The following is a 72,089-nucleotide window of genomic DNA, read 5'->3' as shown; positions in this document are numbered from 1 at the left end:
CAAATAAAAAGTGATCGTCTGATTCGACTAAATTCTTACAGTTTGGACATTTGTCATTGCCGTTAATAGACCAACCAGAAGTGAAAGAGCATAATGGGAGGGACCCAATTCTGAATTGATGATACAATTTCCGGTCCAACTTCTTAGTTATTACATCCCAGTATGCCTCAAGAGTGGGTTGATCCTTAATAGACAGATAACATGTTGTCAAAGAGTTGGCAGTCAAGGAGGAGTGACGTTTGTACTGTGACCAAAGCCAGTAGGAATCCCTGAAGACTTTTTTAGGGGGAAAAACGGCCGTCACAGGGTTAGACCACAGATCGCCCATACCCATATCTATCAGAATAGATTTAATTTCTGTTAACCAGCTAATTCTATGGGAGCCCCCCATGTCTTTTACCTCCAGCAGTGCCCTTGCATAATGAGATAACTCCGGGGTGGTCCATAGGCGACGCCAAAACGCCAAAGGCCTATACCGGGTCATATCTTCAATAGGCTGACATCCTAGATCGTATAGCAAGGGAATTCGTGGGGCTGATGTGGGTAGCCCAACTATAGACCTCAAAAAGTTGTTTTGGGCCACCCTCAGAGGGTCCAGTTTACTGAACCCCCATAACTCAGCACCATACATAACTGCTGGGATAATTTTGGACCCATAGATTTTGATCAACGGAGCTACTGGTTTAGTGCAAGATAGTCTATGTTCTTTATACAACGCACCACCTAATTGTGAGTGCTTAAGAATGTTAAATCACTGTATGTTATCTGTGTCTTGTAGCCCTGAAGAAGTCTATAAATAGGATGAAATGCGTTGGCTACTTTGAAGAGAAGAAAATAAAGATATAAAGATATAAAGAACTGTGTGAACTACTTAGCTTGGTGGAACAGATTTCTTGTCTTTAATGAGTGCGGATCAAATTATCAATGTTACTTTCGGTATTTACATCATCTGTTTTAGAATATCACTCCCCAATTGATAATTTCTTTTTTTTTTTAAATATTGAAATGGATAAACTGGTGCATCATCCTGCTACCAAGCTATCAAATGTGCAATGGGGATTTAGTTGACTTATTAGGTTTCGCCTGCACCGTACAGAAGGGGTAGCTAGAAATACACTGTACCCATCACCAGTATCAGTAGTTTCTTGCACAGTACACCCCACTTACAGCTGCCAAAGAGTGCTCCTGTGTGTCTATCCATGCCTGTGCTCACTGAGCTCTGGGCCCCTTAGGCTGGTGCATCTCTGGCCACAGGCCTTCTGTCCCTCCTGAGTTATCCACAACAGAGACCTCTTGCCAATGTTTGCTTTTTTCCCCCTACATGGGTGATCCATCACTCCTCTGCCATTGCTGCCTGATGCAGGGAATTGTTTCTGTGCTTCCCTCCTGCCTGACCCACCATTTCAGCCTTCAGTCGGCACCATCTATGTTCGCCCTGCAGCCTGCATACCATTACCCGGAGTCAGCTGCAATCAGTTGGTTTTTTACCATACCTGGCTCCCAGAGTCCACAACCACAGTTCGCCATCTGTCAGTTGCTGTGCCTTTAACCCCTTCTGTGCCACGCCCTTTCCCCCTCCTGTGCCGGGCGTTGTATTAGTGGGTGGGGTTCATGACGAGATCGTCTCGTCATGGGCACAGAGCGACCGTGCTCCATGACGAGACTATCTCGTCATGGGCACTGAAGAGGTTAAAATGCTTACTTGAGAGCTATCACATGAGAGCAATGGTCCATGATTTTTGGAAGGCTAACTCCTATTGGCCATGCACTGAGGGCCGCCTTTAGTGCTGGTAGCAATTGGTGCGACAATCACTTTTGACGCCCTCATGTCTCATGACCGCCTCCTCGGATTCTCTCCCTACCACCTCCAAAACTGCCCCTCATCTCTCCTATAATAAGATACTGCTTAACACAGCACCCCTCTGAGGTCACAGCGCCCCCTCCACAGGTCAGCTCCAAGTGCAGCCACACCAGTCGCACTGCCCTAAAGCCGGCCCTGCATGCACTACAAATACAAGATTGTGTTATCCTGTCCGTTGCTTGCTTGTTAACTTGGTGACTATTCTGATTAAAGGAGTCGTTGCTCATAGAGTAATTTAACTTAATGACATTTGCAGCATTCTTGGCAAAATGACATAACGGAAGGTAAAAAGCCTGCTCCTCTCTTTTAGCCATTGTGTGTCGTAGGTCCCAAATAACAGATTGACCAGCACACATGCATCAGCCATTACTTGAATGAACATGTCGGTCTTGAGGAAAGGCATTTGAAGTGGCGAAACTTGGTAGTGTCTGTCTGTTATGCTGGCACCCACCATAAATAAACTTCACTTCTAAACTACCAGGGATTCACGCTTGTCTGAAATATGGACACATCCAGCATACAAATGTGTTAGCCTAAGGAGTACTTCCATTGAAACGCATGGCTGGACAAGCATCCTCCGCAGCTCCCAACACAGCCTACGTGCCACGCTCATTTTGTTTTAAACATGTTGCACAGCGGCGCTAGCTGCTGTACAACCGGGCTCACAGTTAAAAAAAATACAAATATGGCGCGGCTAGCCTTGACCACTTTTTAGGGCTTTTTTTTTATCTTCAAGCAATTCTGTACAGTTGCTCGCGCTACTGTGTAACTTGTCTAACAAAATATTGACAAAACCTAATCTCCGCACTTTATATTACCACCAGTTACTGAAGAATATATTGCCTTTCTCAATAAACAACTCATAACACTTTTGCAAAGTTTAAGGAACTTATATTGCACAACTGCTCGCCAATCTAAAATTTACAACAACAAAAAGTATTATTGATCATACAGGCGAAACGTATTGCATTTGCCAATGCTTGTTTCTTTTGCTTTTAGCAGTCCATGGTGCAAGTGATTTCTTTCTTCCTCCATCTCCCGTCTACTAGTTCCCTTTTTTGAAAAAGCCTTGTTATGCATATTCTGTTTTATATTTACTCCTCCAAGAAGACCATCCACCATCTTGGAACAGAAAATTAAACACATAATGGCAATTGTGTGATGACATAAGAGTGTAAATTAATGTGGCACATGGGCATGTAAATATCATCATACTGGGGTCACTGTGGCATCATGATGCATATTTATTCACCCGTGATGAAACATAGACACCTTTTCATCATTGTATTTTTTTGGGGTGATTGTGTTCAGGCCTCAGCAATAATCGTTTCTTTCTTTTTGCTGATACTCAATAACATTGGCAAAAGGTAAATCATGCCCCGGTAATTGGATAAAACTACAACACAAATAACATGCATTGTTTAATGGACTGGTATTCACAATCATACAAATAGTGGGCCGATTTCATAGAGGTAAATCTAGATGCATTTACATGCATTGGGTAACCTGGGTGCAAATATTATGCGTTATTTTAATTTTTTTATATTTGCATATATGATTTTATATTTTTTATTTATTTACAATATGACTTCAATAGGTGCCGGCAATGTCTAAAATTATAAGACTATGGGGCATATCAACAACAACCGGCGATAATTATCGCTCAGCGCTCTTGGCGTGAGGATAATTATCGCCGGCTAGCGTGAATTTTTATCGCTGAGATAGCGTGCTATTAGCAACGCTTATCTCAATAGCGATAAAAATCTACACGCTAACAGGCTAACGTGAGATTATCGCTGGAAACCCAGCGATAATCACACGTTACCTTGTTGATAGGGACAGGCAAACTTAGCCATGATATCCTCCTTCCATAGGATATCATGGCTAAGTCTGAAAATTAGCAGACGTAAAAAAGCAGCGTTAACCGCGGTTAGCGCTGCTTTTTTTATCTCTAACAGGGTTAGCGACATTCTTGATAATAGGAGAAATGTCGCTTAGCGACATTTCTCCTATTATTTTACTCTGGAACGCCCCCTTTGCATCTCATTAGAGATGCAAGGGGAAGCGTAGAGTAAGAGGGTGCTAACATGCAAATTTGCGTGTTAGCACCCTGTTGTTGATAGGGCGCTAGTTTTATCTCTGCTTTTTTGGCTTTTAAAGCCAAAAAAGCAGAGATAAAGCCCTTGTTGATATGCCCCAAAATTTTTAATTATTTTTTTTAGATGTCGGTCTTTGTGCCCGAACTATTTTCTGCATGATTCCTTGAGAGACCATGTACGTTGTGTGACTTGTTACAAGGTTTGACAGATGTACATTTGAGTCTGCTGTGGCTCGAGTACATATGGCGCAGAAGTGGATGTAAGTTGTGTGACCTATCATATTGCAGTTATGTTTTTCTATCTACATGTCCGTCCCTGTGCCTATCTTTAATTTTCCCATTCCTCCACCTACTTTGTAGAAGAGAGTCCCCACTTTCCAGCCTTCCTTCCTTATTACACCTAAGACATATAAACTACATGTGCATAGTTCTATGCACTCACACTGGAGATATCCGCAGATAGAAGGTCGGACGGGTGTCGGCGCAGACCTAAGCCCATACTTTTGAAACTTGTATTCAGAAGTTTGTGAACTACTACTAATACACATACTTGTTAAAGAGTTTGAGACTTTCACCCTGTGAGTTCAATAGTCTGTCATATTGTCGAGATAGCAGTATTCCTCAGCACAAGATAAGGAATACGTCTTTTTTAGATACACAGTTCTAGAATGTGCTTTCCTGGTGCTCAGATGAGCATCAGGATTTGCTACTAGTGGGCATCTGAGCTAGGACTCTTGTAATACGCCTATCTCGAGTCACCCAGTGGTCCAGCTGAGGATGTCCTAGTCCTCATGAATAAATGTGACCAGAGAACACAAAATGAAAAGTAAAAGCTGAGGCAAGTTGGATAAACGTACAAAGAACATGGCGCCAGAACAATAGAAGGCGGACTACTGCTTTGTGAGGGACATAGTAACCGTGAAATTACGCATAAAGGCGGTTCAAGATGACGTGTGCGCGGCGGCAGAGATCATAGGCATTTCAATTAGTTTGCAATCTATTAGTTCAGGAATATGAAAATAATTGCAATACGAAGCAGTTTAAGTAATGTTGGCTTTACACTGATAATCGATTATATTTGTTGTCAATGTGCTTAACTTGTAAAAAGAAATATGCAGGCGCACAGAGGTTTTTTCCCCTAATGAGCCAACCTCGTTTGCCCGGGGCATCCGGGCTCTTCGAGGCAGTATGGGCTTTTGGGCCACGCTGCCGCTCTCGGTGGCAGGGCGGATCGCTCTGCTTAAAATGGTGGCGCTCCCCCGGCTGTTATATTATTTCCGGACACTACCGATCTGGATCCCACCGACCACGTTTCGACGATTACGGTCAATGATAGTCGGATTCCTTTGGGGCTCGGGCCGCCGGCGGGTGGCCCTCAAGACCCTGATGAGGCCGAAGGAGGAGGGTGGGCTTGCGGCGCCGGACTTCGAAAAGTATTACTTAGCGGCGCAGCTCCAGACCTTCACCCAGGAGATCGCTCGGGAGTTCCGGGGCCCCGAGGACAGGAGGGGAACGGGTATGGCCAGGCATGTTCTCTCCTTCATAGTGATGAGGCAACGATTGGCCTTGCAGGACTTGTCCATGGAGGAGCGGACTGTTCGCCTGTGCTGGAACCGGGCTCACGCCCGGGGCCACCAGCGAACACCGTATGCACCCGAAATACCGCTGGGGATGCTAACGGCTTTACCCCATGGGGGTGATTGGTCGCGGCTGGCGACCTGGGAGGACGCCGGTCTGCAGCTCATCGGTGATCTCTACGAGGACGGGACGATCTTGCCATTCCAGGAGCTCATTGATCGCTTCGGGATTCCCCGCAGCGACTTTTTGCTGCACTCGGCCCTTGTTCGAGCGATCCAGGCGCACTGGAGGTCCGGGCAGGCAGAACCCCTTTTATCCCCAGTGTGCCAATACGTGATGATGTCCGCGGGCACGGTAAGGGCGGTCACATGCCTTTACGGTAGACTGCTCAAGGAGGGGCTGGCTCCCCTCACCACCCTGAGAAACCGATGGGAGGAGGACATTGGCAAGGAGATCCCAGAGACGACCTGGGCTCAGCTGGTGCGGCGAGCCTGGAAGGGCACGCGCCACGCCCGCTTTCAATTAGTCCACTATTATGTGCTCCATAGAGCATATTTGACCCCGGTGAAAATCAGGCGATATTTTGCGGCGGCCTCGGCGGAGTGCCCCAGGTGCCCGGCCCAGGAGGCGGACCTTCTCCACATGCTGTGGGCCTGCCCGGGATTGTCGGCCTATTGGGAGGAAGTGGGAAAGACCCTGGAGGAAACGACGGGGAGATCCCTTTCGTTGGATGTGGCGGTGGGTCTCCTGCATTGGTTCCCTCATACCCCCAAGAATAAAATATCTAGTAAATTCATCGATTTGGGGCTGCTCCTTGCTAAACGGGAGGTGACCAGGAATTGGAAGGCACGGACCGGCCCGACAGGGAGCCGGTGGCACAGCGAATTTTTGAAGTGGGCGGCGGGGGAGAGTACGCTTAGATACCAGCTAGCTTGGAGGCAGCGTAACGAGAAGGCCGAGGAGACAGCGCTGGAGTGGGAGATGCTCGTGCAGGCCCTTAGGGAGTATTGCGCCCCCGGCGATGCCGAACGTGAGGAAGCGGCGCGCCCTGAGTCCCATTAGACGGTTGCACTTCTCAGCTTTATTGCTTTCCCCATGGGTCCCCTAGAAGATCCGGTTGCGGTTGAAGCCGCGCGCTGATGGCGGGGGGGGGGAGGGTTTTTCTGGGATAGGGGGGTTTCAAGGGTGGGGGGGTGTTTTTGGAGTTATAGGGTTGTTTAGAAAAGCAGATGAAGGACAACGAATCCTCCGGGCCGACCTCGACAACCTCCTGAGCCCCCATGGACTTTCGCCGCCCGACCCCAGGGTTGTGGGCTGAACGGCTGTGTAAGCAACTTCCGGAGGGGGTCGGAGGGTTGGGTTTCAACGCTCCGGCTTGAGATGTAATGCTGGCCGATTATGTAAAGATTTACTAATTCCTGCAATAAAAATAATTTAAAAAAAAAAAAAAAAAAATGAGCCAACCTCGTCTGTTTTCCCTCACCCCCTAATCTTACATTCTGTTTATCTCACTCTTGTGAAATCTTTATCATTGATCCTTTGTCACTTTGTTATTGTTTTCCCATTGGTATTCTTCTCCTTCTTTCTCTCCTTTCTATGTCCAGCTCTGAGCAGGCCAAAGTCTGATAATGAAAAATTGAATTACTCAAGGTCCTACAAAGGAATGTCAGTGCCCAACACCTGCAGCCACTGGTGGGTTCCCCTGATTTACGCTTTATTAGATTATCTTGTGTTGTTAGATATTTTAAAGATTTGGCCTGCGCCCTGCGTCTATACAAATGCTTCGTTTTGCCTGGTACTCTTGTGCGATAACTGATTCCAAAACCATGCTTCACGTGTCTCACAATTATGGTGACCTGTACTTGAGACGCTAATTAATGTATTAGTGATTCCTTTGGTGCCACAAGCTGCGTACTGACCGCTTGATGCGCTAAATGGCCAGATGTTGACTTTTCTAACATGTGCGATGCTTTCACGCATGTACAAAACATTACAGATCAATAGGACATTATCTATGTGTAAGCAACCGACCAATCGGGTTTAATGTCTCCTCCCCGTGGTCCGTTTATCATCTCCAGAGTCCAGGTGAATAAAATAGCAAAGGACGTGTTCCGAGTTCAAACCACGCCGCATTTAGGATGAACTGTTCCCTGCCTGCCCGGGCAATTTTGAAAAGGACAGCCGCCACAGCTGTGACCTCCGGCTCTAATACCAGCCGCGCCTGTCTGGATGCGGAGGTGTCACGCGCTCCCCGCGAGGCAGTCAGCACGAGGACGTCAGCAGCTTCCTACCGCTGACCTAGAAGCTTCCGGTAGGGAAAGAGTTACGCTGCCAGCGCCTCACTTCGGCCTTGACCCTTTGCATTCTCGGGCATCCCTTGTGCAGAATTCTTATTCAACTTCAAACTGACAAAGTGTTTTTAATCTTTTCCTTCCATCCAGCCTGCAGATTGGGAAGCAAAAATCAATACGTCCTGGCAGGTGATCAAGCTGCTTGTGACTGGTGGCGGGGGGTGAGGAGTCGAGGGGAGGGGGAGCTTGACTGAGTATCATGAATTACAGGCCTGTGCTTCGGAGGCCTCTCATTTCTGTTGCCTTGAGCAGAGAAGCATGGGAACGCCATTAGAACAATGAGGTCACGAGTTCAGAGCTGTCCAGGTGCCCTGAGAGACAGAGAGGGAGAGAGGGGGGACAGAACAGATGGCTGCAGACACAGGCAGACCTATTTACCGGCAATTTATTACCTCAAAAGAAGCATTTGGAAAATGAGCAGACATCTCAATAACGCTACGAGAATTTGGAAAAATAATCACGGATGACAAGAAGATCCACTGGTATTTCTAATGGAAGTGGAAAAGCAGGCGTCCCCAATCCATTCGTAAAATATTGTCATCAAAATCCCCGGCTTCAAGTTCCATAAACCGTTACTCCCTGAAGCAGTTTGATGCACTGAGCATAGTTTGACGTATTCTGCAATTAAATTACGACTGTAAAAGAACTTTGGATGAGAAGTAACTCCTTTCACATGTTGCTACGCTCTGTTCTCTCACCAACAGACCCACCTGTATTAGAAGCTTAGCATTTGCATATATTGTACCTTATGCATCTTCTGTCTTGAGCTTCGAAACACACATACGTTCTCCATGAAAGAACAGATGTAGTTCCTTGAACTCAAGAAAACCACATCTTTGAACTTGGCGGGGATCACACAGCAGAGGAGTTGGTAGTCAAGACTTAAACTTATCACCATTTTCTTTGATGTTGTAAAATCCAGTAAACTCCCCATACTCTATCCGACGTTGCCACAGTCTGCCGGTTCTTCTGCTTTATCGCAACCTCTATTCCCCGTTAGCTTCTCTTCTTGCCCACATCTACTCTCCATCTTTTCTTCACAGTTTGATGTCTTTGAGAGACCTCCAGCGTGACATATTTACACAGACCCTGCCTATTTAACATCCCAGAACCATGTTTGGAACTTGTAACTTCTTCAAGCCTTTGACTACCCAGGTATGGATTCACCTGTATGTGTTTTACACTTGTTTTTTTCTGCTGTGATTTGTCGTAGACGTAGTTATTATTGTTTCAAATATTACCTTTTTGATACTTGTTAGGTTTTTCTTTATCACAATTGATTTGTTTTACATATTGCATAATAACTGTATTTTTACTTATTAGATGGTCACTTTGTCTATTACAGCACTCCACTATTCAGCACATTGATACCTCCATGGGCCTTGTGAAGGATGGACAAAATGCTCAGTTCAAAGTTTCTATTAGTTTTCATGTTTTTAACTAATTCTTCATGTCTATGAGTCTATTTAGGGATACCCACCTGTCTGGCAGTCATCTTTGTACTATGAAAGGAGTGACTGCAGTTCACATTGGAGAACTTCAGGATTGCTGAGTAGGTGCCAGGTTTAAAATGACTACTCTGCAAACTTTTTATTTAGAGAAAAAAACGTCCAGAACAGGAGGTTTTTTTTCTCTAAACAAAAACAAATGCCCCCAAAGTGCAGGGAGTTTGTCCATGTGCATGAGGGGTGTTCTGCATTTTCAGTACTACCCACGGAAAATCAGTGACTGCAGTCCTTCCCACTGTTGCTGGAACAATTTTCAGAGCGGAGGGGCTATGATCAACGTTACATCACTGAAGTCATAGGGATTCTGAAAGATCCAAGCATCACATAAAGAACAAGGTGCTGATTCCGATCCTGGAAAAACCGGGTACGAACCGTCGGTCGGAGGGTTTTCTCCGTCCGACTCGTACCCGGTAAAAAAACATTACAAATATGGAAGTACGATTCGCACGGAAACACCATTTCCGTACGAATCGTAAAAAACACAGACCGACGAAAATATACATACAAATGTGATCCGGGAAAGCGCCGACGTGACGTCGGGACGCAGTCAGGCTCCGTTTCACGAACAAGGAAGTACGATTCGAACCGACACCAGTCCGGACGGCAATATTTTTACGGCACCCAAAAAGTGCCGGTAAAGCGAAGTACGGCGCGATGCGAGCGGAATTGGGGGCCCGGTACGCGCCGAACCCCCCCCAGACCCCGCGGATGTACGTGCCATACCCCCACCCGTGTATGTACACCCGTGTATGTACGAGTTGAACCCCCACCCGTGTATGTACGAGTCGAACCCCCACCCGTGTATGTACACCCGTGTATGTACGAGTCGTACCCCCACCCGTGTATGTACACCCGTGTATGTACGAGTCGAACCCCCACCCATGTATGTATGAGTCCAACCCCCACCCGTGTATGTACACCCATGTATGTACGAGTCGTACCCCCACCCGTGTATGTACACCCGTGTATGTACGAGTCGAACCCCCACTGGTGCATGTACACCCGTGTATGTACGAGTCGTACCCCCACCCGTGTATGTACGGTGCGTACCCCCAGCGCGTACGCCTGGGGGTACGCACCATACATACACGGGTGGGGGTACGACTCGTACATACACGGGTGTACATAAACGGGTGGGGGTTCGACTCGTACATACACGGGTGTACATACACGGGTGGGGGTTTGACTCGTACATACACGGGTGTACATAAACGGGTGGGGGTTCGACTCGTACATACACGGGTGTACATACACGGGTGGGGGTACGGCACGTACATCCGCGGGGTCTGCGGGGGGTTCGGCGCGTATGCAGGCACATGTCTCCATGGTTGCTATTGCAGTTCGGTCCGTACTTTGTATTTTCCATACGGTTGTAAAATTGGAAGGACGGGACGGATCGTACTTGCGCGGTCGGACTTCATTTTTCCAATTCGTAGGGTATATCGTCCGAGGATGTGTCGGACACATTTTCCGACCCGAGGACGTGTGGGGATATTTTCCCAATGTGATTCGTATGGACTTTTTCCCATACGAATCGTACTTGGCAGTTTGTACGCTACTTGTACGATTCGTACGGTAAAAATCCCGGATACGATTCGTATGGGGAAATTTTTTCCCAGGATCCGAATCGGCACCATAGTGTCACAAATGAGCCACACATATTAACTAAGAGAGTAGTAATGATGTGGTATGTAGCTGGTGTTGCATTTTGGAGCACACTCACAAATATATTACTAATGCATTGTCTGGTCATTTATTTTCCAATGAAATGACCACTAAATTTGAATAAACGTAGTTATTATTTCACTGCGAGGGGGAGGGGAACAGAGGCTATCTAATCGGTTTGACACTGACTTCAAAACATTTTTAACAGGACAACAATCCTCCTGTATGCAATTTTGATAAACACAGACTGTGTTTTGAGGTTTTGCAGCTTAAAAAAGTTTTATACTCAGTAGTCGAAATGATGAATGTGTCATGAATTTTAGAATTTATTGTTGATTCACAAATTTTCTCATAGGCCAACACATGTTTTATGACATGTCACTTACTTAGGGCCAAACGTATATCCTTCAGAATAGCATTTGGACAATCTGTAATAATTATCACAATGAAAAAACAGATAATAACAATGATCTTGACCTTGATCCTAAAAATGTTGGATAGATACATTTCATAATTGTACAGTAGGATGAAGATTAACTCCACATGTTTCGGTTCAATGACAGATTCCTCAATGTCACCGGGGGTCTGTAAACCTTGATAAATCTATATAGAGCCCAAATGATAATGTGTGGAAAAAGAATTAAGCAAGTAAAGTGTCTTGATTTATTTGGTTTGATCCTCCTAAAATCTTTTTTCCATCACTCTTCAGAATTAGAGAAAAGCACTGGTGACTAGCCACAAATTGAGTTTGAAGTTGGTTCCCGATGTCAATGGTGCTCTTTTTGGCATTATGACACAGCACTCAGAGATTTTTATTCAGGTAAAAGTTGCTTTTGCTCATGGTAAAATTAGTGTACAGAGACAGCCAATCCAGAAAAGTCACCTGATAATCACATTACATTCTGGGGAGCACTAGCCCTCCTTCTTCCTGATCGAATTGGAGTACCTGGAGCTAAATACGAGGTGTCTTACCCAGCCAAATAAAGTTCTGAATCAATTCCATTAAAGAATGATTGCTGCTCCATAATCATGACATTAAAAAAAGAAATAAGAGAAGAATGTTCATTTTTACCAATGCAACTCGGCCAATAATAGTTCATTTTTACCAATGCAACTCGGCCAATAATAGTCATTGGTAAATTCTGTCACTGATCAAGTAGCTTATGCAACTTCATTAGAGTGGTAGCACAGTTCAATGTAAGCAGATCACCAAATTCGGATGTCACAAAATCCGGATGTTACACCTGTCATCTGTGGCATGGATTCCCCTGACTTTTTGCCTCCTGACCTCCTGTTTTGCTGACCTTATTTTTTCTGGCTTTAGGATTCAGGGAACTTTACCACTGCTAACCAGTGCTAAAGTGCAAATCCTCTGTACTCTAAACATGGTAACATTGGCTTATCCCCAACAGGCATGTTTAATTTACTTGTAAGTTCCTAGTAAAGTGCTCTATATGTGCCCAAGGCCTGTACATTAAATGCTACAAGTGGGCCTTCAGCACTGATTGTGCCACCTGCTCAGTAGCCCTTTAAACATTGCTCAGATCTGCCATTGCAGAGCCTGTGGGTACCGTTTTAAACTGCCATTTTGACCTGGCAAGTTTTAACTACTTGTCAGGCCCAAACCTTCCTAGTTATTACATGTAAGTCACCATAAGGTAGGCCCTAGGTAGCCCCATGGGCAGGGTGCAGTGTATTTAGAAAGAAGGACAAGTACTGTTAATTTTTACATGTCCTGGTAGTGAAATACTCTTTAATTAATTCTTCACTATTTCAAGGCCAATCTCTCCCATTGATTAACACCAGGTTAGCCTTAAAACATCTTTTAAGTGTAATTTCCAACTGGGAGTAAATAGGAGTTTGGTGTCTCTGGACTCACAATTTAAAATCACAACTTGTGGTGAAGTCAGATTTTAAATTGTAAATCTAAAAATAAAATTTTTAGAAAGTTGACATTTTCTTACATTAACCCTTCTGTGCCTCTGCCTGTCTCTGAATACATGTCTAGGTTGGGTGACAGTTGGGCTTTGAGCATTCCCTCTAGACAGTCACAAAAAGGGAGCTGCGGTGTGACATTTGCATCCTGATGGCCCATCACCAAGCTGATGGGCCTTCCTGAGGTATAATGGGAGGAAGGAGCTGACACTTGCACCTGAATAGGGCTGGGCCTGTCCCCACACAAAGAGCTGCATACCTCCTTGAAGTGTGTCGGGAGGCAGGGCAGGAAAGGCAGGGATCTTGTGATCTTCAAACACCTCTTTGATGTCTCCCCCATTTCAAAAGTAAAAGGAAACTAGCCTGTAGGATAGTTTACACTGTGCACAGTACTGTGGGTTACTAAGGAGCCCTAATGGTGCAATACTTATTTATAACACAACGATGAACAAATTGAACCAATCTGGTATATATATTGACATTTGTATTTTGTGTAAAATTTCCCGAAAAATATATTCAGTGTGTTAGAACCAACTGAGAAAATTATATATTCACGCCACTATACAATTTTTGGCTTGTGAACAAATAAATACATCAAAATCATAACATATGAGCGATGTACATGAACATATTAAAGAAAGCCCGATGTATTTCCGGACTGACGCGTCCCTTCTTCAGGGGAAACCTGTGAATAAAAACATATACATTACATGCCTGCTTGTACTGAAGTTTGTTAAACACACCCTGATGGAGACCAAAACATATCAGCATAATGTGTTGGGCAAGTTAACCAGAAACAAGCTCTAAAGCGAGGGGTGAGAACTGCAATTTATATTGACGTGGTCTGTCAAGTAATAAGTCATGCTGGTAATTGCTGGTGCTGTTAGTATAAACCGAAAAGTACTAAAAGAGGTCCACAAGATAAAATGGATAGCTAGTTTAGTAGCAGTGTATGGGTTAATCTTTAAGATATCAGCCCGAATGTGTTAGAAAAAAAGAAAGAAAGAAAAACTGGAAATCAGTTCCTACATATACGTGAATAGAGGTGAGCTCACCTCAAATGAGAGTAATGAATTCATGACAGTTGACAACTTTGAAAGCTTGGCGAGCTGAGAAAACGGGTGAAAAAGAAAGTGAACGCGTAAGTTTCATTTGGCAAACAGACAATATACAAATGAGTAAGGTCACACTGCGTGAAACATATAGACTTACCCCGCGGGCCGTGCATTACACGAAACTCGGGGAGAGTTAGCAAAGTGGACTAGTGGTCGTGATGGCGGTCTGTGAAAGATACAACAATAAGGCAAAAGTAAACGCGCTATAAATCTATGGCGGAGGATGAATAGAGAACCGCCTGAGGAACCAGGACGCTTACCGTTTAGAAAAATGCTCGAGGTTGAACACGAAAAGCGGATCAGTGACTATAGTGATAACGCTAAACCGGAGAGCTCATCTCTGAAATACGCGCGTAGATGATGAACATAGAAACAGGACTATGGTAGAAACAGCGGTGGCCATCTTAGAAAGGGAAAAGGATTGGGGTGAAGTGTGAGACTAAGAGAAATAGTCAATATGTAAAGAATAAGGAATATGCAACGGGAGGAATGACAAATAACAGGCTAGTCCAGAATAAAAATGTTGAGCGCTTAAAAAGGAAAAGTACCTAATAGAAAAAATACTAGATGAGTTTCGGTATATAGAAAGAAAAGAGGAAAAAAGGAAAAAATAAGATATGTTTTGGTCTCCATCAGGGTGTGTTTAACAAACTTCAGTACAAGCAGGCATGTAATGTATATATTTTTATTCACAGGTATCCCCTGAAGAAGGGACGTGTCAGTCCAGAAATGCAGCGGGCTTTCTTTAATATGTTCATGTACATCGCTCATATGTTATGATTTTGATGTATTTATGTGTTGACAAGCCAAAAATTGTATAGTGGTGTGAATATATAATTTTCTCAGTTGGTTCTTACACACTGAATATATTTTTTGTGAAATTTGACACAAAATACAAATGTCAATATATATACCAGATTGGTTCAATTTCTTCATCGTTGTGTTATAAATAAGTATTGTACCATTAGGGTTCCTTAGTAACCCACAGTACTGTGCACAGTGTAAACTATCCTACAGGCTAGTTTCCTTTTACTTTTCATTTTCATATGCTTGACTCGACAGCAAGCATAACACTGTAGCACCTTGGTTTAAAAAAAAATTCTTTAATTTGTATACAGGATCAATAGGTGTGCTCTTCCCCCCTATTTCTCCCCCATTTCAAAGGCACATTTGGGTAAAAGTACTGGACATGCTCTCTACATCCTTGAACCCAAGATTCTCCAAGGGCTTGCTGGCTCGCCTCCTGTTTTCAGAAGTCTCAGGGACACAAAAGATTTCTTGCAACTGTGCTGCTGGACTCTGCAGTCCTACCCTTTCCTATGGTGACCCCTCCAGTCCTAGGCCTTGGAAGTGGGTACTACAGCTGTTTTTCTCCAAATACTGCACATTGACTGGCACATGGACCTGGTTGCAGGAGAATGACAACCTAATAGAAGTCCAAAATGGCTGTCTCAAAACCATCTGAAACTCAGCCAAGACAAAACAGAAATCCTCCTCATAGCCAACAAAGAACACACACCCTGAAACACGGAATGGATAAAGTAGATCGATGCTCTCGACTCCACTCTCATCCCGGCAGACTCTGTGAAGTCACTGGAAATCACTCTAGACCCCAACCTTGACATGGTCAAACACATCAAGAACACCGCAAGATGTGCCTTCTTCAACTTAAAACTACTAAATAAAATCAAACCCTTCATCCCCCCAAATGACCTTAAGCAAGTCACGCAATCCCGTGCTATCCAGATTAGAATACGGGAACGCCACCCTCACAGGCATGGCTAAACTACACCTTGCTCCTCTTAGATCAACACTAAATGCAGCAGCCAGAATGGTGACGGGAGTAAAGAAATATGAACACATCTCTCCCACTCTCAAAGAGCTTAAGTGGTTCCCAATAGAAATGCGGGCTAACTTCAGAACTGCCTGTACCACCCACAAATCTCTGCACACTGGTAAATCCACCTATCTAGCCGCCAAACTCAACAAAGCGGCACAGATAAGAAATCTCAGAAGCACCAACACTCTGCTACTCATACCCCCGAAAACCCGCAAACAAAAGACCTTATCTCGGTCTTTCTCCGGAAATGCACCCAGAATTTGGAATGCCATCCCTATACATATCAGGACTAACCCATCTTTCAAAGATTTCAAAAGCCAGCTCAAAGTGCTCTTCCTCAATCGAGCCCTCACGAAGTGACAACGGACCTACAATTATGATCCGCCACCAACCGAGGATCCAGTCACTACGAAAAGAACAACTCCTTACAGCATCTTCCTCTTGACCCGCACAGTACTCCCCCCTACTTTATCACCAACACTACTGCTCTGCATTCGAATGCTACATGACTTATACCGTTCAATGACCCACCTTTGAACACTGTGTTTACTGTGCCACTCTTTGTATACTCGACTGCCATTGACCCCATGACCCCTATCTCCACTACACTGTGGCCTTGAACCAGTGGTCTCAATCCCACTGGTTCCTGGCTGAACTGGAGGTAATCGTGGTGTTTGATGAACTGCAGCCAGGACTGGGGATCCCACGATTGGGGTGATGTTGGTTTGGACACAGGAAGTGGAGGTATCTATAGACAGGTGGGTAACAGCTGGGATAGGAGGTATAGGTGTGGGCTGAGTGTGACTCACTGGAGCTGTCTGCCCAGACAGACCAGATGGACCAGGCTGTTCCTCGTCATCCAGACTTTCATGAGTGGAGTCATTCCTGAAGGCTTGTTCCTGGTCTAATGAGGAGGTATCCTCAGTGGCAGATTGTTGTCCACGTACTCTGGGTGTTGGACCTATAATGAATGTAAAAAAAATAGGAAAGTTGTAACAGTCTGGATATACATTAAATGAGTTTGAAGCTAAAAATTAAGTAGAATATAGGGAAACAGTTGATTAATATTTCGAATGTACCTTTCAGTGGTGTTATGAAAAATTAAACAAACAGTTTAAATTACACTCAAAACAACTTCAAAATAGCAAGTACAAAGATGTCCTGGAATGAAAATAAATTAGTAAGTATACATAAGATACACCAAAAATTCAACACAACACAGTAGGGAGGAGAATTGTGACAGAAACCATTCCAAGGCCTAGCAGGCAAAAAGAGACAACTGTTCTTCAGTATACAAAATGCAATGCCTTCATATTTGTAAGTCAGAAAACTTTGATTTGTTAAACGAATACCATCAAGGACAGGACAACATACAACATTAAACACAAACACATTAAAAAACTTAGCAAGGAATTGAGATTGATAAACTGCATAACACAACAAAACTTATCAGAAAAGAGAGAAAGAGCAAAATTACATTGCAATATTATTTTCACATTTGCTCAAATATGAATTTACCGTGAAAAACAAAGACAAGAGACGTTTGGCAAAACAGGAACAGTTGGTTTAATCAAACACTACTCTGGGAGTGCAGCATACAGAAATGGGACTGAGGACTGACTCAAAGTGCAATCATTTTGAATGTCTTTTTATACATTTCTTGAAGCATCATAAAACAATTCACAGATCCTGATTCGGGTGTAAAATGTAGGGCTGGGTGGAATTTGTGGAGTTCCACTACGCAGAACACAGCAAAGTTACCAAAAAACTCCACTGCGCTACGTGGAGTTCCGCAAGTGACAGAATGCATAAGTTGTGCCGTTTGCATTGATTTGTAGTACTGGGCGCTAGAGGGCGCTGCTTCTTCCTACCGCTCATGTAGATTTTCTACTTGAGCGGCAGCTTCCTCAAAACGAACGGATTGTTTCTCAATGCGAGCGGTCGCGACCACCTGCGACCGCCTGCGCTGAGAAATCTAGCTGGGAGCTGGTCTAGCGTTCGATTTTCCTCACTCGCGCTCATCAACATAACGTTGGCGAGTGAGAGTGAGCACAAAACTCCACTCCGCTTTGTGGAGAAGATTTTTTTGGAACTCCGCTTGCTCTGCAGAGTGCCAAAAACTCTGCAAACAGAGTGAAGTTTACTACCCAGGCCTAGTGACGTGTGAGTCTTGTCATGAAGCCATAAATTACTCCCACCTGATAACAAATGCAGGTGGGTCTCAACCTTGCGTGGACACAATGAGGACCAGTGGGCAACGTGATGTGATGTTCAGCACGGAGAGAGTGTGATGACTGCGTGTGTTGTGTGTGCTGTGTCCTGATTAGCTTAGTATTCCTAACTTCATGTGGCATCAAACTTTATGCTGTTTTGGGAACGTGTGCCCCTCAGGCCATGTTTGTTTTATTGGGCCCAATCTCCCAGAACCATTGAGGTGTTGCTGCCTATCTGTGGGACTAATCTGGGTTTTTCCTGTATAAGCATTTGTCCTGCTGGTCACTTGCCACCCCACCTGTGATCTGTCAATCAGTAGCCTCAGGTCTAGGTTGCTGGGCCTGCCTGACCATGTATTTCTGACTCAGGGTTGTTGAAGAGGTCACATTGGGGGTTTCAACAACAGTGATTCGATTTCGTTTTTGTACATGCACTTATCATTGTGTACAGCGACATCAGTATTAACACACATACCAAAAACAAGGCATCATGGTAGTAGTAGTCATTTCAATTAAACATGCACAACAGTTGCAAAATGGTAAATTAAGCCTAGTAAAAATATGCAGTAAGAATAAAAAAAAACTGAAATTTAGAATATAAAACACATATTTGAAATATGTTATATGGTGTACAAGCACCATTACATCATGTAAACTGTAATGGAGATTGAAACCTGTAATCTTATTTACAACAAAATACATTCAAACAAACAAGACATAAAATATTACACTAATATATCTAGCTTTATATGTTTAAGAAAGGAGCAAAACAGCTAAATTAAAATGCACAACGAGATTTAGGTTTAGTGACACATTCCATGGTCTAACTTACCAGTCTCCTCTCCACCAGGGACTCCTGTCAAGCCGTCAGGATGTAGATCTGCAAGACCTTCTCCTCCCAGGGAAAACATTGTAAGGGGGGCACTGGGAGAACCACCGATGGTCCTCTGGGCCTCTGAATGATGCTTGAAGGCCAGGGAAATACTCTTCCCTGCAGGTCATTTCACCTCTTCCTAATTTCTTCCTGTGTGCTCAGGTTATTTGCTACAGCATTCACTCTGTCAACTATTCTGACCCCCAATTGCCTTTTCTGAGATATGATTGGATTTTGGAATTGGCATCCAAAAATTGTGGCATTGGTCTAACAATTTCATCCACCATGACTGACAATTCTCCCTCAGCAAAACTGGGATTTCTACTCCTTGCGATTATAATGTAATTAAATTGAATGAATTTGTGAAAACCCAAGTAAAAGAAAATAACTAGTAAAATGCACAAGAAAAAGAGGGAGTGAAAATATAAACCCAGAATACTCAGACAAAACTTCTCCAGTAATATGTTGTGCTGTACTGGAATGGCAAAGGGTCATGGTCTGAAATGGAGTGTGTTTTACAGTGTGGTATGCAGGTGCAAACATTTAGGCAAAACACATCAGGTGTGTGATGCTGGCATCCATCCTACAACCACAGGAATAGTCCAATGTTGACCGCACCCCACGATGGAATCACCCTGTTGGCAACCTGCCACTAAAACATCAGCAGCACAACTGTGTAATCTAAATTTGCTTGTCCAAATCCCAATACCCTGACGACAACAAAGTAATGTTTTCCAGCAGTGAAGTCTGCTGTGTCGACAGCGGCAAACCGTTTACGCAACGGGAAACACTCTGTAGATGCCGACGGTGGTTCAGCCAGCACAGTTCTAAATAGGGTGGGTGGGATCCCATCAGCTTGATGAAGTACTTGTCAACTCCGCGAAGGAGTGACAACAGTAGTCCCGCCAAGACCTAAATCAGGCTCTTATTCTTTGAAAATTCATATCTCGACTTCTTATTGGATTTTTGTCATTTTGTGCTTGTTTTAATCAGATGTATATTCTCTTTTTCTTAACTGGTGTGGAGTCTTTTGTGGTGTTTTCACCGTGTTACTGTATTTTAAGTGTTGCACAAATACTTTACACATCGCCTCTTAAGTTAAGCCTGACTGCTCTGTGCCATGCTACCAGGTGGTGAGCAAAAATTAATTGAGGTCATGTATCTGACTTACCCTGACTAGCACTGTGTTCCCTACTTGGACAGGGAGCATACCTCTGCCAACTTGAGACCCAATTTCTAACACCCAAAATATCTGATGGGGGTAGTAGGAGAATAGTGTATCTTCATAGATGCCAGTAAGACTTCTGAAATGCAGTTGACAGTATTGCCTCTGACTTCAAATGATTCATTTTATATCCCTGTATATATCTGTGAATTCTTTACATTTTGGAAAGTGCATTCACAATAATACTTCCCCTCGCTGACAGATATAATACCATGTCATCTGCAAATAATATAATTGTGGCTGCTCAAGGATACTAAGGTCTTGAAGAATGACACAAGCTATAAGATTGATTAAGAAAAGAGAATAGTTACATGGGATATCCATGTCAAGTACCCCTGCTTCTGGTCATTTGTCCGACCGGTTTAGCATTGATTATTATTAGGCTTTCCTGTTTTCAGTTTCTATTTTTGGTAAATTCTGGTGTTTTTTTCAGTTTTTTCAATACATTAAAAAACAGTGGTAATCAGTGGTTACACATTTTTACGCCAATAAAAACAACAGAAACAGTGTTTTTCCGGTGTTTATGGAATTTTTATTTTAATTGCTTGCTTTCTGTGCATGTGTATAGGTAGTGTGTGCACAGGGTATATGAGGACCAAATACATTTTACTGCACCAGAATAGACTACTAAGTCAATAGCATTCTTCATTAACTCTGAAGATTGTAAAGATGCTTTCAGCATACCATCTAGCAAGTGACAATGATCTCTTACAGGGAAGCACTTCAGCTCAGGTATGGATTTTGACAGGCCATCATACAACTTGTTCATATACGTAGCTGAATTACTGCAAATACAAACAATATCACTCCAATCTTAATTGAACTTGGTAGGAACTTTTTTCAGCAGCATTCCAAGTGACACTGTGTTCCATGTTTACCAAACGCCTGGTATCATGTTTTCACCACTATCTCAGATGCTTGGTGACAACATTCTTTTCACACAGACCTGTCACTACATCTTGCATTGAATGTTTGAAAACTGGGGTATTTGGCAATTCACCTACAATCAATATTGACTCACTAGAAAGGGGGGGGGGGCAGATGTATCAAAGGATTTCACCCATTCTCTGTCTGTGGGTAAATGTGATGCTACATATTAGGAAATATTCTAATTAAACCAGCCATTTTACCTATCAGTGAAGCCAAATGTAGCCAAAATTTCAAATATGATTTTGATATTTCCCGATTCTCTACAGTTTATAAAATAACTCAATAAGATCTAAAAACTGCATCTTTAGACCAAAGACCACAAACCTAAAAAAAGCAGAAGGAAGAAGAGACAATGTTTCAGTGATATCCCTAAACAACAAAACTCAAGCAGAATAATGTTAGCCCAGTCTCTCTTTGATACTACCTTGTATAACAAAGTTACATTGTATTGGCCCCTTAAGGACGAAATAAAAATTACTCTTTCACTCATCTTTTCCTTTCTTTAAATGGCACTTAGTTTGTGGTTGCAAAGGTGTTTTTTCAGTGTTTATATGATTACACCAGTGATGGCTATTTTCCTTTAGGTGGGGTTTTATCAGTTATTATAGGTTTAAACATAAAACCAAATAGCCTAATTATTATATGTGCAGCCGCATTTTTATACAGGTGGCTTAGTAGATGCACAAAGCTAGCTGGTAAAGCAAATTTAGTCAGAATTGTGAAGAGGGCTTCCAATCGGACCAGAACGAAGGCTTCTTCTGCATCTAGCATAATGACTGCCGCCTTGATTTTGTTGGCTAAATAAAATCTATAGCTTGTACTTAATAATTGGTATTGATAGAAATTAACTAGCCTGGCAAAAATCCATTTTGATCTCTGTGAATCACAGTTTGGGCTAATGGGGCATTTCAGCCGTCTTCAGCCAGGCTTGCTTGAATCCAGTGGCAAAGTGAGCAAGGGACTCACGTCTGAGCATACCCTGCCAACTTATGGCGAACAAAGCAAAAACCAAAGGAAATGATGGACGGAGTGTTGAACATTGCAAGCACTCACCCCCAGTCAACTGATCTGGGTTTAATCCATCAACATTCTTTAGCCCACTGGGCCAACCCAGTTCAGACATGGCCATATGCAAATCAGTCTGACCCTGTGCCTCATGGGAACAGTCCAGCCCGAACTGCCAAGCCATGTCTTCCCTGGACCGCAAACAAGCTTCCTAGGACCGGTTTCTGGCATTTCAGCCGTCTTCAGCCAGGCTTGCTTGAATCCAGTGGCAAAGTGAGCAAGGGACTCACGTCTGAGCATACCCTGCCAACTTATGGCGGACAAAGCAAAAACCAAAGGAAATGATGGACGGAGTGTTGAACATTGCAAGACTCACCCCCAGTCAACTGATCTGGGTTTAATCCATCACCATTCTTTAGCCTTGTCTGTCACCCCAGTTCAGACATGGCCATATGCAAATCAGTCTGACCCTGTGCCTCATGGGAACAGTCCAGCCCGAACTGCCAAGCCATGTCTTCCCAGGACCGCAAACAAGCTTCCTAGGACCGGTTTCTGGCATTTCAGCCATCTTCAGCCAGGCTTGCTTGAATCCAGTGGCAAAGTGAGCAAGGGACTCACGTCTGAGCATACCCTGCCAACTTATGGCGAACAAAGCAAAAACCAAAGGAAATGATGGACGGAGTGTTGAACATTGCAAGCACTCACCCCCAGTCAACTGATCTGGGTTTAATCCATCACCATTCTTTAGCCCACTCTGCCACCCCAGTTCAGACATGGCCATATGCAAATCAGTCTGACCCTGTGCCTCATGGGAACAGTCCAGCCCGAACTGCCAAGCCATGTCTTCCGTGGACCGCAAACAAGCTTCCTAGGACCGGTTTCTGGCATTTCAGCCGTCTTCAGCCAGGCTTGCTTGAATCCAGTGGCAAAGTGAACATACTTAATCAGTGCAAAAAGATTTAATAAACTTCTGCTGGAATCCCATCCTTACTGCAAGCCTTCGCGTTCGGAGAGGAGTTGATCACATTTTCTAATTCAACTAAAGAGATTGGTGCAACGATGGAAACTTGCTGATCTTTAGCCAAGACTGGCAACAAAATGCCTTCAAGCCACCCATTTATTGCTTCTGCCATGGAGTATGATTTTGCATATTGTTGCCGAATAGCCCCAGCTATGAGATCGGGTTGAGTAACTACTTCCACCTACTAGAATCGAAAAGGAAGTTTATAGAGTTATTGTTGGCTTTTCGTTTTACTGTCCAAACTAAATATTTACCCATATGCCCTCTTTCTTCATACCTTTTTAGTAAGTATGTGTTTTCATTTAATATTTCAACTGACATTAAATGCTCTTTCAGATACTGTCTCACTCAAGCTAACTCTGAATTAGTAGCCAGGGTGTTTCATATAATGAATGCCAAGGCTGCCTAATTTAGTGCCGATTGTAGTTGTTTAAGCATTGGTTTTGGTTGTTGGGTTTGCTTTGCATGAAAAGCAATCACCTTGCCTCTAAAAAAGCCTTCAATGCACCCCACACTGAGAACACAGAGGCCGTACCTATGTTGCACCCAAGGAATGATTCCGTAGCTCACCACATGCTATCGACCCAGCTTTCGTTCTCAAACAAAGATTCATTGAATGCCCATATAGATCTTCTGGGTTTCCATTCTGAAAAAAAAGTTCAATCAAATTGCTGAATGATCCGAAAATTCATTCACCAGAATTTCTGCCTGCCCACGATGAAGAGTGTGAAATTAGAAAAAAATCTATGAAGCTAAATTAAATTGTTTTGAAAAACATGGGTGCTGTCTATCTTGTGGATGAGCACTGTGCCAAGGGTCTATCAATGCCAAATCTTGTTCAAACTGCCTTACAAGCTTGATGGTTTGGGGTTTATTCTGCTACATATTAGGATGAGACAGATCAATTGAGACATATTGATGAGGATTGAAGTCTTCTCCTATTGTGAATAACCCTGATGACCCTTTTACAATATTATCGATTTATCTTAGAGCTGAGTGTGAGTCTTCAGTAGGGCCTTAGTAAGGTATTAAATTAATTAACTGACTTTACACTGGGATTTTAACCCAAATCCATCTTGCCTCTGGATCTCTAAGCACCCCTTGCCTTTCACTACCCAACTCTTTTGCAATTAAAATCACCACTCCTCTAACTGCTGAACCCGATGGTGCATAAAAGGCATGTTAAATATACCCCGGAACCCTTGACTGAGGTGGGGCTGTATTGAGCTGGGTTCCTTGAAAGAAAAGAACACTTTTGTAAGATGCACTAAACCCAGCTAAGATTGCTCTGAACTTAGTCCTATTATTCAAGCCATTGGCATTGCATGAAATCACTTTCAGGAATCTAGGGGCCATAGTTCATTTTGAGAAAAGAAAGTCACATCCAATTTGAAGCTGCACTCCTTTCCAAAAGTCTTACAAAGCATGCTACTTCTTTTTTAGCTAAACAACTGTACTCCCATTCCCCGTTCTTTTGAACTAATCCCCCCAGGGCCTCATCCATCCTGGGTCTTCGTGGAGGCATTGCACAGTCCACCCTGAAAACACTATCCCTGTGCTGCCCTTCCCTTTATCCCCTTACCCCTCCCCTAGCTGAGTGCCTTGGAGATGTACTCAGAACTGCATCAACAGGTGCCAGGGACATACCTGGGTGACTCGTGCCCTCTAAGCCTAAAGGAAAAAAAAGCTAGAGAGCAAAAAGACAAAGAATGTGTATCCACATATTGAGACAGCACGTGATGGGCTAGATAAATAGAACATTATTTCAGGGTGAAAGGTCGCCAGATTCCTCTAACTCAGCTTGTTCTGAGATACTTTCTCTACCACCACCCCATACGATGTTTCTTAATGAGTTGCAAGAAGTCGTTGTCCTGTTCAGTTAAGGCAAAGATACAAGACTGCCCCTCAAAAATAACTTTCAGCTGTGATTGTTGTACAAGCCCCAATTGGGCACCTTATCTCTTAAAGGAATCCATCATTGTCTTGAACCCTCTACGATGGCGTGCTGCAATCAAGGATATATCAGAGAAGATCTTGAATGAGAAATATCTGGGGTTTTTAACGCTTTGTCTCTCACAGCTTGGGCCAAAATCTGCTCCTTTATATAGAAGTCTCCAAAATTGACAAAAATGGTACGAGGATACTTTGTGTTGGGGGGCTGAGAATTGGGAACTCAGTGGGCTCACATAATTGTCAGATCCATGGCTTTTTCATGTTGATCTGGAATCACATGCTTTTTGATCAGATCTGTATATACCTTGATAACATCCTGGCCATTTACACACCCCTCAGCGATCCCAACGAACCATAGGTTAGATCAGTGAGCTCTGTTTTCTATCTCTTCCAGTTTTAATTGTTACTCCGATAAGTCTGATTCAAATTTTGTTATCATTGTATTGTTCTTATTTTCATAGTCCTCCAGGTTGGAGAATATTTGCACCACTTGTTCCACTCAGAGACTAAGCTACTGAAGACTTGCCCTTATTTTGATAAGCTGCAGGTTTAGCTTCTTATGTGCCATGTCTGATGAGGTGTTAATCTCCCTGACTTCTCCCAGAATGTGTTGCAAGACCTCATCCACTTGAGAAGACTGCTGTGAGGATGGATCGATTGATAAACTGGATAGTGGTGGAATAGATTGTGCAGTACTTGCTGAAAGCTCTGTTGATAATGTAAAGACCCTGTTGTCTCTAAACAGAGTTGTCACCTCTTCTGGAATGATAACTCTCTCCGAGGGTCCCTGTGTGCAGTTCAAATTAAAAGATGGATTATGATATAAACTCAGCTTCTCTGGACTGACAGAGGTAAAGGGCCGACCTTCAATCCCTTTCACATTGAACTGTAGATCCCCTTCTCCCACCAACATAGCTTTGGTGACAGAGAGGAAAATATTGGATACATTAGATTTGTTCAGGCAGTTGGCAGTTCGAGAGCGGCTTTTGCTAAGCCATGAGTCGAGGTCAAAGTCTGGAGAGTGGAATGGTTATCTTGAGGTGCCACCATTGCTGACATTTTAAGAGAACTTTTCCTGCCATGGTGGTCCATAGTGATGCCTAAAGCATCAACTTCCCTCACAGCACCCTCACTGATTCATTTGAACCTAGTATAGGACTTGATTTAAGGTTATTTGAAGGGCTAAATTCTCATCCCTGTTCTCCTCTCTTGGATTCATTCTGCTCAAGAGGTCTCCTGGTATCTGCATACTTTCTGACAGGGGTTTGAGACCTACCATAATGGCCTGTTGTTCGAGATCAAGATATTTTGAACTTTACACAGCTGAGGACACAGTAAGAGCTGTTTTGTTCTTTTTGTCGATTTAACTGGCAATTGAACCTTCCCCGAGGCTTCACGTATCGAGTGTTGCTTCAATAAGCTGAGCTACACGGAGACCAAACGTATGACATAGAAAGTGTGCAGCAATACCTCAAATGGTCACACGCTGCATCCACTGCTGCATAGACCGCCTCCGCTTCCCCCGGGAGATCATTGCCGTTGAGGGATACTGTTAGAAATTGGGTTGCTGGTTGGCATAGGCATGCATCCTGTCCAAACATAAACCACAATCCTAGACAGGGTAAATCATATACACATGTTTTTTTCGAAAGTTTTTTCAAAGATTTGAATACCAATTCTGTTTTTTATAGAATTGTATAGGACTTTCATTTTGCAATTTCGACAGCTCAATAATTAAAAGAGCATTATTCATGTGAAATTGGAACATTTGATGTTGAATGTTTATGTTTATTTCCAAGTATACAGCTTGTTCTGTTTAAATTAACATAATTAGCTAAGTGTGTTCTTCATTCATCTCAGCTGTGCATCCGGTATTCAGGTGTTGTTGCACCTGCTTCTTTATATTGTGTTCAAGGTTGGCTGCCTTTTCCGGTTTTCACGCACTTAATGTTTAACATTGGTAGAGAATTGTGTCATTATCACGGATATAAGGAGTTCTTCTGTTTATTCTATTTGCTGTGCGCTGACTTACTTTGATTGTGTTAAATCATATACACACCATAAATTAACCTGTGCTTCCCAGTCTCGTAACTTGTCATAGAGAAGACAGAATTAACTTAAGAGGCAAAATGTAAAGTATTTGTGCAACACTTCAAACAGTAACAGTGAAAACACCAGAAAAAGACCTCACACCAGTTTGGAAAAATAGATTATGATTATATAGATTAAACAAGGCCTAAACAACAAAAATCTAATAAGTAGAATTCAAGAAATAAATTGTTAAAGATTTAATATAAAAATAGAGCTTAGAAGGAATGAGCGCCTATGGGGGTTATCTGGTTGCACTGGACTAGGGCAAAGTCAAGGGTACATGTTGACTGCGATGGAGCGTGGGCCGGATAGAAGCGCAAGGCCCACTGAACAAAGTACCTTGATCCTGGTGGCAACAGCGAGATGCAGGGTGCATCCTATCGATGCATCGGTGTGGATCCCACAGTTGAGGTGATGCATCCATTTTCTTCACGCTGTGGTGACGATGCGCTAATTCAGAAGATGATGAACTAAGCCGAGAGGCGTTTGTTTAGTAGACAATGCACCAGGTTTCTCCATGCAGTCAAGGGGATGCGTTGATCTTTCCACCCTGCAGCGGCGGCGTGGAGCTTTGTCCAGGATCTGAGGAGTGGCTGCCTCAGTGTTACAGTTTGGTCTGACTCCCAGTTGTTATGAGCAAATTTGAATAGGTATGGCTATGTGAAATTGTATTTGGGTAATGCGACAGTTTCGATGATTTTGAAACAATCCTCAATTTTGTGTTTTAAAAAAAAAAAAAAAAAGATTTTATTTGTCAAGTTACATGTTAGAACTGGGGGTCTCTAGTTGGCAATGGTATACACCTTTGTCCAAATAGGGACCCTTGCTTCTAAGTCAGTATAAGGGGATTACACTCCTAGATAACCCCTGCTCACCCCCTTGGTAGCTTGGCACGAGCAGACAGGCTTATCTCAGAGGCAGTGTGTTAAGCATTTGTGAACACATACAGTAATACAGTGAAAACACTAGAGATGGACACCACACAGGTTTAATAAAAATAAGTATGCTTTATATAGACTTAACACAAGACCAAAAACAACAAAAATCCACAATACTGTACTTAAGATTGACTTAAAGATGGTAAAAGTTACTTAGTTCAAGTTGATGATAAATGCGACACAGTTCTCACAAAAGTACCTGGATGCGTAACGCAAAATAAACAAAAGGCTCGCAGAGGGAGATGCGTCGGTTCCGTGCTCTGGGGGAGATGATGCGTCACGCCTCAATGCTTGCGCAGAGTAGGGGATGCGTCGTGATCCTTACCGGTGCGGGGGTGATGCGTAGGTTCTCGGCCTGCGGCCCGGTTGCAATGCGCAAAATGGCACCTCGATGCGATGCACAATCTTGGTGCGATGCGAGAAGCTGGCACCCTAGATGCGACGATGCAACGGCGATGCGTTCACACCCTAGCAGCCGTGCGATGACTCTGTACTTTGGTGCCGCGACAGGCTCTGCGGCACGCTTCTCCGGCGATGCGATAGCGACCCTCTCGATGGCATCACGCTTCTCTGGTGATGCGACAGCAGACAGCTTCGACGAAGACACGCTTCCTGGGAGATGCGGCGGCAGCCCGCTTCTCCGGCAATGCGACGACTACAGCTGCGGCGGCGACACGCTTCTTCTTGTTGTGTCGCTCTTCCAGCTATTAATACCCCAAAATCATTTGTTCTCTGAAGGCAGAGAGGCCTCTGCCTAGTCCAAACCAGTTCTTGAGCACTTTGTTTACAGGACACCTTTTTTCCTTTCACAGTGCAGGGCAGAAACATCAGACGCCCCACAGGAGGTGGAGCCAGCATTGTCGAGGGAAAGCACAGCTCTGGAGCACTTTCTTGACATGATTCCTTCTCTTCTTTCACAGTGCAGGGCAGAGACATCAGCCGCACCCCAGGAGGTGGAGCCAGCATTGGGGAGGGAAGGCCCAGCCCTATTCAGGTCCCAGGTGCAACTCCTCCCTCCCATCTTGATGCAGATCTCCCTATTCACCACTGGGCTGACTCATTATGTCTCCTGGAATCCCCCAGCCCTGTCACTCAAACTCTAGACAAGGAATACACAACCTAGCAGAGGCAGGCTTTGGATAGTTAGACAAGAAAATACCTACTTTCTAAAAGTGGTATTTTCAAACACAGAATGTTAAAACCAACTTTACTAAAAGATGTATTTTATCATTCTGAGTTCAGGCATACTAAATTCGAATTTCTACCATGTTCCCTGAGTCAGTTAGGATTATAAAATGTAATAATCTAACTGCCCATTCTGTCCTATGGAGAACAGGTAGCCTTGCAATACTGAAAAATGAAAATGGCTGTAATTCACTATTAGGACATGCTACACACACCAGGGCATGTCCTACCTTATACTTACAATGCACCCTGTCCTTGGGCCTACCATAGGGGTGTCTGATATGAAGAAAAGGGAACGTTTAGGAACTGGCAAGTGGGTGCACTGGCCAAGTCGACATGGCAGTACTAGACTGCACCAAGGCTCTGCAATGGCAGACCTGAGACACACTTTACAAGCTGCTTCTGTGGGTGGCACAACCAGTGCTGCAAGCCCACCAGCAGCATTTGATTTACAAGCCCTGGGCACACATGGTGCACTGTACTAGGTTCTAACAAGTAAATCAAATAACCCAATCATGGAGTCACTAATCAATACATCAATTTAACATAGGGAGCACTTGCACTGTGACACTGAATAGCAGTGGCACAGTGCCCAAAGCATATAACCAGCAAAAACATATCAAAAACAGAGGAGGCAATCCAACAAAATGGAAGGGAGACTCACGCCAATGATGCCAGTTCTAACATTACACATATATTGCAAGGCTCTGTACCCCAGAGACAACTGCACAATCAGATCATACAATATTGACTTTGACATTTTCAATTTAAAACACAGGAGATAGAATAGCAATACAAATAAAATCCAAACCCCCTCTGCCCCCAACCCCTCCCCAACGATCGCACTATGCACCCACAACCTGACCGAATCATTTGGATAGAGCAAAGGGTCTGCCTATCAGGACATCCCAAGCTTTGTGTTCCTTGAGCTATGTTTCAGCTAATGTATCTGTATCCATTGGACCAATTGGGCTAATATGTTGTCAATGACTTAAAGAGATTCTCTGGTCTTACTTAAAAACACTAGCAATCAACAGAGGGAGTAAACCCGCTAGTTTTTGCACTTAGAACTCCCTAAATCCACCTAGGAGAAAACATATTTCTTTGTATAAAATAACTCTCAACACTGATCATTACAGTGGTATGCTTAATCAAAGAGCTCTCCCCCATACTAACTGTATTGAGCTGCGCTTAAAACCTCATCCCTCAAGGGAACACCGGTGTGATGGTTGGGATCTTGGAAATTAAAATAGTTTTACCCAGTAATCTAGTCCGAGATTGTAATATGGGTCCGTGTGGCAAGAATACAAGCAGGAGGTGATGCCTTTAAGGGTCTATTACTCAAGCATCTACTTTGATTTACATGTTTCAGCACCTTTTTTGCCAACTAATGGTCACGTGGCTTCAGGACCAGTTCAGATCCCTAGATTCTGCGTAATACTTGTGTAGTTGCTTAGCCTACATAGGACATTCTGCCCAGTCACTTTAATTTAAAACATTCATACAAATTGATCCGGAAGGACTTCTCCATGTTTTGTAGGTAGAGAAAAGGACAAAAGAATCTTTGAGTGGCATATACATTCTTGTTCTCATGTTGGTCTTTCATGTTTTTTTTGTTCTTATTGTGCACTATGTCACATTCCCAAATTGTGCAACTATTTCAGTGTCAGGCAATCATGCACGTCTCGAGGACGAAGTGTACACCCAACCCACACGCCTCATTGTTTTCCAATCATTCACACTATTCATGAACCTCTATAGTGTCAGTGGGTTTATCGGAGCACCCTCACAGAGATTGCTAATGATATTTAATATGAGTCTTAGATCGGGCACACCTGTATCAACTCCACACACCCCACAAAAATAAATAAACCTGGTATTACTGCATGATTGGTATCACTCTCTCGCCCCTCAGGGTGCTGGAGAGGGGGCGGGCCTTGTAGTTACACTGTGTAGAATAATCAGAGAAAAACATTTGACAAAATCCAATGAGTGTGTTTCTGGAAAAGGGCAAATTCTTTATTGCAGATCAAAGCAAGTGCACCTTTTACTCACTCCACCTAGTTTTCTTCTCCATCCCCTGAAAGGTTAACGTGGTGGGGTGAGTAGTATCTTTTCAAAGGGTCGGGTTCTTCCGTGTCATGTGACCATGTCAGTGTGATGACATACCACGTCACGGCATGCCAGCAGTTTCTCTTCATATGAATGTATGGAGGTACTGTTCCTATAGTGAGAAGGAGACAGAAAAAGGAAGATGAGGTGGGTGAATACTGGGGAATCTTGGTGCCCTCAAACATCTAAGAGGACTCCATGTTTCATCATTGGACATGCTCATAATTCCGGCACTGCAGTGCCCTACAGGTCCCACGAAAGGTCATTTTAGCGGAGATATTTTTATTTTTAGCCATGATGAGCAATATCTGTGTGGGGTAGAGTGAGTGTATGGCAGGATTAAAATGATTTAAAAAAAGGCTATTGCAAGGACCCAATGTACCCAAATAGCCTAAAACAGTGGGTGTGGTCAGTTCAACATGTTTGACGCCCAATGGCCTGGCCAGATCCACAATGCTTCCTCAGGGTCTAAAAAAGATTCCTACCCCACACCTAGAGAGTGATATATAGTGTTGGGTACTTCCCTGAAAAAAAACCTGGATTTTAAAGATAAAATGGTCATCCAACCTAAATAAAAGGAGAAACATAAAAAGAAAACATAAGATAAACCAGTTCTGAGCATATATGGTCAAGTGCGTCTCAAGGTCTGCCATCTCGGCATACTGTTTTATCATGTCTCCAAAGGAAGACATGCGCATGATTTTGTTGGGGCTGATCAGACGCCATGAAGTGAAAAAGTGTAAACACAACGACACACACAACAGGTGAAGCAAGTGGACACACATAAGATTAACAATATAAATCAAGTATGTATTAGAAATAATCAAAGTATCATCAGTGGTAAGTTGTCCTCAGGTGTGAGCTAATGATCTCACCCTTTGGATCAATCAGTAAAGCCACTTAGGTCAAACGCACAGGGCAGCGCAGAGCTGCTAACTGTGGAAAGAGTAATGATGACAGAGATGTGATAAATCAAAAGAGGCCGGGGTGGGAGGCAAGAAAAGTTAATGACAACAAAATGCTAGAAGTCATATCAGTGCTCATGTGGTTTCTGGAGCACTAGAGACCTATCCTCCCCTGTTTGCCTGGATTGAGACTGAGCAGAGGAGAGCAACCAGTATTTAAGGTACCGATAATTGATACGATTGCCATCAGGTGATGTTTACGTGGCCGCAGGTGTGGAGGAGCGGATGCTTGGCAGCCAATAGAGGGGACCGACAGGGCCATGGGACCAATCAGGGTGAACCTCACGTGCACACATACATTCATGCATTAAATTCAGAGCTGCAGCCATCTTAAAGTGTATGATGGAGTGTATCGTGGCCCTCAAAACAGGCTTAAAGTAAGCAGTGTTGATCTATGCGTTATCCTAAATCTTGGATGTCCTGTTCGTTTTTCCTAAAAGTGGGTGAAACCAAAGTAAACAGTGCATTAGTCAAGGTTTCTAGAAAAGGGAGGGCATGGTGCTCGTAATCACTTGTCAGAGCACTGGCCAAATGTATTGATCTGCTAGTGCCTCCGCATACAAAGACATGTTGGGTATGACAGCGGACATATTGGAGTGTTTCAAGTGGGCGGCCTCTCACAAAAAGGAATGCATAAATCACGGATTCTCAAAAGTGGGCACGGCACAATGGGTTGCTGGTGGGATTCCAGCCGAATGTATTGGTCTTTTAATACTCCCCTTACATGGATGTACTGGTTAAGATGGCTGCCATTTTGGAATGTTTCAAAAGGGCAGTTGGTGGTGATTTAGAGTGAACAAATTTGGTACAGATTAATGATAGGATGTGGCTAAATGGGGCGCAAGGGTCAAAATGTCGAATCCACATTTGCATCATCATTGACATTCAATGTTTTGGGCGTAGGACCCTGTGTAAGACTCATAATCTATTGCAAGACGACAGTGGTAATGTGCTCCCAGTCAGAAAAATGATACCCTGACCTCAGACTAATAAGTACCAGGTATAAGGGTATAAGTCTGTAGAGGCCATTTAACTGACAGCAAATCAATTCACCATGGATCAGGTTATGGTTAACATCACCGAGGTATAACACCTCGAACCATAGAATTTCATTGTTTAGACCTCTTGTGTTTGTGGAGAGGCGGAAGATCCAATGTTGTTCCTTTCTGAACAGTGTCAGGTGACTCCACATGTTGTTGTCTTCCAGAATGGTCCACCGTAGATCATCTGGAAAGTGATTTAAATCACAGAAATGTTTGCACATTTTTGTGGTACTGCGGCTGCAGCTAATGTTGCTCAGATGATCCATTTTTCTTGTTTAAACAGATCTCAAGGTCATCCCTACATAATGGAGGCCAAAAGGGCAGGTAATGAGGTAGGCACAGTTCTTTGTATTGACATTTGTGTGGATATTTTGTGTCCAAATGAATTATGGATCCAATGAAATCTCTTCGGAGTGTTTAGTTAGCGGGCAGACTCCACAGGACCCGCAGAGTTAATGTCTGTGGCAGGTGGTAGAGTCCGTAGGGTGTTCTGTGTTTGTGTCTGCTGGATTCGGGGTCTGGTGTGTACCAGGAGATCTTTCAGGTTCGTGGAACACTTGAAAGTGAAGCATGGTCATGGGATCTCCTGGGACCTTGATCACAAGATACCCCAAAGTGTCATGATAATGCGTTAGACACAGGTAAGGACATCTTCAGTGGGTCTGACGCTGTTCTCGAGGAGAGCTTCCCGATGGTTGTTCTGTGCTCTCTTCTTGGCCCATTTGATGATTCTGAAGGGATAGTTGTAACAAGAGCAATTCCTGCTGACTGTTCCAGCTTGGACATCATAGTCTTTTAATGAGTGGCATTTTCTCATAAGGCAGATAAATTGCCCCTATGGTAAATTCTCTTGTAGGGCTTTGGGATGAAAGCTCTAAAATAGGACAGACTGTTGCAATCAGTGGTCTTTTTTGTAGGTGTGAATTCCAGTGAATTCCAGATGCCCCCTAAACCACCACAGCCCTACTTCCAACCACCATTTCCCCAACTTTTTTTAGGAAAAGGAAGAAGAAGAGGAGGAGCAAAGAAGGGCACTAGCAACAACAAGAAACTCAGATGCAAACCAGGAGCCAGATGGGCAAAAGGAACATAGTAATCAACCTCTCAGATACGATTCTCACTGAAGATGAAGATGAGGTACTCCATAAGGCCTGGGGTTCGTACCTACCCCTTGGGAAGACACATTCTGGCTCATAAGTGAACTTCACCAATTTTTCAAAAGATTCGTCTTCAAGCATTTTTTCAGGACAAGACCATCCATGACTGCGATGATTCAGGATTAGATAATCCATCACAGTTTACACCTACAACAGCTAAGACAGAGTGTGACCGCTCAGCCCTCCACAGGGCTTGGTCGCCCCACTCACTGCTGCCGCTCCTGCCTGCCTTTGCCGCCTCCTGCCTGCAGATTCCTTCGCTCGCTGCCCGCTGCTCCTGGGAATTTCCCGCTGCTCCTGGGAATTTCCCGCTGCCCGCTGCTTCTTGGAATTTCCCGCTGCTGCCTCCCTGCGGCCCCGCCCCCCTGTGATTCCAAGCGCCGCCCCGCTCCCGCCACCCAGCTGCTCCTCCCTCCCGGCTCCTTACTTATGACGCCCCCAGAGCGACCGCGCAGCGGGAGCGCCGATTGAGCGCCGAAGGTGCGCCAAAGGTAAGCCCGTCTGCGCCCGTCCGTGCCTGGACCGCGCCCAGCGCCAGACCCTCTGGTCCTCGCCCTCGCCAGCACACCCTGCACATCTACGACGCCAAAACCCTCCACGCACTCAACGCCGGCCGAAACACCGCCTGCTACCGATCCACCCCGAGACGCACCCACGGACCCTTCACCTGCCTGACCTGCCGCTTCACCGGCCTCCGACCCAACACCGCACCTGCTAAACCCAGCCCCAGCAACAAACACCTGATGTGCATCCTGCTCAACACCCGCTCCGTTCACAGGCATGCCGTCAAAATCTGGAACCTCCTCGACTCGACAGCACCAGACATCGCCTTCCTGAAGGAAACCTGGATGAACGCCTCCTCAGCGCCCGACGTCGCCATCGCCGTCCCAGAAGGCTACAAAATCACCAGGAAGGACCGCGTCAACCAGACAGGAGGAGGCATCGCCATCATCCACAAGAACACCATCCGCATCACGACCAACTCCGATGACACCTTCACCTCCGCCGAACACCTCCACTTCCAGATACACACCGACCCCAAGACCACGCTCAGAGGCACCCTCGTCTACAGACCACCGGGACCACGCACACAGTTCAGCAAAGACATCACAGACTTCATCAGCCCACACGCCATCAATTCCACCGACTACATCCTCCTGGGGGACCTCAACTTCCACCTGGAGGACAACAAGGACCGCAACACCACTGCTCTGCTGGACAACCTGGCCAACCTCGGACTCAAGCAACTGGTAACCACCCCCACCCACTACGCCGGCCACACGCTTGACCCAGTCTTCTCATCCAGCAAATACGTCACCTTCAGCCAATCCACCAATCTCCAGTGGACTGACCACAGCTGCGTCCACTTCAGCTTCAGTAAAACGATGACCCACCACCACCCTCAACAAGCCCCCCGTAGGAGCTGGAACAAGATCACCGGCGACCAGCTCACCACCTTCCTCAGCCAGAACCCCCCCACCAGCTCAACAGACCCCAACAAAGCCGCCAACAACCTCACACAGTGGATCACCAACTGCGCAGACGCCCTCGCACCACTGAAGAAGAACCCCCCCAGCAAACGCGGCAGCAAGAAAGCCTCCTGGTTCATCGACGAGCTCATCACCTCCAAGAAGAACTGCCGCTCCCTGGAGAACACCTGGCGCACCAACCAGACCACAGACAACATGACGGCCCTCAAACACGCCACCCGCAAACACCACCAACTGATCCGCGCCACAAAGAAGACAGCCTTCAAGGAACGACTGGACAACAACACCCACAACAGCAAGGAACTCTTCAGCATCTTCAAAGAGCTCTCCAACCCCGACGCCGGAAACAATGACATCACTCCCTCGCAAGACCTCTGCGACTCCCTCGCAGCCTTCTTCCACGACAAGATCGCCAACATTCACAACAGCTTCGGCCCACCAACCACGAACGCCACCACCGAACCGATGCCCCCCACCGCCACCCTCCGCACCTGGACCCCAGTCAGCACCGAAGACACAACACGCACAATGAACACCATCCACTCCGGATCCCCTACGGACCCCTGCTCACACCACATCTTCAACACGGCCGACCACATCATCGCACCCCACCTCCGCGACATCATCAACGCCTCCTTCAACACCGCCACCTTCCCGGAGTGCTGGAAACACGCCGAGATCAGTGCCCTGCTGAAGAAACAAACTGCAGACCCCTCCGACCTCAAGAACTACCGCCCCATCTCGCTCCTCCCGTTTCCTGCCAAAGTCATCGAGAAGACCGTCAACAGACAGCTAGCCGCCTTCCTCGAGACCAACGGATCCCTCGACCACTCGCAATCCGGCTTCCGAGCCAACCACAGCACGGAGACCGCCCTCATCGCAGCCACAGAGGACATCAGATCCCTAATGGACAACGGTGAAACTGCGGCTCTCATCCTCCTGGACCTCTCCGCAGCGTTCGACACTGTCTGCCACCGCACCCTGGTACAGCGCCTGAACAACACCGGCATCCAGGAGAAGGCCCTGGAGTGGATCACCTCATTCCTCGCCAGAAGAACCCAGAGAGTCCGCCTCCCCCCGTTCCGGTCAGCGGCCACCGAAGTCATCTGCGGCATTCCACAAGGGTCATCGCTCAGCCCCACCCTCTTCAACGTCTACATGAGCCCCCTCGCAACCATCGCACGTCAACACAACCTCAAGATCATCACCTATGCCGACGACACCCAGCTGATCCTCTCCCTCACCAGCGACCCGGACGCCGCCAGAGCCAGCCTACACGAAGGCATGAAAGACGTCGCCGAATGGATGAAGAACAGCCGCCTGAAACTGAACTCAGACAAGACGGAGGTCCTCATCCTGGGATCATCACCCTTCGCCTGGGACAACTCCTGGTGGCCCCCCGCCCTGGGAGCCACCCCCAAGCCAACTGACCATGCACGCAACCTAGGCTTCATCCTGGACTCCTCCCTTTCGATGACCAGACAAGTCAACGCCGTCTCGTCTTCATGCTTCAACACCCTGCGCATGCTTCGAAAGATCTTCCGGTGGATCCCCACCGAGACCAGGAAGACGGTCACCCAGGCCCTCGTCACCAGTCGGCTGGACTACCGGAACGCCCTCTACGCCGGCACCGCCGCCAAACTCCAGAAGAAACTCCAACGGATCCAGAACGCCTCAGCACGACTCATCCTGGACATCCCCCGACACAGCCACATCTCCGGACACCTGAGAGACCTGCACTGGCTCCCCGTCAACAAAAGAATCACGTTCCGACTCCTCACCCACGCACACAAGGCCCTCCACGACCTGGGCCCCAAGTTCCTCAACAGCCGCCTGACCTTCCACAAGCCCACCCGCCAGCTCCGCTCCGCCAGCCTCGCTCTTGCCACCGTCCCCCGCATCCGCAGAGCCACCGCCGGAGGAAGATCCTTCTCCTACCTGGCAGCCAAGACATGGAACTCCCTCCCCATCCACCTCCGGACAACGCAAGACCATCTCACCTTCAGGAAGCAACTCAAGACCTGCCTGTTCGAGCAGTAGAGTTCCCCCCCCCCCAGCGCCTTGAGACCCTCCGGGTGAGCAGTGCGCTATACAAATGCCTATGATTGATTGATTGATTGAAGACACCTAGAGAAATCCTTAACTTTGGAAAAGATCTACTGAAGGAAACAGCTCAGATGCAAGGCCCCAAGCTTTTCGACAACATGTCGTCAAGACACCGTAAAGCAGTGAGGGTCCTCACTAAGGATCCTACCATTGTGATCAAACCAGCAGATATGGGCGACGCCACAGTTATGGTGAACACTGCTGACTATGATCAAGATTGCCTAAGCCAATTTGCGGATGGGAGGTACTACCTCCCCCTTAGCTCGGACCCCACTGAATTTCCGATGAAATGGATCCAGTCATTGGTCACGACTGCAGAGACCCAGGAATGGATCACCAAATACAAAGCAGAATTTCTGACAAATACCAAACCCAGGATCCCTTACTTCTATATTTTACCCAAAATACACAAAGGTAACATTCCTCCACCAGGAAGACCGATTGTCTCTGGATTGGATCTCTATTGGAACCTCTGAGTAAGTTCTGTGATCACTATCTTCAATCATTGGTCTTGAGAACCCTCTCCTTAAAAGACACAAGGGACATACTGAATCTGATTGCAGAAACCAACAGGAAATCGATCTACTCGTGACTCTGTAAGTAGAGTCTCTGTGTACCAACATCCCCCTGTAGCCACCACAGAGGTCATCAAGACCAGTCTCCGAGGACAAACTTGGACAACAGCAACTCCCATTGACTACATCATTGAATGCAACACCTTTGCAATGAAAAATAACTTTTTCAAGTTCAAAACCCAAATCTATCATTGGGTACAAGGGACATCAATGGGCAGCACATCCACCCCTATTCTGGCCTGCCTATATATGGCCCACTTTGAAGATCAAAATATGTTCACTGAAATCAATCCCTTTAAAGATAACATTGTCATGTGGTGACAATACATAGATGACATCTTCGGAGTTTGGATGCTGGTTTAACACACTCAACCCGTTCCTGAGATTGACTCTGTCCATCTCAGAAAGGGAGATACCATTTCTGGATTTAGTGATTTCCATTGATAACGGGACCTTATTCACTTAGACCAACAAGAAGATCACTGATTGCTATTTGACAGCCATCATCCCAAAGTCTTCCAGGAGAATTTTGTCAATTGCTTTCCCATCGGAGAAACTTCAGCTTGTTAAAAGACTATGATGCCCAAGCTGGAACAATCAGTAGGAATCTCACTTCCTGCAACTATCCCTTCAGAATCATCAAAGGGGCTAAGAAGAGAGCACAGAACAACCATCTGGAAGCTCTCCTCAAGACCAATGCCCGACCCACTGAAGATGTCCTAACCTGTGTGACTAACTTCACCCCAACATCCAATCGGGTCCAGCGCATTATCATGAGACTTTGAGGTATTCTATGCTCAGGGTCCCTAGAGATGCCACAACCACGCTTCACTTTTAAGTGTACCCATAACCTGAAAGATCTCCTGGAGCACACTAGACCTCACATCCAGCAGTCACCAACACAGAACACCCTATAGACCCTACCACCTGTCACAGGAAATAACCCCTGTGGGTCCTGTGGAGTCTGCCCGCTAACTAATCACTCCAAAGAGGTTTCATTGGATCCACAATTCGTTTGGACACAAAAGATCCATTCAAATTGCAATACAAAGAACTGTGTATACCTCAAGTCATTACCGGCCATTGTGGCCTCCATTATGTAGGGATGGAACACCAGAGCAACATTCGATGCAGCAGCAGTAGCGCAAAAATGTGCAACCATTTCTGTGAATCAAATCCACAATTCATTTGGACACAAAAGATCCTTACATTTGTCAAATGTGTGTTTAAGGACAAAGCCTAGGCCCTTATTTAGGATTTTCATTTCTAGGTCCATGAATGATCTGGTTGTGAGGTTGACCACTAGGGTTATGCTGTGATGATTCCTGGGGTTGTCTCCCTGGCAATACTCTGTGTATGTTCTAGCTGTTGTATGCTGCTGTCCTCCCACTGGGCATGCATATCTTTCTTTTTTTCCCCTTCAGGGTGCCTGACCATGTCCAAAAAAATGAGGTCTGAAGTTCATAGAGTCTCGAGGTTTCTTATTAGTTAAAATTGTGTGGCCAGCCAAAATATGATTGCATTTGTTATTTGGGCACTGGTGGTGGAGCTGGATGTGGGAAAGGGTAAGTCAGAGGTAGTGGAATAAAACGACTCTATGGATGCCCTCTGCGCTTGCCCCTGAATTTAGTTTGCTTATTGTTTGTTGATTCTTCCCCACTACAGTTACTCTGAAGATCAATCATCAAGAAATTGCTTATCTGTCCCTCAAGGCTCAAGGTTGTAAGCATGCCCCAATACAGTTAGTATCGTGCATAACTCTATGATGAAGCATGCCACTGTAATGACCAGTGGGTGAGAGTTCTTTTATACAAATAAATATTTTTCTCTAAGGTGGATTTAGGGAGTTCGTAATGTGAAAACTAGTGGGTGGACTACCTCTCTTGATTGTTTGTGTAAAATTGGGAAGCTACATCAATCCATGTAAATAAAATCTAAATCCGGTATTTTTAAAGAACAAACTACTCACCCCTAAGGGTCTCGAGGTGCTGGGGGCCATCGGTGAGATTAAGTGAGCTATTGCCCAGAGTCACATGGTGCTGAGCTGCACTGCCAACGGGGATTGAACCATGAGCCCTGTGCTCTGAAATTCGCCGCCCTGGCCACTGCGCCACACCTCTCACTCACCTATCACTGTATGATACTGCTTCTTGACTCACTCATTTGATTTAGCCCTTCCTTGAAAACAGACATGATCTGTGCATCATCAGTCAATTGTTCAGAGCACTTGGTTGACACTGCTGTCTTGACTGGGTTACTGTTTGCTGCACTTTATTGATCACCGAAAAATAAGCCCTGCTGTGACCATCTCACTCATTCTACTTTTATTCAGTGGAAGGTTGACAGCAAGAGTGCAACCAACTCTTTAATGGCATCCTTATTGGCTGGTGAGATGATTAAACCAACACCTTTACTGCTGCAGCTGTGTCATAGTGGAACACCAAAACTTCAGAAAGTGCCCTTGCCATTGTGGCGGAGGGCAGAGTTCAGAACACACTGCTAACAGGTAGAATGATAGATTATTGGCTCCCTATTGTAATCATTTTATTCTATGTCATAAGTTCTTACTGTTATCAATACCTGTTCCAGTACCAAACAGTTAACGTGGGGGTGTAGTTAACAGTCAGGGTAGTTAGGCTGGTAATCAGCAACAATTGAATCAGTCTGGTTCAATTACCAGGTCTTAAATTGTTGAAATCATTGATGATGATTTTCTAAATTCTTCAGAGGTGGGTTCCATGTTTGAAAAAATATAGAGAACGTATGTTGGCTAGAGAATATGAGTGTATCTCAAGTCTTGCTAGAAAGTATATGATTTTGGTTGAAATCCATGCCCCAAGAAGAATGAAGAGGGAATAATGATAGATCTCCTCTAGTTGCAGATTTGTTGTCTATTCCTGTTATACTCACCTCTTTTGGCCTGGATATGGCTTTTGAAACCTGAAAACAAACCCTAGGATGGATCTCAGCTTTGTACGTTTTTCTTTTTAAAAATAGTTTTATTTTTTTTCGAAAGTATATCATAACATTGGTGCAGTACACTTACATCGTCGTTATGCAGGTTACATTTCCTGTAAGACATTGCACAATAAGTTTTAAGATCCAAGACATATAGCAAGTGTAGGATGACTTGAGGAAATAGACATCCATACAGTCACATACCTGCCAGATTAGTGATTTAGGTGATGTAACCCACATTAACTATACCGTGTGCCACATCCTATCCTGTGTACGGACTACTTATCTGCTACTACTAGAATAAACAATAAACCAAATCTACTCACAAATACCCCCCACCCCCTCCCTCCAGTCCTATGCATGCTGGAACAACCAATATCTATTCCGTATTGACATTTTGAGGCTCTTGATAAAGCTACTTACAATAAAAATTCATCTTGTTTCGTGGCGCTCGGGACATGATCCTCTTATTGCATGTTCTATTGTGTGCACCTAAGGGTGCTGTACTGGTCTATGTTCACTGCTTTAAGTGCCTCCAACATAACATCCCATTCTAATGCTATTGAGATTTTGTGTAGGCTTCTGAGCGCCTCTCGACATATGGCAGCACTCTCTGCACTGCCCCAACGGAGCAGTTGAATATACCAGGCGTGTTCCGTAAGTGGCTTCTTTGACTCCCACCGCATAGTAATGGCACGTATCGCTAAAATAAGTGCCAAATCAACAAAACAATATTGTGCTTTATGCTTGGACACGTGTTTGTGCAGGAATAGAATACATTCCTCCATGGTATTTTGTATCTCAAGGTGTGTGGCCGTTCTAATAATGTGTCTGACAGCGTCCCAAAACCCTTGTAATGTTGGACATGACCATAGCATGTGTATGAGGCCAGCCCCCTCCAATAGGCACCTCGGGCAGTAGTGTTGTGTCTGTGAGAACATTTTGTCTAATTTATGGGGGGTGAGATAAGCCCTGTGAAGAATCATGGTTTGAATAAATTTAAATTTTGAATTCCTTGATACCTTTTTGGGTTGTTCTACCTTAGCCTCCCATTCCTTATCTTCCAAGGCTCTCCCTATGTCCTCTGCCCATGTTGTGCGCAATGGAGTTAGACCAGCCTCTGTGTGGGAGCGTATCCCTATGTATAGCCACTTAATAAGGTGTCTGCCTCTTCCCATATAATAAAGCGTCTTGACCAGTTCGTGCGTGGGGGGTTCCTGTCTCTGTGGGGCCCAGCGGGTTTTTACATATTGTATCAATGCGGCATGCAATAAATATAAGTGTGCCGGTGCTCCCATTTCATTAAGAAAAGTATCATGGTCCAACAGCAGCCCATCTCCATATAGGTCAGCCACCGTACTGATTCCTACTTCCAGCCACTGTGTTATTCTACTCTTAGTTATTTGGCCATCTGTCAACGGAATTCCCATTAATGGGATGTAGCCTGCATAAGCGGGTGGCATGCGTGTATATTGCAGCGCTGCTTTCCAGCACTGGAGCGCAGTGTGCAGCAGAGGTGGGAGACATATCGGGATCCTTCTGTTGGGTAACAACAGGACGTGTACGGTTCCGCGGCCTATATCTCTTTCCGTAAATCCTATCTCTTGTAAGTTACGCCCCGCAGTCCAAAAGGACACCTATTGCAATTGACATGCATAATAGTACGCTCTTAGGTCAGGAACACATAGTCCTCCCCTATGTGTGCCAAGCTGCAGTTTTTTAAGACTGATACTCCGTCTTCTAGATCCCCATATGAGGTCAGTTAGTAAGGTATTCATCAGTTTGAATGTAGTATGTGGTATCATAATAGGTAAGTTGGTGAAATAATAAATCAGTCGCAGAAGGACCACCATTTTCGCTAAAGCCGCTCTACCCATGACTGACAACGGTAACCTAGTCCAAAAAGCATCACTGGAGCGCAAGGCTCTGAGCGCTCTATGTAAGTTACCATCTAACATATCTATATGTGTCCGGTAGACCTGGATACCCAAGTATTTAAATGTATGCTGTGCAACCTGAAGCCTTGTATCACCAAACTCAATGTCAGTGGAGCTTGCATGTTCTTTGAAGAAAAATACATGTGACTTTGCTGTATTAATGGCAAGGCCTGAGATTAATTCAAAGTGATGGAACACCTCGTAAAGCGGATCCAGGGGCAAGCGGAGATCACTAAGATACAGAATGATATCATCTGCGCATGCAGAAAAGAGGTGCGTCGTGTTCCCTAGCTTGATGCCCATATCAGTTAGGTCCATACGCACTTTAAATGCTAGTGGTTCCAGGGCCAGTATGAATATGAGTGGCGATAAGGTGCATCCCTGCCTCGTTCCTCTATATATCGGGTATTCATGCTGAAATATTACCTCCGGTGCGTGCGCGTGCCGTAGGAGGATCATATAGTAGGCGTAACCAGTCAATGTAGCCTGCTGGTATCCCAAATTTCTCCAGCGCACGGAACATATAGTCCCAGTGAATAGAGTCAAGCGCTTGATGCAGATCCAAGGATATGCAGCCTGCGTGTTCATACCGACGTGGACTTCCGTTAGGAGATAGTGGAGCTTCCTGGTGTTCAAGGATGTGCTGCTGGCAGGTAGAAAGCCAGTCTGGTCTATATGGATCAGTTTAGTCAGGGAGGGCAATAATCTGTTAGCTAACACCTTACTGAGTATTTTGTACTCTGTGGTCAATAATGATAACGGGCGATAGCTGGCCATATCTGTGGGGTCTCTTCCTGTTTTCGGGAGTGATACCACTAACGCTTGTGCTGTAGTGAGGGGTAAAGAACCCTTTTCTAGCACTGTGTTATATAATATCTCTAATTGGGGTATCAGGGAATTGGCATATGTAACATAAAATTCGACTGGTAGGCCATCCAGTCCGGGGGTTTTATTACGCGGGAGTCCCCGCTTGGCGATCTTAATTTCAGACTGAGTAATGGGCCCTAATAATTCCTTCTGGGCCTCTGCCGTGAGCTGTGGGTATGGGTGGGTGGAGAAGAAAGCCTCCATATGGGCTTCTGTGCTGTTATTAGGCTTACTGTACAGTGAGGCTTAGTATTGACGGAAGGCGACATTAATATCCCCTTGGGTAATGGCTATATCTCCTCCCAGGGTAGTGACCTCATTTATTATAACCGCGGGGGGAGCATCTCGAATCAATCTGGCAAGCAATGTCCCTGATTTATCTGCTTCAGTATGGTGCAGCTGTGAGTACTTTTGATAATCTATGACCCGGAGAGTTTCGAGCAGTTCCGCATGGCTGATTCTAGCCTCCTGTAGCGGGGCACGCTTGTCAGCATCAGTTATGGCTTCCTGTTTCAGTCTATCCATTTTGTGTTCGACATCTGAAAGGGACTTATGGACTTCTTGATGGGCGCCTACTGTCACACAGATTGCCTTTCCCCTGATTACCGCCTTAAAGGCATCCCATTCAATCAACCTATTTGATGCAGTGTTACTATTTTCTGCAAAATAATGTTCAATAGTGTCCGACATAGTAGCCCGGAACACTGAGTCCTCCAATAATTACGGCCACAGATGCCAGGTGAGTACCGGGGTGGGTATTCTGCCCCAGTTAATTACAATTTTCCAGTGGGTTGTGGTCGGAAAAGGTCTTTGCCAAGTATGTAGCCTGGGACACTTGCATTGCAATCCTATTGGAACAATATATTCTGTCTATTCTCGTGTGAAGCACGTGAACAGGGGAATAGAAGGAATATTCTCTATGTGTAGGATGTCGTATCCTCCATGCATCACATATTTCCCAGCCCTCAGCCCATCTACACACCGATCGCGAACTATGGAGAACCGGCGCTAAGGTTTTCCGAACACGGACTACGGCGCTTTAGAAGTACTTTTTCCTTAAATAAGGACTCATTTATATGAGGCAATCTACCCTCTTTGTTCTCCTTCATCTTGGATACACATAAGACATATCTAAGAGAGGTTTTTCTACCTCGCAATTTTCAAGCCACAGTGCAGATCAGACATACCGTCTGTCATCACAGACGTTCCAACTCACACTTACTTTGCCCTGAAGAAGCCCATGCTTGGGCAAACGCATTGGCTGTATTGAACCTCACCAACATCATGAATAAAATACAACTCTAGAAATACAAGCAACGGCGTGGACTCACTTTTTACTTTATTCTTGTTGTACATACTCTATTTTACGCTTCAAAGTATATTGCCTCTTATACCCCTGTGCCAAATTCTTTAATCTATGGTCATATAGCAGTTGGCCATCTGAGGCGGGCAATATCTAAATACTTCACTGTGACTTGTCTTGGCGGTGCGGTCGTCTGCAACCCAGCTGCTAGTTTCTTATATTAGACTCAGCCCATCTACCTAGTGCCTCTGCTTGTTTAAACACTCCTGCTCCATATATAGGTGGGTGAGACCTGTCAAGTGTAACATCCATGGCTGTGTTGCAATCGCCCCCCACAATCCATGGATGCAGCTCCCATCCCACCAGTGCAAGGTTTAATACACGCCAGTACTTATCTTGCTCAAAATTAGGTGCATATATGTTACCCAGAACATCTAGTGTCCCCTGCACAAATATGTATCGCCCCTGCATATCTATCCGCTGCTTCAGTGCTAAAAATGGCACTCCATGTCTAACCCAAATTGTGACCCCTCGCGAAAAGCCAGAGTACGCAGTGGAGAAAATCTGACCTCTCCATTTCTTACGGAGCTTTACTACTTCACTGTTTACCATATGGGACTCCTGTAGGTACACTATCTGTGCTTTACGTTGCTGCAGCTGTGCGTGTATTCTGTGTCGCTTCTGCACAGAGCCCATTCCCCGAACATTCCACGTCAGTATAGTGTACTTGCTAAGTGTATGCATTGCAGTACAACATTTACCCGCATAACAGTTGGTATAACTTCTGTGCAGCCGAGACTATCCAAGCCAGCATCGGCAATAGGACTGTTTTACCCCCTAAAAACCCCAATACTCGGTCCGGTCGAAGAATTATACTGGACCATACAACTAAACTGAACATATAAAACTATGTCAGATAGATGAAGCGCTTTCGCCATGTGGTGGGCATTGCCAGCACTTCGCATGTAGTGTAATCACCTTCTCCTAGGTACATTTAAGCTCCTTCGGTTCCATGGGCCATAAAAGCGCGCTACTAAGCATCACTATCTCATGTATAGTTAAAGAGTATCATACTTAAGCATGGTACATTTTCAGGTACAATACAAGATGGTATCTAGTTAACCAAATAACTCATCAACTAACTGCAGAGTCACAGTGGGGAACAGGGCCACACTTCCCTCTGAGTCTGTGTCGTGCATATCTTCTTCAGAGGAGGTCTTGTCATCCGTTTGTGCAGTGTACCTAATTGTGGCTGCTGTGAGAATCGCCTGCAACTTGTTCTGTTGCATCTGCTGTGACGTGAGGAACTTCCTTATGGTTTTCCTGTGTGATCGCCTTCCATTGCGGGGACCAAGTACTCCTGTACTGTTGTGGCTTGTGGTGGTGCTTTGAGAAACAGACGCTACAGCTGTGGTTGGCTCCATCACCTCCAGCCATTCCTCCACATCACCGGGGCTCTCAAAAAAGTGTGTTTTTTGGTCATGTAGAATTTTTAGTCGAGCCGGTAAAAGAAGTGCCTATTTTAAACTCAGATCTCTCAGTTTCTTTTTGACTGCCATGAAAGAAGATCGTTGTCTTTGCACCCTATGATCATGTAATCGGGATATAACGATATCCTGGTTTTCTCGAAGTTGATCTGGGGCAGTTCTCAAGCCTTTTGCAATATTGTGTCCCTATCTCGAAAGTTCAATAACTTAACTATGAGCAGACACGGAGGGGCCCGTGGTTTTGGACACCCTGTGGGTATCCTGTGCACTTGTTCAATACAGTATTGAGTAGAGAGACCTACAGATGTGACATGGTCCCTGAACCACCGTTCCATATAGCGTGTTGCATCACTTCCTTCACGTCACTCTAGCAGGCCTATAACGCGAATGTTGTTCCTCCTGGCTCTCCCCTCCGCGTCTTCCACTTGATCCAGCAGGGTGGCAACTTTGTCCTGCAATTGTTTAATGTGAGCTATGTTTTGGGCTTGTTGCGGGGTCAGCTCCTCCAGCGCCATGGTATTATCTTTGACCTTATCTGTGAGCTTCGCGTGGTCTGCCCGGAGCAATGTAAGGCCGGTCATGAGGGTCCCAATCTGGTGCTCGATAGCCTTCCGGGAGTCCCGCACCTCCTGCAGGATTAGGTCCAATTTGTCTACAGGTTCGGTCATATTAGTAGGCGGTATACAGCTGGGTGTCAGTGTGGCACCAGTATGTCCCACGGTGTCCGGTCCATGGTCGGGGCCGCCGCCCGCCTCCTGTTGCATCCCCCTAGGGCGCCCCATCACGAGGGTGAGCCGTTAATCCGCTCAACGACAGGCAGCGTTCTCAGTCGCCCCAGTACTGTGCCAACGTCTGCCCAACACAGTAAGTTAGCGATCACAGCCGCTCTTCCTTACGTCTGATCAGTGCCTTATGCCCTCTAAAGCAGCTGTGTGCCATGGCCTAGCTGGTTTCAGTGTCACTCTGCATTGCATCTCCTCATCGCGACTCCAAGTCTGGGCATCCCCTACAATAGTCCAATGTGCCAGTGAGGTCGTAGGCTCCAGACGACACAGTCCCACAATGCAGCGCCCACACTCCCAGCACACAGATTCCGACCGGCTCCGGTTGCCGCTCTCAGCTGCTTGCTCGAAATCACAGCACAGGAAAACCAACTAGACTTCAATTAGGGTACGCAAGTCAAGCCGCCCCGTCTGGACTGCGTTCTGCGTGCTGAGAGGCCCTGCCATTATACTGAGTCCATACCTGGCATCGCCCTCCATTCCACGTGGCAAAGATCGCCGCACTCCCCTGTCGTCTATCTCCAGTGCTCGCGCCGTGCGCGGGTATTCATTTGTGGCTGCTGCTGTCCCCGTTGGCGGGCCGCCAATCAGTGCAAGTGGTGTAGGCCGCACTGCATCCCCGGGCCTCGCATAGGTGCGTCTCCCAAGCCTGGTATCTGTGTCCGCTCTCGAACACCTACTGCGCGCGAGCGGACCACAGGACACAACCCTGGCAACTCAGCAAATCTCGCCAACTAGGAAACCCGCTGTAGCACTTCTTTACTCCATTCCCAAGGGTAGGGACGAAATTTGGGGTATTGTGGACCTCGATTCCATGGTCCGTCCCTCTCAGGGCCTGATACGCAGCTCCGCCGCACTTCTCACAGCCGGGTCACCAAGTAGATAACTTCACGCACGTTGGCGTTTCTCAGCTGAAAGGCGGCTCCAAGTCTCGGTGCTGCTACAGGTTAACTGTCTACACACCGGTAGACCCCGATCTGTCACGTGCAGTAGGTTATTTACAGGATGTTGTAGCCCAGGTCCAGAGCTCGTCTAGAAGACGACTGCCATGTTCGGCTATTAGCCATGACCCCCAGGTTTATACGTTTTTGATGATTCTCATTTGGGATTTAGGCAACATTATAGTACAGAAACTGCATTATTAGCTGTTTCCGAACATTTGCGCTCTATCCTGGATAAAGGTGGCCAGATCGCATTGATCCTATTGGATCTCTCTGTGGCATTTGACACTATTTCTCATTTTATCTTGTAAGAACACTTAGCTCTTATGAGAATCCACAGATCTGCACTAAAATGGTTGCATTCTTTTCTATCTGATCAGTCCCAGACTATTATGCTGGGTCAATTTAAATGGGCTATCTACTGTCTCAAACAAAAGAAGCCTCAGTGGTTGCCTTTCAACCTTATGCTTTTTAGTGTATATATAGCTTCTTTGGCACAAATAGTGACGTTTTTCAGACTCTCTATAGTATCTTACCTGAATGACACACAGCTGATTGCGTTGATCAAATCTGTACAAGAATTATTTAACAATGTCCATGCTTTGGACGTAACAGTTACATCCAAGGCTGTGGTGCTCCAGTACCAAGGATGTAACCGTTACATCCAAGGCCCACAATTTAGAAATCTCTCTGCTGCAAACAGCAGAGGAATTCCTTTTTTTCCAGCCTAGGGAGCTGGAGAAGATTTTCTCCAGCAGCCTGAGGCATTTTGTTTTTCTCAGTGAAGTGACTACACTACATTGAAAGTGAAATGAACTAATCGGCTCATTTTACTTTCACTGTCTACATGCTATCCCCCCTGTCGCGGGTACTTGACCCACCCACACAAGTGAGGTAACATTTTTATCGGGAGACCTGGGGGAATGCTGGTTGGTTGGAAGTTTGTGTCGACCTGGTGATCCCACAACTTTAACACAGAAATGTGAGGAAACTGTGATTTTTTTTCAGCTAAATTTGAGGTTTGCAGGGCATACTGGGAAAGAAATCATTGGGGGATCTATGCAAGTCACACCTCCCTTGGCTCCCCCGGGTGTCTAGTTTTCAGAAATGTCTGTGTTTGGTAGGTGTCCCTAGATGGCCGTCGAGCCCGGGTCCAAAAACGTGGATGACTTCTTTGCAAAACCAGGTTGTTTCGTGATAAATAATTTTGATGTCTCCAACACTAAGTTTTGGGCCATTTCCTGTTGCAGGCACTAGGCCTATCCACAAAAGTGAGATATCATTTTTATTGTTAGACTTGGGGGAATGCTGAGTAGTTGGAAGTTTGTGGCTCCCCGCAGATTCCAGAACTTCCCATCACAGAAATGTGAGGAAAATGTGTTTTTTGTTGACAAATTTTGAGGTTTGCAAAGGATTCTGGGTAACAGAACATGGTGAGAGCCACACAAGTCACCTCATCCTGGATTCCTGTGGGTGTCTAGTTATAAAACATGTACAGATTTGCTAGGTTTCCTTAGGTACTGGCTGAGCTAGGGCCCAAAATCCACAGTTAGTCACATTGCAAAAAAGGGTCCGCTTTCACTAGAAAATTGTGATGTGTCCACGTTGAGTTTTAAGCCATTTCTTGTCACGGACACTAGGCCGACCCACACAAGTGAGGTACCATTTTTATTGGCGGACTTGGGGAAATGCTGGGTGGGTGGAAGTTTGTGGCTCCCCACAGATTCCAGAACTTTCCATCACAGAAATGTTAGAAAAATGTTTTTTTAACAAAGTTTGAGGTTTGCAAGGGATTCTGGGTAACAGAACCTGGTGATTCACACACAAGTGACCCCATCCTGTATTCCCCTGGGTGTCTAGTTTTGAAATATTTACAGGTTTGCTATGTTTCCCTAAGTGCCGACTGTGCTAGGTCCAAAAATCCACAGTGAGGCACATTGCGATTAAAGGTGCAGTTTTCAATGGAAAAATGTGATGTGTCCACGTAGCGTTTTGGGCCGTTTCCTGTCACGGGCACTAAGCCTACCCACACAAGTGAGATACCATTTTTATTGGGAGACTTGGAGGAATGCTGGATATGTGGAAGTTTGTGACTTCCCACAGATTCCAGAACTTTCCATCACAAAAATATGAGAATTATTTTTTCTTTTTGTGGACAAAGTTTGAGGTTTCAAGGGATTCTGGGTTACTGAACCTGGTGAGATCCACACAAGTCACCCCATCCCAGATTTCCCTGGGTGTCTAGCTTAGCTTTCAAACATGTACAAGTTTGCTAGTTTCCCCTAGGTGCCAGGTGAGCTAGGGCCCAAAAACCACAGCTAGGTACATTGCAAAAAAAGGGTCAGTTTTACTGGAAAAATGTGATGTGTCCATGCTGCATTTTGGGCTGTTTTCTGTTGTGGGCACTAAGCCTACCCACACAAGTGAGGTACCATTTTTATCGGGAGACTTGGGGGAGCGCAGGGTGGGTAGAAGTTTGTGGCTTTCCGCAGATTCAAGAACTTTCCATCACAGAAATGTGAGGAAAATGTGTTTTTTTATTTTTTTACAAAGTTTGAGGTTTGCAAGGGATTCTGGGTAACAGAACCTGTTGAGAGTCACACATGTCATCCCATCCTGGATTTCCATGGGTGTTTAGTTTTAAAAAATGTACAGGTTTGCCAGGTTTCTGTAGGTGCCGGCTGAGCTAGGGCCCAAAATCCATAGCTATGCACCATTGCAAAAAATGGTCAGTTTTCACTGGAAAAATGTGATGTGTCCCCGTTGCATTTTGGGCTGTTTCCTGTCACCGGCACTAAGCCTACCCACACACATGAGGTACCATTTTTATCGGCAGACTTGGGGAAATGATGGGTGGGTGGAATTTTGTGGATACTTACAGATTCCAGAAGTTTCCATCACAGAAATGTGAGGAAAATGTGGGTTTTTTGTTTTACAAATTTTGAGGTTTGCAAGGGATTCTGGGTAAAAGAACCTGCTGAAAGCCCCACTCGTCACCCCATCGTGGATTACCCTGGGTGTCTAGGTTTAAAAAATGTACAGGTTTGTTAGGTTTCCCTAGGTGCCAGGTGATCTAGGGCCGAAAATCCGCAGTTAGGCACAGTGCGAAAAAAGGGTCCTTTTTTATTGGAAAAATATGATGTGTTCACTTTGTGTTTTGGGCAGTTTCCTGTCACAGACACTAGGCCTACCCACACAAGTAAAGTACCATTTTTATCGGGAGACTTAGGGAAACACAGAATAGTAGAACAAGTGTTATTACTATTTGCATTTCTATGCATTTCTGCCTTCCAAATGAAAGACAGCGTGTAAAAAAAGAAGTCATTTTAAACAATACCCTCTAATACACATGCTAATATGGGTACCCACAAATTCAGAGATGCACAAATAAACACTGCTTATAAACTCCATATCTTGTTACAATTTCAGAAATACATAGGTTTCCTTGATACCAATTTTTCACTCTTTGTATTTTACCAAATGAATTACTGTATACCCTGTGCACAATAAAAAAACATTGCAAGGTGCAACTCAGTTATTGGCTCTGGGTACCTCGGAATGTTTGGTGAACCTACAAGCCTCATGTAAGCCTGCAATCATAAGAGTCCTGCGGACATAATGATATATAGCTTTCAAAAATCTACCATAGTTAAAAGAAGTTACAGGTGAAAATGTAGGAACAAATGGCTGTTTTTTCAAATGAATGTCAATATTCATTAATTTTAAGTGTTACATTCCATAGGAGAACCTTGACAAAAGTCTGCCTGTTCCGGAAAGCTGGGGAGATGGTGATTTTAGCACTACAAACCCTTTGTTGATACCATTTGCAGGGAAGAAACCAAACACTTTCTGTTGCAGCACTTTTTTTCCCATTTTTCCCACAAAACCCCAAATTTAGCTGTATTTTGCCTTATTTCTCAGTCCGCACGAGGGGAATCAAAAAACCCTGGCACCGTGAGAGCCTCAGGATGTTGGAAGAAAAGGATGCAAATTTGGCATGGATACCTTATGTGGGCAAAATGTTATGGGGGCCTAAGTGCGAACTACCCCAAATAGTCAAAAAAGTGCATGGGACGGGGGAAAGGCCTGGCAGCGAAGGGGGTTAAAGACTGCCTCACAACAGTGGCCCAATAGATGCATAAAACCTGCCTTCAGCTCAGTTTGTAGACAACATATCTTGGTCTTTACCTCCTTTAATGCTACCTGGTCTACCAGTTAGTGCCCCCCCTCCCGGATTGGGTCACAATCCCGCTCCCTCCATGAATGCTAGAAATTGAAGGATCCAATTTGACCACCCTCTGTCTTTTAGATCACAGTTTCAGCCTCTTGTTTTTCTTTGCTGAATTCGCTTAGAAAGATCCTCTACTTCTTGCTCTCTTCAAGTCAGAAACCTCTGTTCCTGTCGTGGTTAAGTCAAGACTTGACTATGGCAATTCACTGGACCTGCTCAAATATTCCATCCAGTGACTGCAGACTGTCCAGAATGCGTCTGCGTGCCTCATACTTAATGTAACCTGGCAGAATTCTATCTTCTTTATGAAACTTGCATTGGCTTACCATATAAAAAGCTGCTGTCAAGGTGATGGCCTTAACTTACAGAGCATTATTGAAGGAAGGCAGAAACTATATGCAAAGTTAATACAATAGTAGTCCCCAGAGAGAGCCTTCCGGTCCATCGGGCTATGCTGCTAACTGTTACCAGAGTTTTTCAGGCCAGAATTGTTGGGCACTTCTTGACCTTCCAGGCTGCCAAACATTACAATTTGTTTCCCACTGATCTGCGTCTAACTCCTTCAATGTCTAATTTCCATAAGATATTGAAACCTTAACTTTGTAATCGCGAGCAGCTTCCAGCCTACTTGATTAAGCATTGTATCCAGTGCCTGGGCACCATAATTAGAGTAGCTGTTGCGGTTTATAAGTCTCAAATGTATTCTTTCATTCATTCAATCATGGTCTACTTTTCTTAAGTCCACCTACTGTTACATGCCTCACTATTCAACGTATTTTGAAGATGACAAGCACAGTGTGCATGGCCTTTAGTGTGACAGTAAACGCTTTGGACTTTCAATCTGTGTGGGTTACTACTCTACAGGGTCTGGCCTCTCATTAAGCCTCCTTTGAAAATAAAGTATTCATTCTGTTCCAGGCATTAGCCAAATAGGAACAAAAAAGGGAATTTGTCAACGGATGTATGTGTTCTTCCATAACACTGGAGTGAATTTCTAGATATTTTACTTTCTATATTAAGGGACTGGAAGGAAGCCAATCAACTATTGAGGGTTAATATTGTAAAGATATAGACTTTTTCACGGGGGAATCATTATGATGTCATAAGGTTTTCCGATACAGCTTGGTAAGCTGTCTTAGCTCCAGGCACACAAATGAACAATGATAGCAAGACCTGAAACTCAGTGAAAAAAATTGTAATATAAATCAGGAATCCAAGGGCATAGATTAAGAATCATCAAAATGCAACACAACTATCCCAAATAAGTCTTGCAGGGTTTAAACAAAGGGGAAATCAAAATAAATTTAGAAAACTACATAAACATCGAAAAGCTGCTGTCTTCTCCCATAGATTGGGGGTGAGATAGCCTTACTCGTTTTTTAATGCCTTTCCAACTGTGTGTTCTATGCTAGGTAAAAACCTGGATCGTTTGGAAGTAGCGAGCATAATTGGCATATCTCTCTCAGTCTAGGCAGAGGAATCCCAAACTGCAGAATTGTATTTTCACCAAGGCGGTGTCAAACCTACTACTTTGACTACTCTCAGCCTAAGAGGTCACTTAAATCTATATGCAATAATGTGATCGCACTTTTTTATGAGGATGGGAACAGTATGGTAAGGAAGCTTTTTCAAGATGCAGGCAAGCAAATTATTAATAGGTCTATTTCAGAGTCACGGGGTGTTGGATTTGGGGGTCTCTAGTTGGTAGAGGTAGGTACCTTTGACCAAATAGGAATCCTTGCGTCTAGTCAGGGTAAGGGGCTACCCTCCTAAGATAACCCCTGCTCACCCCCTTGGTAGCTTGGCACGAGCAGGCAGGCTTATCTCAGAGGCAGTGTGTAAAGCATTTGTGAACACATACAGTAATACAGTGACAACACTACAGATGGACACCACACAGGTTGTATTATAAAAATAAGTATTTTTTATATAGACATCACAAGACCAAACGATAAAAATCCACAATACTCTCCTCTAAAATAGACTTTAAAATGGTAGGAAATAACTCAGTTCTCTTAAGAATGTAAATGCAACACTTTACTCTCAAAGTACCTTGGATGCATAACGCAGAGCAAACAAAAGGGTCGCAGGGAAGGTGATGCGTTGGTTCCTTACACTCAGGGTAGTGGATGCGTCAGTTCCTTACTGCTGTGCAGGGGAGGTGATGCTCACCTCCTTACTGTTTGGGGAGGTGATGCGTCGGTTTCTTACTGCTCTCCCGTGCGATGTGACAGGATGGTGCCTCGATGTGATACTCTTCTCCGGTGCGATGCGACAAAAATGGCGTCTTGCTCACGATGCCACAATGTTGAGGCGATGCGTGCATCCCCCAACGGCCGTGCGGTGTCTCAATTAGGGGTGGGCGGAATTTGCAAAATTCTCTTTCGCAAATTATCGCGAAAATGTAAAAAATCTCCGCAAACACGCGGAAATATCGCGAAGATTCGGAAGTATTTTTTCCCGCCCGTTCGCGGTATGTTCTGCGAGGTCGCGGCTCGCCAACTTACCCATGCGGTTGCTCGTGGGCGCGGCCATCTTGTTTTCACTTGTCTCGCGGTGCATGATCGCGAGAAGAAAGACGTGATCGCGCGACGAATGATGTTACTGTGGGCGCGAACTGTCGCGAGACAGCGCAAATGGCTACCAACAATCCAACATCTCGTGGAGAACGCGACCGGATAGGGAAAACTTGTTGGCGAATGCGGGGATTCAGGTAAGGCGATCGCGCGCACGCAAGAATGTAATATTTTACTGCGCGAGCAAGCAAAAAATTTCCGGTAAAATGCGGTTTGTGGAAATTTTGACATTTTCGCGCTCTCCACGGAACGCGAAAATGACAAATTATCGCAATTTCCGCAAGCGGAACGGATTTTTAGCCCAGGCCTAGTCTCAATGATCTTTGGAGCCGCGACAGGCCCTGTGACGTGCTTCTCCGGTGATGCGACGGTGAACTCTGCGGTGGTGGCACGCTTCTCCGAGGATGCGCCGCGCTTTGGCGATGCGATGGTGACAGCGGCAGCAGGGGCACGCTTCCTTGGTGATGTGAGGGCAACTGCTGCAGCGGCGACATGCTTCTCATCGTTGAGTCGCGCTTCCAGCTCCCAGCGACATGCAGTCTCTCAGAAGGCCCAGCACAACAGCAGGCACTTCAAATCCCAGCAAGGAAATTCAGGGGGGAGCCGGTTGGTGAAGTCTTGTATCCCTGAGCCTTCAGGCAGGAGGCAAGCTCAAGCCCTTGGAGATTCTTCTTCAAGTTGATGAAAAGCACACTCAGTCCTCTTCTCCTTTCCTTGGCAATGAAGAAATGACTGCAGGCCAACCCCCAAACACACAGCACAGGGGTAGTCTCCTCCTTCAGCTTCCTGGTTCTTCTCCTCAGCAAAGGTTTGTCTTGATTCCCCGAAGTGATCTAAAGTTCTGGAGTCTGGGTCCCCCCTTTTATAGACACAAACTCCTTTGTCTCTGATGGCAGAGAGTGTCTGTACCTAGTCCAAACCAGGTCTGTGCAGTCCTGGAGCACAGGACTCCTTCTTTCCTTTGACAGTGTGGGCCAAGGTCATCAGACGCACCACAGGAGGTGGAGCCAGCATTGAGGAATGCAGGCACTGCCCTATTCAGGCCCAGGTGCTACTCCTCCCACCACTCCCTATGCAGATAGGTCTATTCAGCCTTGTGCTGACTCGCCCTGTCTCCTGGAGCCCCCAAGCCCCTGTCACTCAGAAACCAGACAGGGAATACACAACCTAGCAGAGGCAGGCTTGGATCGTTAGGCAAGAAAATACCTATTTTCTAAAAGTGGTATTTTCAAACACAGAATGTTAAAACCAACTTGACTAAAAGATGCATTTTATCATTCTGAGTTCTGGCATACTAAATTCGTTTTTCTACCATGTTGCCTGGGTCAGTTAGGATTATAAGATGTTATAATCAAACTGCCCATTCTGGCCTATGGTGACAGGTAGCCTTGCAATAGTGAAACATGAAAATGGCTGTAATTCACTATTAGGACATGCCACACACACCAGGGCATGTCCTACCTTTTACCTATAAGAACCCTGCCCTTGGGCCTACCGTAGGGGTGTCTGATATGCAGAAAAGGGAAGGTTTGGGGACTGGCAAGTGGTTGCACTTGCCAAGTCAACATGGCAATGCCAGACTGCACACAGGCTCTGCAATGGCAATCCTGAGACACACTTTACAAGCTGTCCAATGTAAGGGGGACCCCTGAGGGACGGATGGGTAGACAGGAGGTGCAGGGGAAAATTAAACCAAAGTATCAACGAAAATTACCAACTGCCTACAACAGAGGGATACAAGTAAGCCCAAAACTGGGTCTGGATTAAATATGCAACCACAAACCACGACTGACCGTGAGATGCAAAGAAACGGAAATTCATAAGGAAGGGAAATCCACAGTATCAGTTTATTTTAATATAAAGGATCAGGATAATGATCAATAGAAAAAAATAATTACACAAAATAAAGATATATAGTTCCCACACTAAACAGTCATACAAACATTCATTCCCACAACATACCCATTTATTCAACAAACACATAATCAAAACAGATTGGTTCATAGATAAGTTAAAACAATCGAGATTCAAGGAATAACAGTTCCAAGGAATAACAGTTCCAATACTCGTGTTCTCCCAGTCGTATAGAGGGACGGGATCTCCAGATAAACACGAGACAGTGAGAGCCAACGCACGTTTCGGTGTTGGGCCCACAGGGGGCTACACCTTCATCAGGGCAGTAGTTGTTACAATCGTGTGGGACCCACAAATAGCATCTAAAATACAATCAGAATATAAAAAGAGGAAAACTTAAATAGCACATAGATTTTATATGTACTTTGATGAATCATTAATCGCTGTCTAGCAAGTCAAACAGTAATTGCATTGATAAACTAAGGATCCAAAGAGCTTAGTTATAATTATCTAGAATCAGTGTCAGTCGAGGTAGGGTTCAGATGCGGGGGAATGATAGTAACCCATATTAAATAAAACGAAGTGCACCAAGGGCGGACTTCACATAGATAGGAGGCCAAGATAAAAAGAAAGAAAATACGAAGTCCAGTATAACACCCGTGATACATTGGAAAAACAATAAAAAAAAGGGTACAGGAAATACCGAGAGAAAACATCGGGTGAAAAAAGAAGTTCCAAATGGAGAGAGGTCAAAACGTTATTAGGGTGAGTGGCCTTGTAGTCACCCTCTAGTTATGGGGGGATTCAGGGCCTCAGGGAGCTCATAGAAGCAGTTCTATAGCAAAGATAAACATACAAGGGGGAGGAAATCAGGATGGGAGTCATAAGATAAACTACGATGAGTATCGCAATAGATATTCTGTTATGCAGCGCTTACCCAAGAGATTAATGATGCAGCAGGCTCAGAGTTCATTCAACATATAAAGACACCATGCCGTGTGTTGAGAGTGAAAAACGAGAAACGCCAGAATTTAGTTCCTGTGGAGGATTTCAACACGCGTATCAAGTCCTCCAATCAGTGAGATTTAGCTGATTCCTACAAAAGGCGAACAAGATAATAAGATGAAAAATGAGTAGCGTAGTTGTATACATACGTGTTTATAGCGCTGACAGTCTGCTAAGCTACAGATAGCGCGGGGAGAGTATATAGGTATACGGAGAACTAAAATACATGCAACAACATAATTGCGCAAAAATTGCCACGGGGGACGGTTACGTATACTAAGATAAATAAGTCGGACTCCCTGGAAATAGATTAACAAAGGGGCATATAGAGAGGCTTAAATGGGTAACGAGAGGGACGGAGCCAACCCGGGATTTCAGCACGAAAAACCAAGATGTAAAAACGAAGGTTCTTACCCGTTGGTCGTCTTACATCAAGGCGCAGAATAAGGCAGCCGGATCGCCAGAACAGGAGCAAATGCTTCTGCATAAATTTCTCTGGGCCCCAACATTTAAATGCTATTTAGCGTCCTTAAACGGGACGATAGAGGGTCTTGCGAGAGCTCATAGGTAACGCGAGTCAGCGATGGAAAAAGGACATCTACATAGTGCGTATAGTTGAATCAAAGGCGGCGGCCATATTATAACGGAGAACGGGGAGAGACTTAGTCATAGGGAATAGAGAGGAGGTAGACCTTTATTAAAGAAATGACATCAAAAAACGGTTGATAAAAAACAGGGTTAGTTTACCCAGAAAAGGCCAATATCACTTTAGTCAAAGGAGAATTTAAGATCGTTGCAGAATCAGGTAATAGCAGTTTCCCAGGGGCAGATTTCATTAAGGCCTTGGGCTACTGCGTTTAGAAAATAAATCCAATAAACCTCCCTCTTTTTTCTAATGATGGTAGGATCCTTACCAGTAGGAGTACGTATTTTTTCCAAAATAGACCATTTAAGATCATGCTCTGTGTGGCCGCATTCAGTCCAATGGGAGACCAGAGGGGCGGAGAGTTTCTTGATGCGAATATTAGACTTATGCTCTCCCACTCTAAATCTACATTCTCTGCCGGATTCACCAATGTAGACCAGATCACAAGGGCAGAGGATGGCATAGATGATATTGGAGGTGCGGCAGTTAGTCATTTCGGTCAAGTTAATGGTTCGTTTATTGATGTTAATGGTTTGCCCTACAAGAGCGTTGGGGCAGGCTTGACAGGAACCACAGCGGTGGTTACCTGTAATAGGAGGGAGGCCGGTAATGGAGATTTGCCGGAGGGAGGGGTTGTCTGCAATTTTTCCTCGAACCAAATAATTTTTTAGATTTTTGTTCCTTCTGAAGGCAAAAAGGGGTTTGGACAATTTGTTGTCATCATCCATGTTCAATAGGTACCAGAGTGAGTTTATGGTTTGCCGTATTTTGTGATTAATATTGGAATGTTTAGTCACACAGACCAAGCGATCCAAATGTTTTTCTTCCTTCTGTTGAAACATAGACTCACGATTATAATATCTAGCCCTCTTAAATGAGCTCTTGACCAGTTTGGGAGGGTAACCCCTGTTTAGGAGTTTGACCTTTAAAATGTCCGCCTGTAAAAGGAAATCCTTCATCTCAGAACAATTTCTCCGGAGACGGAGGAATTGGCTGAAGGGTATGCCTTCCCTTTGGCAGCGGGGGTGATAGCTTTCAAATTGAAGCAAGGTATTTCTCGCGGTGGGTTTGGTGTATAGAGAGACAAACAGTTCGTTATCTTTGTGCTCAATCCATACATCGAGGAATTCAAGCTTACAATTGCGGGAATGAACGGTAAATTTAAGGTTCTCATCAGCCAGATTGATCCATTGAATAAAATCGTCAAGAGATGCCTGATCCCCCTTCCAGATGAAAAAAATATCATCAATGAAGCAGGACCAAGCACAGACGTTCTCATAGTAGGGGGCCATTTCATTGCAGATGTTGATTTTCTCAAATGTACCCATGTATAGGCAAGCTACACTAGGAGCACAGGCGGCCCCCATGCTGACTCCCTGAATTTGTTGGAAATATTTATTGTTGAACTCAAAATAGTATAACATTAAGACATTGAAGAATAAAGGGAGCATTGGTGATATCAGGTTCGGAGAGTAGAATTTCTTGAAAAGCAGACATGGCTCCCTCCTGGGGGATGTTAGTGTATAAAGACTCCACGTCCAATGTAACTAGGAGTTCCCTATCGCTCAAGTAACGCATCTTCTCAATCTTAGAGATAAAATGGCCAGTATCTTTGACATACGACTCTAGGTTGCTTACAAGGGGTTTTAAAAATGGATCCACATATTTGGATAATGGCTCAGTGGCTGCACCAATAGTGGATACAATGGGTCTTAGTGGGGGATCCAAAACATTTTTGTGAGTCTTGGGGACCCCGTAGATAATGGGTAGTCGAGTGTAGAGAGGTGTAAGAAATTCAGCTTACTTAGGGCATAAAAATCCGTCATTGACAGCCGTTCGCACCATTGTCAAGATTTGGTGTTTTAATGCAGGTTCGGGATTCATGGTAATGCGCCTGTAATGTCTATTAGCTGATAATAGATTATCCATATATGCTGGGGTATCGAAATGACAATACCCCCTCCCTTGTCACATGGTTTTATGGTGAGTCGTTCATTGTCCGTAAGTAAGTGGAGAGCATCCTTTTCTTCTTTCGGAAGGTTACCAGCGGGTTTAGGGACATATTTCAGAGTTTTTTTTAATTCTAGAGAGTACTACCTTCTCGAAAATATGGACCTCTGGTCCTAATGAGTCGAAAGTAGGAGTGAATTCAGATGGGGGTCTTAATCCGGATCGATTGTTGGTAATCTCGAGGAGAGGTCTGTTTAGAAATAACTTTTTAAGTCTTATTTTTCGAAAGAAGGAATGGAGATCCTTCATAAATTCAAATTTATTAAAGTTCGCAGAGGGAACAAAGGACAAACCCCTGGATAGCAACGTGGTAGTCTCCGAGTTGATGGTTGTGGCGTATAGATTAAATACTGGAATAGTGTTTAGGTTTTCCAATACTGTTGTTGTCTTGTTTGCATATACAGCAAAAACCAAAGGAAATGATGGACGGAGTGTTGAACATTGCAAGCACTCACCCCCAGTCAACTGATCTGGGTTTAATCCATCACCGTTCTTTAGCCCACTCTGCCACCCGAGTTCATACATGGCCGTATGCAAATCAGTCTGACCCTGTGCCTCATGGGAACAGTCCAGCCCGAATTGCCAAGCCATGTCTTCCCTGGACCGGAAACAAGCTTCCTAGGACCGGTTTCTGGCATTTCAGCCGTCTTCAGCCAGGCTTGCTTGAATCCAGTGGCAAAGTGAGCAAGGGACTCACGTCTGAGCATACCCTGCCAACTACATATATATACATCTGGGGTTGGCTTTGATCCTGACGGGAATCCCTCTGTCTGGGATTCCGGTTCCTGAGACGGAAGTTCCCTCTGCGATTCCCTAAAAAACGATTAGGAGTGGTGGTCCTCTCAAAAATTTCCTGTCTAGGCTGGTAGGTATGGTTATAGTTAGGATTGTAATTAGAGGGATCTTCACTGTCCGAGTCCGTGGTGTCTGAGAAAGTAACAACACGTCTATTGCCCCATCGGGTGGCAGCAGCATTGTTGGAATAACCTGAGTTTACATCCCCTGTAGTCGTATAGAAATTGGGTGTAAGGTAGGGGTAAGCCCGCTCCTAGGAGAAGAGCCTGATGTCTTTTCTGAATTTATCAGTCTTCCTTTTAAGAAGATATTCAGAGAACGAATCTAGTTCTAAGGAGATTTCTTCCAGCTTTCTTTTCCCTATTTCAACTGCATTCTCTTTTTTTAATTTTTCTTCAATTTCCTCTATTTCTCTGTTTAAAATGGCTAGGACTTCCCTCGCAGTTTCAACAATTAGCATCATCCAATCTCTGGAACACCGGTTCGAGATTAGCGCCCATTTTTCCAAAAAATGTCTCAGTTCAATAAAGAGACCAGGGATGTTTCAGACTCTTAGACCAATAGGTATAGTGCCAGCTTTAAGATATTCCAACATAAAGTTGGCATGAGCTTCAGTTCGTTTTGATTTATTTTTAAGATTGAGGAGTTTAGTCCATTCCTCCGCAAGACCCTTAGATAGGGTAAACTGTTTATCACTACCAGCTGTCATCCCAATCATGTGGGCAAAATCTTCATCGGAGAACCCGAAGGTTTTGATACTCTCCATTTCAAGCGTGGAGCTACAAACAGATAAACTACAAACGCAGAAACGGGATCTAAAGAAGCTCAAAAAGAAAACAATTACAAGGAGAAGGAGGAAGCGATAAGGGTAAAAACAGGCACAGAGTCAGGAAGGGATAGCTAGGTGCACATCGGATACATAAACAAGAACTTACAAACAGACAAACAAAGACCCCCACAGCACAAGGCTTTGAAAAAGATATTCAATGTAAGGGGGACCCCTGAGGGACGGATGGGTAGGCAGGAGGTGCAGGGGAAAATTAAACCAAAGTATCAATGAAAATTACCAACTGCCTACAACAGAGGTATATAAGTAAGCCCAAAACTGGGTCTGGATTAAATATGCAACCACAAACCACGACTGACAGTGAGATGCAAAGAAACGGAAATTCATAAGGAAGGGAAATCCACAGTATCAGTTTATTTTAATATAAAGGATCAGGATAATGATCAATAGAAAAAAATAATTACACAAAATAAAGATATATAGGTCCCACACATAGGTACAAGCTGCTCCGGTGGGTGGCACAATCAGTGCTGCAAGCCCACCATTGGTTTTCAAAGCACGGGGTTGATTCAGTTAGGGAACCTAGAGGCTGGAATCTATTGGACATTAAATATAACAAAGTGCCTCTACTTTGCTGTTCAACTAATGAACTGGATTCCTCATAACCACTCTATTTTGTGGGTCAACAAAGCAAATCAAAATAGATTCAATTTGAAGGGTAGTCAATATTCAATTCAAACATTTCATTGAAAAAGGATTTTTACTTCATCATTATTTCATTTTTCTTTGTTTTTTTCGGATGTCTCAATTGAAGTACATGTATTTATACTTTACATATTCATACATAGAAAAAGTGCAATAACTATATACAGTGCATAAATCAAATCACTTATATATAAACAGCGTATATAAAAAACCAACGGGTCCTACTACATCGTACTCATATATCCGGATATTGTCTACTTGTCCTCGATACTAAATCAATACATGGTCCAAAGACTGGGAAAAGGTCAGAGAACGCCTCTGTGTGTTTTATCAATGTTTACATCACTGTTTGTTGGCTCAACTAGTTAGTTCGTAAAGTTCTTTTCAATTTGAGTATCGCGATACTCTTGGCCTTGTGAGGTGAGGGAGTGAATGAAGGGTGTGTCGACGTGTTTCGACCTTCATGTGGGGACCAGGAGGATTCAAGGAAGGTCTTCCTCAGGGCTGGGATATTTTCATTTGTAGGACACTATAGGTAAAATAATGTGAAAGAAAAATTAAACTTGTGTTGTAAAATAAGTACTGAAAGTAACACTATGGCATCGATTCGGATCCTGGAAAAACCGGGTACGAACCGTCGGTCGGAGCGTTTTCTCCGTCCGACTCGTACCCGGGAAAAAAACATTACAAACATGCAAGTACGATTCGCACGGAAACACCATTTCCGTACGAATCGTAACAAACACCGACTGACGAAAAAATACATACCAACGTGATCCGGGAAGGCTCTGACGTGACGTCGGGACGCATGCAGGCTGCGGTTAACGAACCAGGAAGTACGATCCGCACCGACGTCACCCCGCACGGATGATATTTTCCGGCTGCCAAAAACTGCCGGGAAACCAGGACGACGCGCACAAGGAGCACCTGTACGCGACGGACAGCCATGGACCCGAACCTACGTGTCATCCCAGCCCTCATAGCAGTCCACCTGCTCTACAGGCACCGATGCAGACGCCGCAGAAGGTCAGAATAACACCCAGGGGCAAAGGGGGGGGCAGGGGCAGGACACATAACCCCCACACAAGTCTCAAATCACACATGCCCTGGACATATCTGACCTGCAGGACCTGGTCACCTCGAGGGGGTGGGGGCGTGTCCAGCAACGCAAGCGTCCGCCACAACGGAAGTGGATGTTGACGCGAACCGGCAACACAACAATACCGGTACGTACCGTACCCACGCCTTAAGAGCGTGGGTACAGGCCATACCGCGCCCACCACTACGTCACCCCGACAATGGCGGTATGGCCCGTACCCACGTTCGAATGGCCTGGGTACGGGCCGTACCAGCATTGTTGGGGTGATGTGGGGGTACGCGTGGTATGACCCGTACCCACGCTCTGAAGGGCTGGGGACGGTGCGTACCCCTACAGCACCCCATTGGGTGTCTGCACCGTACCCAGACCCTCAGAGCGTTGGTACGGGTCATACCACGCGTACCCCCACATCACCCCAACAATGCCGGTACGGCCCGTGCCCAGGCCATTCGAACGTAGGTACGGGCCGTACCGCCATTGTCGGGGTGACGTAGTGGTGGGCGTGGTACGGCCTGTACCCACGCTCTTAAGGCCTGGGGACGGTACGTACCCAGGCCTGCAAACCGTGGGTACAGGAATGCACGGAGCGTACCCCCACCCATGTATGAATGGAGCGTACCCCCACCCCACCAGTGTATGTACGGACCATACCCCCACCCCACCAGTGTATGTACGGAGCGTACCCACACCCGTGTATGAATGGAGCGTACCCCCACCCGTGTATCAATGGAGCGTACCCCCACCCCACCAGTGTATGTACGGACCGTACCCCCACCCCTCCAGTGTATGTATGGAGCATACCCACACCCGTGTATGAATGGAGCGTACCCCCACCCCACCAGTGTATGTACGGACCGTACCCACACCCATGTATGAATGAAGCATACCCCCACCCGTGTATGAATGGAGCGTACCCCCACCCCACCAGTGTATGTACGGAGCGTACCCACACCCATGTATGAATGGAGCGTACCCCCACCCGTGTATGAATGGAGCGTACCCCCACCCCACCAGTGTATGTACAGAGCGTACCCACACCCGTGTATGATTGGAGCGGACCCCCACCCGTGTATGAATGGAGCGTACCCCCACCCCACCAGTGTATGTACGGAGCGTACCCACACCCGTGTATGAATGGAGCGTACCCACACCCGTGTATGTCCCGACCATACATGCCCAGACATAGGAGGGGTGTGTGCAGAGTCCTCCCAGCAGTGCCCAGACACAGGAGGGGTGTGTGCAGAGTCCTCCCAGCAGTGCCCAGACACAGGAGGGGTGTGTGTAGAGTCCTCCCAGCAGTGCCCAGACACAGGAGGGGTGGGTGCCTATCACTCCCAGCAGTGCCCAGACATAGGAGGGGTGTGTGCAGAGTCCTCCCAGCAGTGCCCAGACACAGGAGGGGTGTGTGCCTATCACTCCCAGCAGTGCCCAGACATAGGAGGGGTGGGTGCAGAGTCCTCCCAGCAGTGCCCAGACATAGGAGGGGTGTGTGCAGAGTCGTCCCAGCAGTGCCCAGACACAGGAGGGGTGTGTGCAGAGTCCTCCCAGTAGTGCCCAGACGCAGGAGGGGTGTGTGCAGAGTCCTCCCAGCAGTGCCCAGACACAGGAGGGGTGTGTGCAGAGTCCCCCCAGCTGTGCCCATGGAAAGAAAGGGGTTGAGTACACACAGATACAACGGCCACAATTGTCAGTCAGGTGCCCAAAGACCCAGCAGAGCACGAAACACATGTGTGCGAGGCTGGGAGTACACACATGCAAAGTGCGGAAAAGGGAACATGTACACATGAAGTCCTGTCAATATACTCCACTCACAAGTACAGTGACCCCCAAGGATGACACAAATGATGCAGGTGGAGACCTTGGCCAGCATGCATGGCCAAAGTTGAAGGGGTCCGTCACACACCCAGCAAATGTAGACACAGCACTGCACAAATGTCTTCACAACACCCTGCAGGGACGATGTCAGGGTCCACAGAGGAAGGTACACACCTTTGGACAATGTCACCATGCAGCAACAGCATACATGAGCAAAGTTTGATAGCAAATACCGTGTGATGGCACACAGATAACAGGGTCCACCCCACGAACAGCACACTACAACATATCCCAGACACCTAACACATTATCGCCACCCCAAATCATGGAGCAGCACCACCAACAGCAATGCCAGAAAAGCAGTAGTGTGCCAAGGAAAATAAAATAGCTTTATTCAGCAATGTCCCAAAATGATTTGTACGAAGAGTTCAAAATGCACAAGGCAAATAGGGCAGTCCATTGTTCCAATCCAGGTGGGGGACACATTGGGATGCGTGTCCCCTAGCTTGCCTGCACAGTTCAGACTACCTTGTCATCCACAGGGGGGGGCATCATGTGGGGGGGAAGGACCAGGCACCGCAGGGACAGGAGGGGCAAGGGTGGGTGGTGTGGGTGCAGGGACGACTCCAACACAGGGGGTGGGGTAGCGTCAAAGGTGGATTCGAGCACGGCGCTGCACACTACTGCCAAGTCGACCAGCGTCTACCCTGCACCCGAAGGAACCACAGGCCCCAAGGAGCGGGGAGGTTGTGGACAGGGGGGGGGCTCAACTCCCCTGCCGGTGTCCTGCCTCCACCGCTTGCGGGGTGGTGCCACACTGGGGCTGATGGACACACTGAGCAGGACTGACCCTGTGTCCGACACTTGGCCAGGAGAGCTGAGGGGAGTGGATTTGGAGGGTGGTGGTCGTGAGGAATGTGGACTCCCACTCTGGCTGCGTGTCTTCCGTTTACCCCCCGACCCAGTGGGTGTGCCTACTTCACCCTGTGTGTGCGTGCCAGGAGGTGTGCGCTTTGCCTTCCCTGGTGGTGTGGTGCCTGTGACTGGTGGTGTGCATGCATGGCTACGTCTGGGTGTGCTTTGGACAGGCATGGGAGTGGGAAGTGTGGATGCTGCAGGGGTAGGGGGGGACGTAGCGCTGCAGGAGACCCAATGCTGCAGTCAGTGTCGAGTCTATGGACCACAGAAAGTTGCGTTGGTCAGACTGCGCAGCTGAAATGCCCTCCATGTATGCCTCCATCTGGTTGAGCACTTGGCTGTGGCCATGGAGGACATTAAGCATCGCAGTCTGACCAACCTGCAACTGCTGCTGGATGTCCACAGACTCGGCATTGGTGGCAGCAGTGGAGACAGGGGCAGGGGGTGCGGTGCCTGGCAAGAAGGAGACACGTGGTGACCGAGCACGGCGGGAAGGGACACGAGCAAGTGGGAGGCCGGTGATCGGAATGGAGGGGGCGGGTAGTGATGGAGTGCTGGTGTCAGCTGTGGGAGTGGCCTCCGCCCCCTCGGAGTGCTCAGCCTCGGACCCGTCTGCGTCATAGTCGGTGGTGGTTTGACTGGACAGGTCCTCCGCTGCACTCCCGTCGGCCTCTGTGCCACTCGATGTGCCAGACAAATCTGCACTGCTGGCACTGGTGCTCGCTCCCTCCTCACGGTCCATGCCAGTGTCTCCCTCGTAGTCCCCCGACGATGCTGTGGGTGAGGTGAAGAGACAGGAGAAATCAGACACCTGTATACATATGTCACATGAGTCAACTCTACATAGGTCACAGTGCATAGCCTGAAAAGCTACAAGAGTAACATCTACAATACATGGTACCTATGTAGTCCCTGCAACACACAGTTTGTTGACCCCCCATGCCACTGTTAAAATATGGAGAGCATGACACAATAGCAAATAACTTGAATCAAATTGTACAGAGGAGCCAGGCTCTGGGGACAATCTAGCACAGCATCAGCGACACACAGCGTAGCCAAAAAAGGGATGAGCAGGAACCATGTCTAGCAACTCTTGGGACATGCTGCAAAGGTAATACTGAAAAACATGGCCAACATGACTGGGGCACTGCACCTTGAGTGTTTGGCCACACAAACATCACACACTGGCCAGACCGAGCAAGGAGACTTCAGGTTTGGACATGTAAGCCTTGGCCGCACCAACCCCCCCCCTACCTGAGACAATGTGATTGAGACAGAGGAAGTACTTACACCTCTTAGTCTGGGATGAAAGCACATGGCCTGCAATTAATCCTGATCGCACACAAACTACCCCTGGTGCGCCTGTACACATATCTCACTGACAAACAACCATCATCAGATAGTTGTACCAAGACACACAGGCACTGGCCCCTGTGAGTATGCACCAGCTAATTTAGGTCACCCTGTACAGTGGACACATGTAGCACAGTCTACGTGAATACAAATGAGGCCATGGTACTGTGCCACAGGGCCCAAACCATGCTGAAGACACAGAGAATGTCCACATTGTCTGATGACACACATGATACCTAGGAAAAGGTGCCCCAGGGGACTGTAGTGGCCACACTACTCCATGGCCCTGGATGGATATGACTGGAACACAAGCCACCATCCCTGCACTATGCACATCTCACGCTCAAGCACATCATGTCAGAGGGCACAACATTCGACATGCAGGCAGTAAGGCAGTACACATGAAACACACACTCCCATGTCGGGACTCAGCATCAGTGCCAACTAACATGGACCCCACAATGACAGAACTGGCCAGGGCACAGGCAACGTGCAAAAACCTGTTACACACCACCCCCACACATGATGCTGCAAGCATTGGGCACTTGGAGTAACTGCCAGCCTAGATGACCTTGTGCAAGAGTGACTACACACAGACCAGGGAACACATGGCAAGGAGGGGAAGGGAGGAAGAACAGCACCGCTTTACTTTGGGGAACAGGATATGCACTGCACATTTAAACCCTGGCAGTGTATCCATGCAACTGCGCACTTCCAAGAGCTGGTCACACACAACAAACACACATGTACCTATCCCCTTCCTGCTGCTGCTTCTCCAGTAAGCGCCTGTCCAAGTCGGGGAAGACCACCGCCAGCACATGCTTCTGGATGTGGGTCAGACGCCGGCGCCCACGGTTTTTCTGGCTCACAGGTGAGTCCCCCAGCAGGACCCGTGCAATCCTCCACGTCCAGCACCGGATGTCCTGCCAGCGTTTCCTCACCTGGGCTAGGCGCCGCTTCCGACCCTCTGTCCTCCTCACGGCACTGACGGTTGCTTCCAGATCTCCCCCTTGGCACAGACGCCTACCTGTGAGGATGTAAAAGTGACAATACATCAATCCACCTTATCAATGATACAGAGACACACATATTACAAATTATGCATGTTTGAACTGGCCATAGTATGCAGCCAACTCATTGCACCTTTGCCATAGTGACATCATCCTCCTGGGAATGGGCGAATGCAGTAGGTGCCATAGAAAGTACACAGGTGGCATGAGGGGTGCAACACAATTAATGATGCAGGCTCACACTGTGCATCCCAAGCTACAACAGGAATCTGAACAGTACCCCTAAGCAGTCACATGCCCCAGCCCACTTACGCTACCTCAGCAGAGTACACAGACACACACAGGCACAGAACAATCACCTGGCATAGGCAACTGCCGCTACAAACCTCACTCTGCACATGTGCCACTAGACTGGGGGTGTCACAGATGTGGGGCTGTCTCAGCACGGCAGACATCCAGCACAGCTCCCTGCTCACATCAGATGGGCAGGGTGTATCCATCCCACATGCAGCTGGGGTGCAACACTCCACATATGCACACACCCACATGACAGGGGACTCACACACACACACCAATGTCCAGGGGACGACCACATCATTTGCACACTCTCACCACAGGTACACTGAACAGACACACATCAGTGGGTCCTGGCACATATCACCCTGGGGGGAGCACAGACTCACATCAGGACTGTAGAAACAACATTTCCAGGAGGATGAGGCAGTCCGAAAGCGGCATGTACCATGCAGTGATCGTCACAGTAAGCACCATGTTAGTGTGTTGTGCACACAGGAACTACAGCATGCTCTGCATGGGAGACATGAGCCCTCCCCCCCCCCTGGGACCCACTATGAAGAACCCTGCATGTCTGTCACACCTGGACACAATGCCAGAAGTCACAGTCACTAAAAGGGGCACAGTTTAAGCTAGTGGAGTCTGCACTCACCTGCTCCCCTGGTCGACCATACAGCATGGTGTACTGTGGGAGGATCACATCCACCAACGCCATATTCTCCTCCATGGTGAATTGCTGGGCCCTCTCCGCAGACCTGGACATGGTGCCAGAGGAATCACAAGCAGCAGCAGTGGTGTGTAATGCAAGGATGTGCAGGCAAGTGCTCTCTCAAGGGACCTGGCTGCCTTATATCTTCCTTGCTGGCCTGTTTCATTTACAGGAGTACAGAGTGATTGGCTCAGTCACATTTGCATCCTACTTGTCGTCCAATCATTTTAAAACTACCCCAATGACAGGCTTTGCATGGTCTTAAAATTGAGCATGATGTAATGTCAACAACCACATTGCAACAAAGTAAATTGTCTCCAACCGACTTCTGCTGGGCACATGAGGCAAAATTCAAACCTGAAACTCGGTCTCCATGACAACCAGCATGCATTTAGGCCCCTATACTTGTCCCTCATGTGTCCCCTATGGCAATCCTATGTCACAACACAGGTACGGTGCGTCCCACAGCCCTAGGGCACCCCAAATGCATTGCAACGGACTGTACACGCGTGTGTACGGTCCCTATCACTATGGTGGTGCTGGCGTATGCGTACGCCATAGTGATAGGGACCGTACACACGCGTGTGTACGGTCCAGACTACTATGGCGTACACGTACGCGAGCACCCCGATAGTGATACGGACCGTACACGCGTGTGTACGGTCCGGACTACTGAGGCGTACACGCATACGCCAGCACCACCATAGTGATACGGACCGTACACACGTGTGTACGGTCCCTATCACTGTGGGGGTGCTCGCGCACGTGTACGCCTTAGTAGTCCGGACTGTACACACGCGTGTACGGTCCATATCACTATGGTGGTGCTGGCGTATGCGTACGCCATAGTGATAGGGACCGTACACATGCGTGTGTACGGTCCGGACTACTGAGGCGTACGCATACGCCAGCACCACCATAGTGATACAGACCGTACACGCGTGTGTATGGTCCGGACTACTAAGGCGTACACGTACGTGAGCACCCCCATAGTGATAGGGACCGTACACACGCGTGTACGGTCCGTAACACTATGGTGGTGCTGGCGTATGCGTACGCCTCAGTAGTCCGGACCGTACATACGCGTGTGTATGGTCCCTATCACTATGGGGGTGCTCGCGTACCTGTACGCCTTAGTAGTCCGGACCATACACACGCGTGTGTACGGTCCGT

The sequence above is a fragment of the Triturus cristatus genome, chromosome 4_2 (assembly GCF_964204655.1).
Source record: "Triturus cristatus chromosome 4_2, aTriCri1.1, whole genome shotgun sequence".
NCBI classification, from domain to species: Eukaryota; Metazoa; Chordata; class Amphibia; order Caudata; family Salamandridae; genus Triturus; species Triturus cristatus.
This window is presented reverse-complemented; position numbering follows the sequence as displayed.